The sequence below is a fragment of the Anomaloglossus baeobatrachus genome, chromosome 6 (assembly GCF_048569485.1).
Source record: "Anomaloglossus baeobatrachus isolate aAnoBae1 chromosome 6, aAnoBae1.hap1, whole genome shotgun sequence".
Classification (NCBI taxonomy): Eukaryota; Metazoa; Chordata; class Amphibia; order Anura; family Aromobatidae; genus Anomaloglossus; species Anomaloglossus baeobatrachus.
In genome coordinates, this window is record NC_134358.1 from 15,939,850 (window position 1) to 16,011,938 (window position 72,089).

General features: G+C 49.3%; 1 protein-coding gene and 1 long non-coding RNA gene across 2 annotated transcripts in view; both read right to left on the reverse strand.

Moving 5' to 3' along the window:
- Positions 1-1,369: 1,369 nt before the first annotated feature.
- Positions 1,370-48,975, reverse strand: LOC142316972 (uncharacterized). Its single transcript, XM_075352805.1, has 13 exons — positions 48,812-48,975; positions 29,873-30,154; positions 18,307-18,618; positions 11,492-11,545; positions 11,265-11,403; positions 5,002-5,288; positions 4,179-4,377; positions 3,982-4,086; positions 3,770-3,897; positions 3,488-3,694; positions 3,302-3,388; positions 2,092-2,369; positions 1,370-1,949 (listed from the first exon to the last, which is right to left on the reverse strand). Exons 2-13 carry the CDS (start codon positions 29,887-29,889, stop codon positions 1,375-1,377), a joined length of 2,388 nt encoding a protein of 795 aa, XP_075208920.1. The 5' UTR covers positions 29,890-30,154; positions 48,812-48,975; the 3' UTR covers positions 1,370-1,374.
- Positions 48,976-71,959: 22,984 nt separating this feature from the next.
- Positions 71,960-72,089, reverse strand: part of LOC142243860 (uncharacterized) — a 4,715-nt gene continuing 4,585 nt past the window's right edge. Inside the window, exon 6 of the long non-coding RNA XR_012724403.1 lies at positions 71,960-72,089. This exon is cut by the window's right edge and continues 229 nt beyond it. This is a non-coding gene — a long non-coding RNA (uncharacterized LOC142243860).

The window sequence follows — 72,089 nt, forward strand, 5'->3', positions numbered from 1 at the left end:
TGGTCCTGTGTCCCCCAATGAAACGATAGAGAAAACATGATTTTCACGCAGGACAATGCTCCATCACATGCAACCAACTACTCCACAACGTGGCTGGCCAGTAAAGGTCTCAAAGATGAAAAAATAATGACATGGCCCCCTTGTTCACCTGATCTGAACCCCATAGAGAACCTGTGGTCCCTCATAAAATGTGAGATCTACAGGGAGGGAAAACAGTCCACCTCTGGGCACAGTGTCTGGAGGCTGTGGTGGCTGCTGCACGCAATGTTGATCGTAACCAGATCAAGCAACTGACAGAATCTATGGATGGTAGGCTGGTGAGTGTCATCATAAACAAAAGGTGGCTATTATTGGTCACTAATTTTTTGGGGTTTTGTTTTTGCATGTCAGAAATGTTTATTTCTAAATTTTGTGCGGTTATATTGGTTTACCTGGTGAAAATAAACAAGTGAGATGGGAATATATTGGGTTTTTATTAAGTTGCCTAATAATTCTGCACAGTAATAGTTACCTGCACAAACAGATATTCTCCTAAGATAGCCAAATCTAAAAATAAACCACTCCAACTTCCAAAAATATTAAGCTTTGATATCTAGTAGTCTTTTGGGTTGATTGAGAACATAGTTGTCGATCAATAATAAAATATAATCCTCTAAAATACAACTTGCCTAATAATTCTGCACAGAGTGTATTGATTGTATCATACCAAGTATCCATGTATGAAATGGTGATGTTTTGTGTTCTCGGATACTGTTTTGTCTTACAGTACACCCTTTGAGATACCTGCTCTCTATATATACCCTGCTTTGTACACCTCCTTGTATATATGATTTTCCTGAGGAAGGAGAGGGTTCTCTGAAACGCGTAGAAGTAAATTTCTGTTGACCTACTCCTGGATGCTTCTCTGACTACATCAGCATGGCAATCATACCCATTCTTTTCCTAGTATTTGCTGTTACATTCGGGGGCTGCTGCAACCGTCATTTTGGCCATTTCCAGTTGGTTGTGACGCACACAACCTGCCAAGGTGAACATTTCCAACATTTTTTTTTAAATCATTTTTCTCGGATAAAACCCCAGATTGCGCTTTTTTTCCTCCAGCTCACTGTATAACGTTATGACTAGAAAGGAATAGAGTAGATCATAAATACATGGCACAATATGTAAACTGTAGGACTGTTGACTTTTATGACTTATTTCCTGTGGTAGCGTGTAAGGTCGTTGGACATGTTATGAAGAATGTATTTGGACGGTCTTGTGTGGCCAGCACCGGGCTCCCTCTTGTAAAGTAGACGTTACACCCCTGTGTATGTGTGTGGCCACGGTCAAGTCAAATGGTCGCCATGAAACACTTGAAGCTTCTCCAAATTCATTCTACTTCATTCCATAATTGAAGAATAGTTCTGTCCCCGGTTTGAGGTCTGATTTAGCAATAAAAAGTATTGATGGGGTGTCGTCATCAACTATATATTTAAGGAGAGGAATCAGATTATCTTTTTTGCATGAATGGTTAATCTTCCTTCCAAATGTTGAAGACATGTCCGGGTGACAACTGCAAGGAGCCTCCCTGGCATCCAAACACCATGACTTTTCACCACTCTTAAAAAAATACATATAGCATTCATTATCACGCACAGTTTCCTGTAAACGTTCGGCCTCTTCTCCTTCTCTAAGAACTCCATGGAAATCACAAACAATTTCCCCTGTTTTAAAACCATGAGTGGTGTAAAGTGTTTGATCTTTGTATGGATCATCTGTAATTAGTAGGCCTTTCCAGTCTTGTGATTGCACCAAAGCTCGAAGCTTGTCACTGTGGTCTTTATGCTCTTTTCTTGGTCGAGGTTTCCATGCACGTTGGACATCTTCTAGGCCAGGTACATTGAGGTACCAACGCTGTGTTTTCACATAACTATTCAGATCTTCAAAGTTGGGGATTTGCTTGAAATGCTCTACAAGAAAAAAATACTGTAAAATATTCGGCAAACCTACAATATTCAGGAAGCTCATCCCATGGAATACAATGCCATCAACTAGACGGCTTTCTAATTAAAATGAGGGGGGTGGAGGGGGGACAAAAAACCCAAAACTTACCAGCAACATCTAAAACCCTTAAATTATATTGCTTCCGCCTCCATTTATCCCGACAGTACTGTGCAAAACGCTCAGTGTACCGCCTGCAGGTGGGAAGGGACGGTGGTTCGTGGTGCAGGCCTACAGGGTACTTATTCAACAGTCTGCTGTAATGAAACTCTTTTTGAGCCTTGCCGGTCTGTCTATTTGTCTCTTCCTCGTCGGTTTTTTCCTCGTCGGTTTCTTCCTCGTCGGTCTGGCCTTCATTGCTTTCTTCTCCTCTGATGCTAATGGAACTTCTGTAAAGTTAAAAAGACAGATGGCCAGTTATAATAAACTAAAAATGGTGTTGTTCCCTACTGGAATACTTAAAAGGGAACCTGTCAAGTCCAATATCCACCCAGAACCACTAGCAGTTCTGGGTGCATATTGCTAATCCCTGCCTAACGATCCCTGTATACACTAGCATAGAGATATTTAGAAAAAGTATTTCTAATTATCTTTTATCGTATGCTAATGAGCACAGGGACTAGTGCCCCGGGCGTTAGTTCCCCTGGCTAGTTGGCCCCATTGGCAGGTTATTACGCCTCTGTGGGCGTGCGAACATGCTAATGAATACCCAGCATCAGAGGATGATCTCACTCACCTCTCCGCTGCCATCGCCGCCCAATGCTGGATTTCGGCTCAGTGCGCATGACCCCGGACTTCCGGTCATGTGCCCTACTTCAGTATGAAGCCAGGACGCATACACCCGGCTTCATAGTGCGCATGACCAAACTCCGGGGTCATGCGCGCTGAGCCAAAATCCAGTGTCGGGCAGCGATCTCAGCGGAGAGGTGAGTGAGATCATCCTCTCATGCTGTGCATTCATTAGCACGTTAGCACACCCACAGGGGCCCACAGGGTCATACCAACATGCTAATGGAGCCAAATAGGCAGGGGAACTAATGCCCAGGGGACTAGTCCCCTCTCTCATTAGCATAAAATATAAGATCTTTAGAAATACTTTTCCTAAAGATTGCTTTATCTATGCGAGTGTATACAGGGACTGTTAGGCAGGGATTAGCAATATGCACTGGAACTGCTCATAGTTCTGGGTGCATATTGGACTTGACAGGTTCCCTTTAACCAATTTTTTGGTACTAATCTTACACTACAAGGCATCAGTAAACTTTAAAGCTATGAAAAGATGGATGTTGGGATGCCTTTGGGATAAAGCTAGTTCTCATACCCCGTGTCTTCCATCTCTTCCCCATCAGTCTGTCCCTCACTGCTTTCTTCTTCTTCTCTGATCCTCCTTCTCTTGGGCTTTGTAGATCTGTGAAGTTAAAGACAGGTAAATTATAAACTGAAAAAACTCTCATGCTCTGAACAGATGGATGTTGAGGATGCCTGTGGATAAAGTTAGGTCTCCTACCCGGAGGTTCCTGCTGGATTTTCTCCCTTCTGCGTAGTCAGTATTAACATTCCTGCAGCCAGTTGAGATGTGTTGACGTTGTCTGGTCGTTGGTCATAGAGCACATATGCGTTAGCCAAATCTCCATCCGCCTGTGAGAGACTTTCTTCAGCCCAATTTTTGAAGACTTTTATTGCCATCTTCCATGATATTATGGGCAGCTGATACCTGAGGATAAAAACATTTGTTAGCCTTGGTAAATGCTTGGCAGATAAGACAATGAGGGCCTCATTTAACACTTACTTCTCGTGAAAGCGCTCCATGTCTTGGCTGCAGTTCATGATTCGTTGTCCATTGGAGGACACAAGGAATTGAGGCACCGTATTTCCATGCTTAGTCAGCCTTATCTTCTCAAAGTATGTACGGAAATACTGTCAAAGGGTAAGATTGTGTTACAGATATAATTGCCAATGACAGAAATCTGAACATACAGCACCATGTGTTTTAACACTCACCTGCTCATCCTCATCCTGCAGTATAACAATATTTTTTTCAGTCTTTATAACAGTGACTACCTGTCCTTTGAGCTTTAATTGCTTCCGCTCAATCCATTCTTTTACCTATTAGAGGAGGAACATAGAAAAGACATAAGATGTGGTGAAGCAACATATCTGTCAGCAATACGCCACGTTGGCCATTATAAGAAGCCTACCATTAGATTTTGGGCTGCAGATGGCGTACGTAGATGCTTATATACAAGGATAGCCTGGAGGTAGTAACAGGCCAGGGTCTTCTCTTTGTCACCCAGCTCCTTATTCAGTTGTGCTCTTTGGAACATGTTGGTCACGTGCGGTTTGGCCACTGTCAACACTTTGCAGCAATCAGCCATGGAGAGAGGCGCGGGATCCAAACTGTGGGTGATAAAAGGTGTTACAGCTCAATTTTTTTTATTAGCCCATGAGGTATATTAGGAATTCTTTGTTTCCATCACTCCACAGATTTTATTTCCAAAGCCGGTTTTACACATCCGGCATTTATCCGCTTTGCCGGATCCATCACATTCCAGTACAGTGCAATACAGTACAATGGCATGGCGGCAACCTCCGGTCACATGCTGCAATGTGACTGGAGGTTGCCGCGATGCCATTGTACTGTATTGCACTGTACTGAAGTTTGACGGATCCAGTAAAGAGGCAAAATGCCGGATGTGTGAACCGGGCTAAGCTTTCATTTTACTGAACCCATAATGGAGCAAGAAAATGGACCCTTACTCCATGTGCGAGCATGACCTCACTTTACCAAGTATACGATGTTTTGAATTGATTGGATAACATGAAAATAATGGCGGGGGGGGAAATTGCCCAATCTGCTAAGAGCTAAACATTACTTTGCTGCCATGCACGGATGGAACACAAGTAATAATTAAATCTAGACTCCTTATGATAAATCCACCTTTTCCATGTTTTATGGCATTTTCCATTCCCATGATAGTACAGATTGATATTGCTGCTGTAGTCTAAACGTGAGCGTCTCACCTCCTCTTCCTGCCCTTAGGAAGCTTCTTTTCCATGACCTTTAGAGTCTCCTCAAAGGGATTAACGGCATCTTTTGTTTCGTCGTCAATATCATTGGGGTAGTCGTCCGAGAGCACAAAATGTGTAAAAGTCCGCAGGTGACCAATATGCTTTCTAATTGTTTCTTCCTTCGTCTTCAACATTTCAAGTGTACGGAAATACTTTTTGGTCACCTTCAAGTCCTTTATAAAGTCCACAGTGATCTCATCCGGATTTACAAAATAGAGGAAGCGGGAAACGTTTTGTATCTACAATGGAGCACATACATTAGGGCTCACATCTGTAGGGATTCATTAAATACATGCAAACGTATAAAAAGGACATTTTTGTGTACTCATCGTAAAATGTCTTTCTTGGAGCCTTTCATTGGGGGACACAGACAGTGGGTTATATGGTGTCTCCAGGGGAGGCTTGACACTAGGTTTAAAAAAGTGTTAGCTCCTCCTCCCACAGCATATAACCCCAGCTAGGCGGGAACTAGCTCAGTTTGGTGTAAAAGCAGTAGGAGAAGGACAACCAAAACCACAAGGGCGGGAGCTGTGTCCCCCAATGAAAGGCTCCAAGAAAGACATTTTACGGTGAGTACACAAAATGTCCTTTCCTTTGTCGCCTTTTCATTGGGGGACACAGACAGTGGGACGTCCCAAAGCAGTCCCTGGGTGGGAACTGAACTATTAACAGTGTATAACATCAGACTAAGAGCTGACTAACGACTGCAACTGCAGGGAACACATATCAAAACACTGTCAAGAAACGAGCAGTGGCCACTTATAAATGGGCCACTGCCGCCTGAAGGACGTGTCTTCCAAGAGCAGCATCCGTGGATGCATGCGTATGCACTCTGTAGAATTTTGTGAACGTGTGCACACTGGACCAGGTAGCGGCCTTGCAAAGTTGGGCCGCCGAAGCCTGATGGCGGATAGCCCAGGAGGCACCCACTGCTTGTGTAGAGTGGGCCCGCACAGATTGAGGGGGAACGGCACCTCGTGCTTTGTATGCCTCACAGATGGCAGTCCTGATCCATCGAGAAATCGTGGATTTAGACGCCGGATTGCCCTTCTTGTGTCCTACTGGGAGGACGAGGAGGGCATCGGACTTGCGCAACGGCGCTGTTCTGGAGGTGTAGATCCTCAAAGCCCTGACAAGATCAGGAGTGTGAAGGGCTTTTTCAAAGGAGTGGACTGGGACCGGGCAGAATGACGGCAACACAATGTCCTCGTTCAAGTGGAAGGAGGATACGACCTTCGGAAGGAAGGCGTGGGAAGGTCGAAGGACCACTTTATCATGATGGAATATCAGATAAGGTGAGCGACAGGACAGAGCTGCCAGTTCGGACACTCGCCTGATAAAGATAATAACGACTAAAAAGGCAACTTTCCAAGACAGCCGTTGAAGAGAGATTTCTCTCTAGGGTTCGAAAGGAGGAAGTTGAAGGACTCCCAAAACCAGATTCAGATCCCAGGGATCTAAGGGGTGGCGATAAGGAGGGACCAAATGCGCTACCCCTTGAAGATAGGTACGGACCTGAGGGCGAGAAGCCAGCTGCTTCTGGGGGAAAAGGGGGAAAAAAAAAAAAAAAAAAAAAAAAAAAAAAATCGACAAGGCAGCAACTTGTTCTTTAAGGGTACTGAGAGCAAGACCCGAGTCCAGACCGTCTTGCAGAAAAGCAAGAACATTAGGAATTGAAAAGGTCAGGGGCGACCGATTATGACGGTCACACCAGGAAAGATAGGTCTTACAGGTCCTGTGGTAAATGCTGGCGGAGGAAGGCTTCCGAGCATTAAGCATGGTATGAACTACCCTGGAAGAAAGACCCGATTTGGCTAGAATCAGGGATTCAAGCGCCACGCCGTCAAATGCAGTTGTGCTGTATTCTGGTGGAATATTAGCCCTTGCGACAGAAGATCCGGGCGGTCGGGAAGACGCCAGGGAGTGTCGCTGAGAAGTTGGAGGAGCTCTGGATACCAGGCTCTCCTGGGCCAGTCCGGGGCCTCCGCTTTGATTTTCTTGATTACGCTCGGAATGAGAGGAAACGGAGGGAAGATGTAGGGCAGGCGAAACTGCGACCATGGAAAGACTAGAGCGTCGGAGCCGAGCGCTAGCGGGTCTCTCGACCGAGATATGAAGAGACGTATTTTGGCATTCATTCGAGACGCCATGAGGTCCACATCCGGGAGTCCCCAGTGAAGAGTGATCTGATGGAACACTTCGTCGTGGAGGGACCATTCCCCTGCCGCTAGACCTTGCCTGCTGAGAAAGTCTGTGGCCCAGTTGTCTACCCCTGGGATATGGACAGCTGAAATAATGGGGATGTGCTTCTCTGCCCAAAGAAGAATCCTGGATACTTCCTTCATGGCCGCCTTGCTGCGAATTCCTCCCTGACGGTTGATGTAAGCCACGGCCGTGGCATTGTCCGACTGGATCCAAACAGGGAGGCCCAATAGTAAGGGTTGAAAATTCTGAAGGGCCACAAATATGGCTCTGATCTCCAGAACATTGATGTGCAACGAGCGCTCGGAAGGAGACCAGCGTCCCTGAACAGTGTGGTGGAGAAACACCGCCCCCCAGCCTATCAGGCTGGCATCTGTCGTGACTACCTGCCAGTGGACCGGGCGGAAGGACTTCCCTTGAGATAGGGATGAGGCTTGAGTCCACCAGACAAGGGAGCTGAGCGCAGACCGAGATTGGCGGACTGACCGGTCCAGGAAAGCTGGATTCTTGTCCCAGGAGGATAGGAGATCCAGTTGTAGAGGGCGCAGATGGAATTCGGCAAAGGACACGGCTTCTATGACTGCCACCATCTTGCCTAACACTCTCATTCCATTCCGAAGGGATGTGTGACGGCAACAGCGGAGTGATTGGGCGGCCCGGATCAGGGAAGACCTCTTGTCCCCTGGAAGAAAAACCCGGGACTGAGCCGTGTCTATCAGCATACCTAAAAAGGTGATGCGCTGATGAGGAATGAGGGATGACTTGTTGAAGTTGATAAGCCACCCTAGCCTTGACAGCGTGTCTAGGCAAATCTGCACGCTTTCTGAGCAAACGTGAAGAGAGCTCCCTTGGACAAGAAGGTCGTCCAAATAGGGAACGACCAGGATGCCTCTGGGGTGTAAAATGGACATGACGGCCGCCATGACCTTTGTGAAGACCCGAGGCGCAGTGGCCAGCCCAAAGGGGAGGGCCCTGAATTGGAAATGACGGTGTCCTACGGCAAAGCAAAGGAACCGTTGATGAGAGACACATATGGGAATGTGTAAACAAGCATCTTTAACGTCTATGGAAGCTAGGAATTCTCCAGGTTCCATGGCGGCTAGCACTGCTCTCAGTGATTCCATTCGGAAAGTTCGAATCCGTACGAATTTGTTCAGCCGTTTGAGGTCCAAGATAGGGCGGACAGAGCCATCTTTTTTGGGAACGACAAAAAGGTTTGAATAGAAACCTTTGCTACGCTGTTCCAGGGGCACTGGAATGATAACATTTGCTTTCTGTAAAGAGGCTATGGCCTGAAATAAGGCCTGGCTTTGCGTTTTGGACTTTGGAAGACAAGAACGCAGAAACCTGTTGGCCGGTAGGGAATGGAAATCGATCTTGTAACCTACTGTGACGATTTCTCGAACCCAAGCATCGTGACTGTGGTCTAGCCAGATATCCCGAAAAAGCAGAAGCCGCCTTCCAACAGGAGTCGGATCTGAGGGATACCTGGCGTCATGCTGAGGGGGTCTGTACAGAGCGAGGTCCTTTGGGTTTAGATTGCTTGGAGTGGGAACGCCAAGAAGAGCCCCTTGAGGGACCGGATCCTTGATCTGAGCGTTGGGACGGTCCTTGGGCTGATGGTTTTTGGGAGGCAGGCCGAAAGGGCTGCCTGCGCAAAGAAGATTTTTTGAAATTTCTGGCTACAGGCCGCTTTTGTGGTAGAATGGTACTTTTACCACCCGTCGCCTCAGATATGAGTTTGTCCAGGGATTCACCAAACAGACGAAGACCCTGGAAGGGAAGTGTGGACAGGGACTTCTTGGAGGCACTGTCCGCATTCCATATTTTTAGCCATAGAACCCTGCGGGCGAAGACAGCATTGGCTGCCGTTAGGGCTGACCAGCTAGTTGCATCTAGGGAGCCGTGAAGAAAATAATTAGAGGCTAGAGAGAACAAATCAAGAATCTCAAGAGCCTCGGGAGGAATATTGCAAGGGTGAAGCAACTTGCGCAGGTTCCAATTCCACACGCTCATAGCTCTTGCCACCCATGTCATGGCAAACACGGGGCGCAGAGAGGAGCCCGAAGCCTGGAAAATAGATTTGACCGCAGCCTCAACTGCGCGGTCGGACAAGTCCTTGAGAGACGCGTTGTCTGAAGCAGACATAACCGTGTGTTTAGCCAGTCTGGATACTGGCGGATCCACAACGGGGGGTACCGACCAGGGCTTAACCATTTCCGGAGGAAAGGGATAAGCGAATGAAGAGGAGGATTTTTTATTAAACCTCCTATCAGGGTGATCCCACCGTTTAGATATGATTTGATGAAAAATCGGATCCTGGGCAAAGGACTTAGGAGGCTTCTTGGCTCGCTTGATTGCCGACTGAGAAGTCGGGTCCGAGGGCTGATCAGAAATCGACAGAGAGTGATTGACAGCCGCTATTAAAGTGTCTTCCATATGCCTAGACTCAGAAGGGACATCTGAATCAGAGTCAGAGTCTCGGGAATCGTGACTACTAAAGGTCACCGAGCCTGAGTCAGACTGACCATCGGGTAAGTCAGACGAGGCGGAGCGGTCGCAATGGCGCCTTTTGGAGACAGCCTTTTTACGTACTGGGGATGATACACCAGACGAAGGCGGGCTCCTCTGAGGGAGCTAAGCCGGGGGGAGGCTGCGGGAGCCTGTGGAAGGCTGGGATATCTGAGCGGCCAGGTCATCTAACCTTTTAGACATCAGAAGAGCCCATGCAGGGATAGCCTCCTCAGACGGGGGTGCTGCCTGAATGGTGGCCGGGGCCGAACACACAGACTGCACGACCCCCTGGTCCGGCAACGCCTGTTGTGACACTGTAGTAGGGGCATCGCAGCCCCGGCAGAGTGGATAGCTTCGACCATTGGGAAACGAGCTTCCACAGGTGGTACAAGCATAGTACAGGTCCATAGAAGATGTCTGGGAAGCTTTATCACCCTTGCAGTTACGCATGTCAGCAACAAACGTACAATTAGTACTGTGAGCCTCTAGCAGTATTACACTACTGTGGGTGAGGAGCTACTAGCAGTATTAGAAAGGGACTGCTATACAGAGCTGGTATATACCAATAGTAAAGTGGAATACACTGCCAAACAGTCGGTATATACCTGCAGGTACAGTCAGTATATACCGCTAAAAGCTGATATACACCGCCAGCCAGCAGGCACACACCGCTAGAAAGACAGCGATATACCACTGAGCAGAGCGGTATATAGTGCTGCAGAGATGCAGAGCCAAGGAGGCGATCTCACCCGTGTCTGCTCCCGACATGTAATGGCATCCAGTGTTCTCTGGCAGCATGGAGGGGAGAGACGGCCCACTAGAGGGAGCGGCTTCTGGAGCAGTGGAGGGGGCGTTGCTAAGAATGCAGGCCGAAGCCAGGAGCTAAATTTATGATGCTTCCCCGGGAACACGGCCTGCATCGCCCCACCGGCGCCTCCTCAGGCGGCGGTTGGATGCAGGGGACGGATACATGTCGTCTCCCTACCTGCTCGTGCTCCGTCTGAAGACGCGTCGGTCCTGGGATGCGGAGATCTCGGGGACGCATCTTCGGCTCAAGGCTAGCAGGTACTCGGTTCTGCCTAGCCCTCTGTAGCTACCTTTGTTAGGTGCTTCCAGGGAGCCTGGAGGGGTACGCAGACCCGACCACTTGGGCGCGAGGGAAGACTGACGGCTTTTGCACGCCAGGTTTCCTCTGCCCGTAAGCGGGGGGAACGAGGGTGAGCACACCCTGGTATTGCCCCATAGTCAAAAATAGAATAAAATCACAAAGAAAAAGAAATAAACAAAAAACATGAGCTGGCCTGTGGCTCAGGCCAGACGTGTCAGCCTCCCTGCTGACACTAAAAAGAACTGAGCTAGTTCCCGCCTAGCTGGGGTTATATGCTGTGGGAGGAGGAGCTAACTCTTTTTTAAACCTAGTGTCAAGCCTCCCCTGGAGACAACATATAACCCACGGTCTGTGTCCCCCGATGAAAAGGCGAGAAAGGAATCACACTTACCATAGGTTCTATGGTTGTTTCTGCACATTTTTCCTTCAAATACTTTTTAAAGCTGACTAAAATTGGGGATTGCAAGTCGTGCTTCTGGTGAAGTCCGGACACAGTTAACCTTCTCCGCAGGGGCATATTGGCACTTGAACTGGAAGAGGCAGGAAAATATTGGTGTTATTACCGACACCACTCTTCCCTTACTATAACGCTGTTACAAATGTTTTTATAGTTCTTACCTCGCTGCTTCGAGCACATTAGGAAGACTTCTCGGGTCTTCATCTTCAGATAGCCTAAAGAAGACAAGCAAAATCTGCATGAATTCATTTATAAATGAGATTAAGAACATATATAACTGTGTAGACTAATGTGATGGTTGGTCAAGGCCCTTTAGGGGTTGCAGGGCATTATCGTGGCAGCCATCTTAGTTTTGGCCCAAGAACCTTCAATTGCAGAGGGGGTCATGAGACACTGGATTTAGGAGTAGAATTTCATAAGAAAGGACATTTGTAGAACATATTGTAAATGAATAAGTGTTACATGGGCAAAACTAAGCCAGAGCAATGTCCAAAAAGAAATGAAATCATCAGTACTCGATAATGGTTGCATGCAGTGAAAAAGAAAAAAAAAAAAAGACAGCATCAATCAATTTTTGATGAAAGTCTACCCTTTAATAGCGTTCAATTAACCCCTTTTTAATTACGTTTCTTAGGCTTCATCTAAGATGGCTGCCATAGAGATGGCCAACAGGCACTACTAGTTCTACAGGGTCTGCCCCCACCCACCTAAGTGTTCTACATCATTACATTATTATATCTGTTTTAAAGGGAACCAATTACCAGGATTTTCGTATATAACCCTAAAGCCAGTACTATACTGGCACTATCAGGCTGATTCTATACATACAGTGCTATACTGGCACTATCAGGCTGATTCTATACATACGGTGCTATACTGGCACTATCAGGCTGATTCTATACATACAGGGCTATACTGGCACTATCAGGCTGATTCTATAAATACAGTGCTATACTGGCACTATCAGTCTGAGTCTATACATACAGTGCTATACTGGCACTATCAGTCTGAGTCTATACATACGGTGCTATACTGGCACTATCAGGCTGATTCTATACATACAGTGCTATACTGGCACTATCAGGCTGAGTCTATACAGACCTGTAGTGGTCAGCTCGGATGTTTATGTTTTGAAATCCAAGAAAGTAAAGTTTATTAAATCATCAGCTTCTTGAGTGACAGCAGCTGAAGATCAGATAATATCTGGGGGGGATTCATAGCTATCCCCTCTCCCTGTTAGAATTAGCATAAGTATTATACAATTGATTTACTTTGATTTGCAGGACCTGTGTGAGGTCATACCCATGTGACCATCTGGTCATATGGGTATGATTTCACCACAGGTCCTGCAAGTCAAAGTAAATCAATTGTATAATACTTATGCTAATTCTAACAGGGAGAGGGGATAGCTATGAAGGAGGGACGATGTGACAAACCCCCTGCAGGAACGTGCGTACCTGTGGAAGTCTGGCTAGGCGCTTCTGAAAAAACACAGAGAGCGCAGAGACTTGTCCCTTAAGGGAGCCGAGCGACAAACCCTTTTCCAATCCGGATTGAAGGAAGGACAGAAAAGTGGGCAAGGCAAATGGCCAGGGAGAAAAACCCTGAGCAGAGCACCACGACAGGAAAATCTTCCACGTCCTGTGGTAGATCTTGGCGGACGTTGGTTTCCTAGCCTGTCTCATAGTGGCAATGACCTCTTGGGATAACCCTGAAGACGCTAGGATCCAGGACTCAATGGCCACACAGTCAGGTTGAGGGCCGCAGAATTCAGATGGAAAAACGGCCCTTGAGACAGCAAGTCTGGTCGGTCTGGTAGTGCCCACGGTTGGCTGACCGTGAGATGCCACAGATCCGGGTACCACGACCTCCTCGGCCAGTCTGGAGCGACGAGGATGGCGCGGCGGCAGTCGGCCCTGATCTTGCGTAACACTCTGGGCAACAGTGCCAGAGGAGGAAACACATAAGGGAGTTGAAACTGCGACCAATCCTGAACTAAGGCGTCTGCCGCCAGAGCTCTGTGATCTTGAGACCGTGCCATGAATGTCGGGACCTTGTTGTTGTGCCGGGACGCCATTAGGTCGACGTCCGGCATGCCCCAGCGGCAACAGATCTCCTGAAACACGTCCGGGTGAAGGGACCATTCCCCTGCGTCCATGCCCTGGCGACTGAGAAAGTCTGCTTCCCAGTTTTCTACGCCCGGGATGTGAACTGCGGATATGGTGGAGGCTGTGGCTTCCACCCACAGCAGAATCCGCCGGACTTCCTGGAAGGCTTGTCGACTGCGTGTCCCGCCTTGGTGGTTGATGTATGCCACCGCTGTGGAGTTGTCCGACTGAATTCGGATCTGTTTGCCTTCCAGCCACGGCTGGAACGCCTTTAGGGCAAGATACACTGCCCTTATCTCCAGAACATTGATCTGAAGGGAGGACTCTGTCTGAGTCCAAGTACCCTGAGCCCTGTGGTGGAGAAAGACCGCTCCCCACCCTGACAGGCTCGCGTCCGTCGTGACCACCGCCCAGGATGGGGGCAGGAAGGATTTCCCCTTCGACAGAGAAGTGGGGAGAAGCCACCACTGAAGGGAAGCCTTGGCTGCCCGCGAAAGGGAGATGTTCCTGTCGAGGGACGTCGACTTCCTGTCCCATATGCGGAGAATGTCCCATTGAAGTGGGCGCAGATGAAACTGCGCAAAAGGAACTGCCTCCATTGCTGCCACCATCTTCCCTAGGAAGTGCATGAGGCGCCTCAGGGGGTGTGACTGGCCTTGAAGGAGAGATTGCACCCCTGTCTGTAGTGAACGCTGTTTGTTCAGCGGAAGCTTCACTATCGCTGAGAGAGTATGAAACTCCATGCCAAGATATATGTCAGTGATTGGACCGGTGTCAGATTTGACTTTGGAAAATTGATGATCCACCCGAAACTCTGGAGAGTCTCCAGAGCGATGTTCAGGCTGTGTTGGCATGCCCCTTGAGAGGGTGCCTTGACAAGCAGATCGTCTAAGTAAGGGATCACCGAGTGTCCCTGAGAGTGTAGGATTGCCACCACTGTTGCCATAACCTTGGTGAAGACCCGTGGGGCTGTCGCCAGGCCAAAAGGCAGTGCCACGAACTGAAGGTGTTCGTCCCCTATGGCGAAACGCAGGAAGCGCTGATGCTCTGGTGCAATCGGTACGTGGAGATAAGCATCTTTGATGTCGATTGATGCTAGCAAGTCTCCTTGGGACATTGAGGCGATGACGGAGCGGAGCGATTCCATCCGGAACCGCCTGGTTTTCACATGCTTGTTGAGGAGTTTTAGGTCCAGAACAGGACGGAAGGATCCGTCCTTTTTTGGCACCACGAACAAGTTGGAGTAAAAACCGTGACCCCGTTGCTGAGGAGGAACAGGGATCACCACTCCTTCCGCCTTCAGAGTGCACACCGCCTGCAGAAGAGCATCGGCTCTTTCGGGGGCGGAGATGTTCTGAAGAAACCTATCTATCCTGTAACCTTGAGATAGAATGTCTCTCACCCATCGGTCTTTTACCTGTGGCAGCCAGGCGTCGCAAAAGCGGGAGAGCCTGCCACCGACCGAGGATGCGGTGTGAGGAGGCCGAAAGTCATGAGGAGGCCGCTTTGGGAGCGGTTCCTCCGGCGGTCTTTTTAGGACGTGACTTAGACCGCCATGAATCGGAGTTCCTCTGATCTTTCTGAGGCCTTTTGGACGAGGAGAATTGAGACCTGCCCGCGGTCCGAAAGGACCGAAACCTCGATTGTACCTTCCGTGGTTGAGGTCTGTTTGGTTTGGACTGGGGTAAGGATGAGTCCTTTCCCTTGGATTGTTTAATGATTTCATCCAATCGCTCACCAAACAAGCGGTCGCCAGCCAATGGCAAACCGGTTAAGAACTTTTTGGAAGCAGAGTCTGCCTTCCATTCACGTAGCCACATGGCCCTGCGGACTACCACCGAATTGGCGGATGCTACCGCCGTACGGCTCGCAGAGTCCAGTATAGCATTAATGGCGTAGGACGCAAACGCCGACGCCTGAGAGGTTAAGGACACCACTTGCGGGGCAGATGTACGTGTGACTGTATTAATCTGCGCCTGACAAGCTGAGATAGCTTGGAGTGCCCATACGGCTGCGAATGCTGGAGCAAAAGACGCGCCGATAGCCTCATAGATGGATTTCAACCATAGTTCCATCTGTCTGTCAGTGGCATCTTTGAGCGAAGCCCCATCTTCCACTGCAACTATGGATCTAGCCGCCAGTCTGGAGATTGGAGGATCCACCTTAGGACACTGAGTCCAGCCCTTGACAACATCAGGGGGGAAGGGATAACATGTATCCTTAAGGCGCTTGGAAAAACGCTTATCTGGACAGTCTCGGTTTTTCTGGACTGCTTCTCTGAAGTCAGAGTGATCCAGAAACGTACTCAATGTACGCTTGGGAAATCTGAAACGGAATTTCTCCTGAGAAGCTGACTCCTCAATTGTAGGAGCTGGGGGAGAAATATCCAACACCTGATTGATGGTCGCTATAAGGTCATTCACTACAGCGTCACCTTCAGGTGTATCAAGGTTGAGAGCGGCTTCAGGATCAGAATCCTGATCTGTTACCTCCGCTTCATCCTCCAGAGAGTCCTGCTGAGACCCTGAACAGTGTGATGAGGTGGAGGGGATTTCCCAGCGACCCCGCTTGGGCGGCCTGGGACTGCGGTCCGTGTCAGAGACCTCACCCTGGGACCTATGGGTCACCCCAGGGGCACTTTGCTGTTCCAACTGAGGGGGACCAGGGGTCAAAGATTGAACAGTGCCCGGGGCCTGTGTTACCGGCCTGGACTGCAAGGCTTCTAGTATTTTAGCAGACCATTTATCCATACTCTCAGACAGTTTGTCAGCAAAAGCTGCAAACTCCGTCCCTGTCACCTGGACAGTGGTAGCAGGTGGTTCCACCTGGGCCACCAGTAGCAGAGGCTCCGGCTGAGTAAGTGCCACAGGGGCCGAGCATTGCACACAATGAGGGTCGGTGGAACCTGCCGGTAGTATAGCTGCACATGAGGTACAGGTTGCAAAGTACGCCTGTGCTTTGGCACCCTTGCTTTTTGCGGACGACATGCTGTTGTCTCCTCTGAGAACAATCCAGGAGGGTATATAGCCAAAAATCAACAGAGCGACCGTACAGTGCAAATGTATAGCCTAAAAGCCTATATATATATATATATATATATATATATATATATATATATATATATATATATATATATATATATATATATATATATATATATATATATATATATATATATATATATATATATATATATATATATATATATATATATATACACACACACACACTTCGGCACTCAGTGGGGCCAGCACCACAGGTGCTGCTTACCGACCGCTCAGAGCGGTTGTGTGATCACCAGATTCCCTGCCTGGGTCTCCCTGTGTTGTCTCTCCTCTCCAGCGTCTGAATCGCTGACAGGAATGGCTGCCGGCGTTCTGTGGGGAGGAGGGGACCGTGGGCGTGCCCAAGAAAGTGCGGGAATCTAGTGCCCCAGTGTACTGAGTGAGGGGGGAGGAGGATACTATGTATGCTCCAGCCCTCAGCGCTGACGATGTGTGCAGCGTCCCGCCCTTCCCCTGACTGGCAGGCCTGTGGGCGGGAATATGCGATCTAGGCCGCAGAAGCCGGGGACTAAAGTTATAAGCGCGGCCGGCAATAAGCGCGGCCGCGTGGTAGTCCCCGGCGCACTAACACACCCAGCAGTGCTGTAATGTGTATGGCACAAGCGCTCCATGCGCGGTCCCCACGGGGACACAGAGTACCTCACAGTAGCAGGGCCTTGTCCCTGACGATACCCAGCTCCTTCCAGCAGATTCCCAGGGGCTGCGGAGGGAGCACGGTCCCAGTGCCTGGAGACCGATCCGGTTCCCACTTCACCCAGAGCCCATTAAGGGATGGGGAAGGAAAACAGCATGTGGCTCCTGCCTGTGTACCCGCAATGGGTACCTCAACCTTAACAACACCGCCGACAAAGTGGGGTGAGAAGGGAGCATGCTGGGGGCCCTGTTATGGGCCCTCTTTTCTTCCATCCGACATAGTTAGCAGCTGCTGCTGACTAAGCTGTGGAGCTATGCGTGGATGTCAGCCTCCTTTGCACAAAGCATAAAAACTGAGGAGCCCGTGATGCACGGGGGGGGTGTATAGGCAGAAGGGGAGGGGCTTTACACTTTTAGTGTAATACTTTGTGTGGCCTCCGGAGGCATAGCTATACACCCAAGTGTCTGGGTCTCCCAATGGAGCGACAAAGAAATTACACATATTTGGTATCACCGCGTTCAGAAATGCCCAATCTATCAAAATATATAATCAATTAATCTGATTGGTAAACGGCATAGCGGCAAAAAAATTCCAAATGCCTAAATTATGTTTTTTGGTCGCCACAAATTTTGCACAAAACGCAATAACAGGCGATCAAAACGTAACATCTGCGCAAAACTGGTATTTTTAATAACATCAGCTCAAGATACAAAAAATAAGCCATCACTGAGCCATAGATCCGGGTTGTGGAAAATGGCACAAAGGTGGGCCACTTTTTTTGGACAAACGTTTGATTTTTTTTTAACCCCTTACATGTTAACCTACGAACTCGTACCGACCTAAGGCAACACACCAACACGTCAGTTTTACCATGTAGTGAGCGCGGTCAATAAAATATCCCAAAAACAATCATGCAATGACACTTTTTTGCAATTTTTCCACACTGGGAATTTTTTTTTGCCGTTTCTCAGTACACTATATGGTAAAACGTATGGTTTAATTTTAAAGTACAACTTATCCCGTAAAAATCAAGCCCTCATACGGCAAGACTGACGGAAAAAATAACGACTCTCGGAAGAAGGTGAGGAAAAAAAAAAAACAAACAACGAAAAACGGCCAGTGGTGAATATGTTGGAAAACCCTGAAATATTGTAAAGAGGCATACATACTGTTCAGGCTTATCTGTCACGATGCAGCCGCAACGCTCCAAGAAGTCCACGAAGAAGTCCTGGGGATTTTCAAATTGGCTGTTTTCACACTTCAGGGCGTCATATGGCACGACACTCAGGGATTGCACCATCTTGTGCAGGTTGTCTTTTGCAGTGTCCACTTCATTCCTAATCTCGGCTTCTGGAGAGGTTTTCATGCAGGCCCGCTTAAGATGCCTCCGCAGGTTCTCATGAAATTTCATGCAGCGTCTGCAGAGGAGGTTTGCTTTTATGCTTTTTTTTTGAAGATGCCATTTTCTATGGTTTGATGTTCTGGAGAAATCAATGTGAAAATCCAAAAAATGTTATTTTCCAAAGTTCAGTTGGGAAATTGCAATAAGCGTTGTCTCAAAATGAACAAGACTAAACTGTTTAATGTTACGGAGAGCGGCCGAAAAAACACAACAAAAAAAGAATTAAAAGGTGCGACTCATCAATCCATAATTCAGCCTGAATGGAGACTGCTCAATCCTGTACATCAAGAGTCATTTGTATTCATAGGTGGATTATAATGAGGGCAATCTGGGCTACCGCCCGGGGCCTGAGGCTCCAGGGGGCCCATTCAGGGCAGTTAGTAATGAGGGCAATTTGGCCAGTTGTTCGAAGCCTGAGACTCAGGGAGGTCCATGCCCAGATTGCCCTCATCCATTATCAGCGCTGCGCCGGGTCGGGAGCGATCCTGCTGCAGAGTATAAGCAGCGGAGCCGAAGGAATCCTCCTGTTGCTAGAATGTATTTGCTCCTGTGAGGTGATGATGTCACCAGAAGGGGTGGAGCTTCCTCCTCCAGCGCGGGAGCTATGATCACTGACCGGCGTGTATTGTGGCTGCTGAAGAGGCTGAGGTTTCTGGAAGAACTGAGAGGACTGGGGGGCTGCACCATGGAGCGAGGGGCTTCATACACAAGAGTAAGGGTGAGTAATGTGAGGAGGTGTTTGTTTTTTGGGGGTCGCAGTATAACTGGATTTTCCAACATGGGCCTACATATTAAAGGGAACCTGTTGTCAGGGCAAAAAAGCAGCAGCCTGTGTGAGCTATAAACCCCTTCCTACACATCCCTGTGTTGTAATATTGTGTAATATGAAAGTAATAAAATAACTTTTTATTACTTACATATTCCCTATGTAAATGAGCAGGGTCTGTGGCCCCATGGGCGTCTCATCGTCCTGTGGGCGTGATACCATGGATTTACATCAGCGACGTCGCAGTCAGCTCCTTCAGAATCTTGTGCGTTCGCTTACCATTCTTGCTGCCTCATCCTGGTGTTTGCATGTCGGCTTCTGACGCGCACTGCACATGCTCAGAAGACTCCTGTGGTTCCCGTCATGCGCAGTGTGCGTCAGAAACCGACCAGCAAACACCAGGATGAGGCAGCAAGAATGGTAAGCGCGCACGCGAGATTCTGAGGAAGCATGTAAGTAATAAAACATATTTTATTACTTTCATATTATACAATATTACAAGAAAGGGATGGGTAGGAAGAGGTTAATAGCTCACACAGGCTCCTGCTTGTAGGTTATAACGCTTTTTTTACCTGACAGGTTCCCTTTAAGGATTGTACAGTATGGGCCTGCATAATGGGGGATTGTACAGTATGAGCCTGCATAATGGGGGATTGCACAGTATGAGCCTGCATATTGAGGGGTTGCACAGTATGGGCCTGCATATTAAGGATTGTACAGTATGGGACTTCATATTGGGGGATTGTACAGTGGAATATTTGGAAAATAGACCCCTCAAGGAATTTATCTAGATGTTTGGTGAGTACCCTGAACCCCCAGGTGCTTCACAGAATTTTATAACGTTGAGCCATGAAAATAAAAAAAATCAAATTTTACCACAAACTTGTTACTTCAACCAGGTAGCTTTTTTTTTCACAAGAGTAACAGGAAAAAAATTCAGCATAAAATTTATTGTGCAATTTCTCCCGAGTTTGGCGATACCTAATATGTGGTGGAAATCAACTGTTTGGGCACACGGCAGGGCTCGGAAGGGAAGGAGTGCCATTTGACTGCAAAATTGGCTGAAATCAATAGCCTATACAGTGAAGCTCCCCAACATGTGGCCACATTTTGGAAATTAGACCCCTCATGGAATTTATCTAGATGTTTGGTGAGTACCCTGAACCCCCCGGTGCTTCACAGAAGTTTATAATGTTGAGCCGTGAAAATAAAAAAAAAATACATTTGTACCACAAAATTGTTACTTCAATCAGATAGCTTTTTTGTTTTTACAAGAGTAAAAGGAAAAAATTCAGCATAAAATGTATTGTGCAATTTCTCCTGAGTATGCTTATACCTTATGTGTGGTGGAAATCAACTGTTTGGGTACATGGCAGGGCTCAGAAGGGAAGGAGCGCCATTTGACTGCACAACTGGCTGGAATCATTAGCGGACGCTATGTCGCATTTGGAAAGCCCCTAAGGTGCCTAAACAGTGGAGGTCACCCACAAGTGACCCCATTCTGGAAACAAGACACCTCAAGGCTTTTATCTTGGTGTATAGTGAGCATTTTGAATCCACAAGTACTTCATAGAATTTGATAAGCTTAGGTTGCCATATTGAAAATTTTCAATTTTTTCACAAAAATGTTGCTTTAGCATAAACTTTCTCACTTTTTCAAGAGGCAACAACAAAAAGTGGACCCCGCAGGTTGTTATCCAATTTCTTATGAGTGCAGGGATACCCCATATGTGGCCAAAAATCTCTGTTGGATAAATGGGAGGGCTTGGAAGGGAAGGAGCACCATTTGAATTTTGGAAAAGTTTAAATAAATTGCGGGCACCATGTCACATTTGCAGGGCCCCTTGGGTTCCTATACAGCAGTAAACCCCCACAAGTGACCCCATTTTGGAAACTGGACCCCTCAAGGATTTTATTCAGGAGTATAGTAAGCATTTTCAATCCACAGGAACTTCACAAAAATGTTGCTGTAGCAACAAATTTCTCACTTTTAGGCTATGTGGCCATGATCCAGCGACACGGCCTCAATGACACTGCACCCACACTCCCCGGGTTCACAGCAGCAGTGTGCGAGCAGCCAGCCAGGGTTTCTGAAAGCAGGAAACTGGCTGACAGCCACTCTCTGCGCATGCGACCAGCGCTACAGAGGAAAAGGAGGGATCACGGGGATCGCAGAGGCTAAGGTACCGGGGAACACCGGGGGGGGGGGGGGGTGACCTGGCAGGGCCTGGGGAAGAGTTTTCTGTCGCATCAGTCATGACACATGCGACAGAAATCAGAAAAAGAGGATGAATGCGGCCGGCGCGCTAATGTGCGCGACACCATCTTGGATTATGGAGGGTGGGTTGTGGGTCATGGGGGCACTTTAGCGACACCGGGGGGCCAGGGAGGAGATTTATCTACCAGGTGACAGGTTGATCATGTCAGATAGGAGATAAATCATTTTTTACCGGCGCTGTTGTCGGGGCGGCGGGGCGCTGCGCTCGCTAACGCTTGGGTCCGGCGCTGCTGCTGCTCGGTGGCTCGAGCGGTGGGCCGGATCCGGGGACTCGAGTGGCGCTCCTCGCCCGTGAGTGAAAAGGGGGTGGTTTGTTTGGGGATTTAGTCCGTGACGCCACCCACGGGTTGTGGTGAAGATGGGCACCAGCGCTGCAGGTGACGGGGATCCCGGGAGTGATGGTAGGGAGCAGCTGGGATGTTGTTCTCCCCCTCCGTGTGTAGGGGTTGGTGGTCCCGGGGCCCGGTGGTGTGACGGGGAGGCAGGGTTGGTGAGGTGCAGGGGCAGCGCGGCGCGGTGCCGGATGGCACTGGAGTACTCACTCGGCAACAAATGCACGAAGTCTCCGGTAAACCACACGGCTGGATGAACGGGTCCCGCAGCCGGCTGCAGTGTCTCTCCCCGGACAGGTGATGGTGGCTGTTTTTCCCTGCACCTTTGTGTACTGTGTTGACTCCGATGGCTTCCCAACGGTAGTCCGCTCCCCGGCGTATAGGTGCCGGAGGAGCCCGTTTTGCCCGCAGGCGCTGGCCCTTGGATGTCTAGCCTGTGGCGGTGGCTTTATATCCTCACGGTGCGGACGGTTGCCTTCTGACGGGACTTGGGTAGTTAGGAAACCCCTGGGGTTCCTGTCACACTCGGATTTGACTACTGTCGGCCGCTCTAAGCCTGGTCGGGGTCCGATGGCCCTGCCTGTGTGCTTAGCTTCACTCCATTCCCCGGTCCGGTACCGGCGGGCCGATGCCCGACCCCGGTCCTTATGGCTCTGCGGAGTTCCACCAACTCCTGCAGACGGCCACCACCGTCTGCCAACCTTGCTGTCAGTGCCTGGGCTCCAACCCAGACACTCGCAGTTCGTGACCTCTCACTTTCACCTCCTAAACTGATCTGCTCCTTTTTCCCGCCTCCAAGCCTGTGAACTCCTCGGTGGGTGGGGCCAACCACCTGGCTCCACCCCACCTGGTGTGGACATCAGGCCCTGGAGGGAGGCAACAAGGATTTTTGTCTGACTAATGTAACTGTCTGGGGGGGTGGGTGTGTGTGTGTGTTTTGTCTGTGGCCACCTGGCTAGTCCAGGGCGCCACACTGTCATTAACTGTAACGTGATCATCAGTATACGGTGTATACCGGTTATCACGTGAGCGGGGACTGGAAAAAAACGGCCTGAATCATGATCTCCAGGGTCTCAGCTACCCCGGTAGCTGAAATCCCGGAGATTTTCCGTCGCTGTGGGGCGCTACAGGCTTTTTTTGGCATGACGTCTCAAAGCGTCATTACAGTTCAAGTACCCTGTTTTTCCGACGTCTTGAGATGTTAGGCAGTCGTTATGGGGTTAAACTGAAGGGAATATTTATTAATTAATGGATGTTTTTTAGGTTATAGTTTCGCCAACTATTTTTCAGAAAGTATCTGTTTCAGGTGTAAGATGATGGACCCGTCACATGACCTGTGTGTAGGGATGGGGGGGGCCATAGATCCAGAACAGCCCGGGGCCCTGGTTACTCTTAATCCGCCCCTGTTTGTATTCACCTAACTACTATTCTGCTAATAAGATAATAGAGGCCGCAGCTCCTCTGGAGTCAGACAGATATTTACCACCAGGTATGAGTTACCAGTAATTCAGCCCATGAGATTAAAGTCACAATGGAGACTGCTGTATATTAAGATTCACCTATTTAGATGCAAAACCTCTATTGTACTACAGCAAATAAGAGAAGCTACAGTAAAGTCTACAGCGAGGACAGCCTACAGCGAGGACAGCCTACAGCGAGGACAGCCTACAGCGAGGACAGCCTACAGCGAGGACAGCCTACAGCGAGGACAGCCTACAGCGAGGACAGCCTACAGCGAGGACAGCCTACAGCGAGGACAGCCTACAGCGAGGACAGCCTACAGAGAGGACAGCCTACAGAGAGGACAGCCTACAGAGAGGACAGCCTACAGAGAGGACAGCCTACAGAGAGGACAGTCTACAGCGAGGACAGTCTACAGCGAGCAACGTCTACAGCGAGCAACGTCTACAGCGAGCAACGTCTACAGCGAGCAACGTCTACAGCGAGCAACGTCTACAGCGAGCAACGTCTACAGCGAGCAACGTCTACAGCGAGCAACGTCTACAGCGAGCAACGTCTACAGCGAGCAACGTCTACAGCGAGCAACGTCTACAGCGAGCAACGTCTACAGCGAGCAACGTCTACAGCGAGCAACGTCTACAGCGAGCAACGTCTACAGCGAGCAACGTCTACAGCGAGCAACGTCTACAGCGAGCAACGTCTACAGCGAGCAACGTCTACAGCGAGCAACGTCTACAGCGAGCAACGTCTACAGCGAGCAACGTCTACAGCGAGCAACGTCTACAGCGAGCAACGTCTACAGCGAGCAACGTCTACAGCGAGCAACGTCTACAGCGAGCAACGTCTACAGCGAGCAACGTCTACAGCGAGCAACGTCTACAGCGAGCAACGTCTACAGCGAGCAACGTCTACAGCGAGCAACGTCTACAGCGAGCAACGTCTACAGCGAGCAACGTCTACAGCGAGCAACGTCTACAGCGAGCAACGTCTACAGCGAGCAACGTCTACAGAGAGCAACGTCTACAGAGAGCAACGTCTACAGAGAGCAACGTCTACAGAGAGCAACGTCTACAGCTTCATGAGAATAGACTACAACTAAAGTGCACATTGTCTGAAAAAATAATTATATTGGAGTGTAATTATCAAAACTACTAATGCCCCAACAATTGACATGCTGCAGATTTTCTTCTACACCAAATCTGCAAGGAATTAAAAATAACAAAACAAAAAACGAAAACCATGCGTACAGGGCCTCTGTTTTAATTCACAAGCTGTTGGTTGCCCTGACTGCTAAATCACACTAAAAACCTATATACCTAATAAGGTGCATTTATCAAAACTCTACCAGTAAGGCACATCAGTGGCAACAATTTTGGGATTTGTTGGTCCTGTGAATTGATCAGGGGCATGAATTTGTTAAAGACTAAAGTAGTCTTTCCTGGGATTGATAATGGTGTGGTTGGACATTGTGGCTCGTCTTACATGGAGGTACGTGAGATCAATAGAGCGGATTAGTAAGCACGGATAAAACTCAACAAGATCATGGGGCGCATTGTGGTAAAAAAAATAGTGGTTAAAGGCACAGAACGGTCAGTTATTTATGCGACAAGATGGTGGACATCTCAATGCTATAGGCACAGATTTGTGGTTGTTGGGTTTGCAATATGGCATCGAACAAGCCATGTGGGTTTGGCGGGTCTGGGCCACGTAAGGTGTCACATGGCCAGGGTTGGCGGGGATAGGTCCAGCTCAGAGGCTGGTTTCAGTGGTTTTGTCCTGGTGGCAGGCATTCATTGGTGGCTTGTGGCACAGGCAGTGTTCACTTATGGGAGTAGGTCCTGCAAGTTTGGGGTATTAATAAGGGGATGTTAATACCTTACCCCTGGACTGGTAGCTAGGGCCAGGGGATACGTTTTCCTCTGGATTAGACCGATCACATGTTATTTATGCTCTTGATGTCTGAATGTTAGATTGGTTTAAAGAGGGGGGGGGGGGGCGGGGAGCTTAACTCACCACCAAGTACCTTCAGTGGCAGTCTGAGTACACTCAGTCCTTTCTGGGGCTTTTAGAGACTTATTTGTTAGGAGCATTCTCTCCTCACATTCCTCTGCTTTGCATACGCCCTCTTTGCTTCTGTGAGCTAATATAAATCCCTTTGTGTCAGGGCTCTCATGTAAAGGTACCGTCACACTAAGCGACGCTCCAGCGATCCCACCAGCAACCTGACCTGGCAGGGATCGCTGGAGCGTCGCTACACGGGTTGCTGGTGAGCTGTCAAACAGGCAGATCTCACCAGCAGCCAGTGACCAGCCCCGAGCCAGCAGCGACGCGTGGAAGCGATGCTGCGCTTGGTAACTAAGGTAAATGTCGGGTAACCAACCCAATATTTACCTTGGTTACCAGCGCACACTGCTTAGCGCTGGCTCCCTGCACTCCTAGCCAGAGTACACATCGGGTTAATTACCCGATGTGTAGTCTGGCTATGTGTGCAGGGAGCCGGCACTGGCAGCGTGAGAGCGGGGAACTCTGGTAACGAAGGTAAATATCGGGTAACCAAGGAAAGGGCTTCTTGGTTACCCGATGTGTACCTTGGTTACCAGTGTCCGCAGAAGCCGGCTCCCTGCACATTCAGTTGTTGTTCTGTCGCTGTCACACACAGCGATCTGTGCTTCACAGCGGGAGAGCAACAACTAAAAAAATGGTCCAGGACATTCAGCAACAACCAACGACCTCACAGCAGGGGCCAGGTTGTTGCTGGATGTCACACACAGCGACATCGCTAGCAAGTTGTGCCTCAGCAGTGATGTTGCTAGCGATGTTGCTTAGTGAGACGTGGCCTTTACTCAGCACTCAGGATTGATCTTTTAAGGGGTGAGGTTACAACTCAATATACCCCTGTTAATCATTATGGGTGTCTGTGCCTAGGCGGTTAAGAATACTCAATATGTTAGCTAGTGTTTGATTTCTTGAATAGGGTTTTTTACATCTTGTTCATATTAGTGGTCAATTGTGACTTTTGCTTGTATCAATCTAACTATTGTCATGTAACTGCCCGATTCTGGGTGGTTTTCATATCCATCTTAAAGTGATCATCCATCAGCTGATCATTATATCTTGACACACTTAGGCCTTGGGCGCACTAGACGGAATTTCCCGCGGATTTGCTGCATGTTTCGCTGCAGAAAATGTTCATAACATCTTTGCAGTGATTCACCAGCAAATCGTATGGGAAAAAAAAAAATGCTGTGCGCACTATGCGGATTTTGACAGCTGCATGTTTTGCTGCGGGATTTCTGCAGCAAACACAATTGCATGTCAATTATTTTCCGCAGGTAGCTGCGGGACTGGCTACCGGAGGAATCTCCAGTAATACCAGTTCTGGCCGCGGTTACCTGTACTGAACTCCGGAGCCCTCACCTGAGCTCCGGAGTGCAGCGTAGACTAAACTGCGAGTGCCGAGTGATTGTTTACCCGGCGACTGTAGTTTAGTTCAGGCTGGGCTGATCTCCGGAGCTCAGGTGACAGCTGTAGAGAGGCCGGGCTGCACTCTGGAGCTGTCACCTGAGCTCTGGAGATCAGCCCGGACTGAACTAAACGGCAATCGCCGGGGAATCAATCACTCGGCGCTCGCAGTTTAGTCTAGGCTGCAAGCACCGGGGACTCAATCACTCGGCAGTCGCAGTTTAGTCTAGGGTGCACTCCGGAGCTCAGATGGAAGCTCCGGAGTTCAGTGCAGGTAACCGCGGCCAGGCATGGTATTAGGCTGGCTTCACACTTGCGATTAACTTGCACGAGTGCAATGCGAGCAATTCTCGCATTGCACTCGGACCCATGTCAATCAATGAGGAAGCTCCCATCTGCTATTTTTCTCAGTTGTCCTGCTGAATCGCTACTAAACATGGAAGCCGGATAGTTGGACACATTTCCGTGTGTATAGCGGGCTGTCCTATTTGGTCAAAACCAGACAAAAACGTATACGTTTTGGAACGATGAAGTGCAGATATGTTAACACAAGTCTGAGCGTTTTTATAACAAAATACAAAAGTTGTGGCAGAATCGCGCCAATAACACGTGCACAGTTTTGCGCAAATCAGATTGTTGCAAAAAAATAAATCTGATTTGCGCAAAATTGTGCACGTGGAAAGAAAAACGCACGTGTTATTGGTGCAATTTTGCCACAATTTGTGTATTTTGTTATAAAAACGCTCAGACTTGAGCTAAAACGTATGTGCACTTGATCGTTCAAAACCTGTATACGTTTTTTGTTAGTTTTTCACCAGAAATGAGCCGATCGTGCTCAAAACCGTGTAAGCGTTTGTGTGGTCAAAACCGTATGTATGTTGTTATTTCATCAATTTGTGTGTTTGTTGCAAAAACAATTGTGGCAAAATTGCACCAATAACACTTACTTTTTTACCAAGTTTTGCACAATTCATATTTTTTTGCAACAAACGCACAGATTGACTAAACACAGCGTCAGAATCCATACGGCTTTAACCATGCAAATCCTTACACGGTTTGTACATGACCGGCTGACATTTTTGGTCTCAACTGGACAAAAACGCATATGGTTTTTGATCAAGCGACTGCGCGTACGGATTACCACATGTCTGCGCAATCTCACTGCAAAAACTGAAAAGGACAGAAAGACTGCGCCAAAAGCATGACGGAGCCTGAGCGATTTCATACACTAACATGATGTGGAAATACACAGAGCAATCCCATCCCCCACCACAGTCTCACAGCCAAGATAAGAGCCTGGCACAGGTCACTGAGAGGACATCAGATAATACCGCACTATACACCTTGTGCAGAATTATTAGGCAAGTTGTATTTTAGAGGATTTTTTTTATTATTGATGAACACCTATGTTCTCAATCGGCCCAAAAAGACTTATAAATATCAAAGCTTAATATTTTTGGCAGTTGGAGGGGTTTTAGATTTGGCTATCTTAGAAGGATCTGTTTGTGCAGGTAACTATTACTGTGCAGAATTATTAGGCAACTTAATAAAAACCAAATCTATTCCCATCTCACTTGTTTATTTTCACCAGGTAAACCAATATAACTGCACAAAATATAGAAATAAACATTTCTGACATGCAAAAACAAAACCCCAAAAAATGTGTCCAATATAGCCCCCTTTCTCTCTGATGACACTCAGCAGCCGACCATCCATAGATTCTGTCATTGCTTGATCTGTTTGCGGTCCACATTGTGTGCAGCAGCCACCACAGCCTCCAGACACTGCTCCCAGAGGTGCACTGTTTTCCCTCCCTGTAGACCTCACATTTTATGAGGGACCACAGGTTCTCTATGGGGTTCAGATCAGAGGAACAAGGGGGCCATGTCATTATTTTTTCATCTTTTAGACCTTTACTGCCCAGCCACGCATTGCAGTAGTTGGATGCATGTGATGGAGCATTGTCCTGCATGAAAATCATGTTTTTCTTGAACGATACCAACTTCTTGCTGTACCACTGCTTGAACAAGTTGTCTTCCAGAAACTGGCAGTAGGTCTGGGAGTTGAGCTTCACTCCATCCTTAACCCGAAAAGGTCCCACAAGTTGATCTTTGATGATACCAGCCCATACCAGTGCCCACCTCCACCTTGCTGGCGTCTGAGTCGGAGTGGAGCTCTCTGCCCTTTACTGATCCAGCCTCTGGCCCATCCATCTGCCCATCAAGTCACTCTCATTTCATCAGTCCATAAAACCTGTGAAGAATCAGTCTTCAGACATTTCATGGCCCAGTCTTGACATTTTATCTTATGTGTCTTGTCCAGAGGTGGTGGTTTTTCAGCCTTCCTTACCTTGGCCTGTCCCTGAGTATGGCACACCTTGTGCTTTTTGATACTCCAGTAACGTTGCAGCTCTGAAATATGGCCAAACTGGTGGCAAATGGCATCTTGGCAGCTTCACGCTTGATTTTCCTCAATTCATGGGCAGTTATTTTGAGCCTTTTTTGCCCAACACGCTTCTTGCGACCCTGTTGCCATGAAACACTTGATTGTTCGGTGATCACACTTCAAAAGTTTGGCAATTTCAAGACTGCTGCGTCCCTCTGCAAGACAGCTCACGATTTTGGACTTTTCAGAGCCCGTCAAATCTCTCTTCTGACCCATTTTGTCAAAGGAAAGGAAGTTGCCTAATAATTAAGCCCCCCTTATATAGGGTGTTGATGTCATTACACCGCACCCCTCCTCATTACAGAGAGGCACATCACCTGATTTACTTCATTGGTAGTTGGCTCTCAAGAATATACAGCTTGGAGTAGGACGACGTGTATAAAAACTATCATGGGATCAAAATATTCATTTGCCTAATAATTCTGCACACACTATAGTTACACTGCCCATCCTCCACAAGCTATATACAATAAGCTATACCCCATCCACCTGGATCACCCATGGTCTGAGTGTACCCCAGTACTCCCTGCAGATTCACATTCCCCTCACACTCACTGTCCCTCCTCTACCAATACCCTGGTGCACTTACTTTCCATTAGACTCCATTGCTGTAATCGGCGTATGTCGCAGCTTCTCCGTGTGGGAACACGGCCCTGTGCGAGCTCCTGTGTGGTTGGGGTAGATCGCAGGCTTTTCCTGGGGAAACGTGTCCAAGCTTCAGTGTAATCAGAGAAGGACGCAGCGTCTCCTGGATGAACAGCTCTCTCCACAAGATCCTTTACAGAATCACATTTCCTTCTCAGTCGCCTCCTTTTAAAACTTCTGCGTCTTCAGTGATTGGTTCAGTTAAATCATCGCAGGGACGTGGCTTCTGCAGAAGAAAAAAAATCTTCCTATTGTAAGATTCAGTGGATCAATATCGCCATCTAGTGACAACTTCGCTGGACAAGTTATGCATGCAAAGCCTATCTTCACTCATTATAATGATGCATTCAATTATATTGTGAATATTCCTGCGCACATGCCCGGACTCGCTCAAACAGGTCTATCAGGGGATGTCAGCAGTAGTGATGAGCAGTCCGGCTGTTTTTGGTGATCTGGTTCCTATGGCTCCTCCCGACCACCGGAGCTGCCGCCCGACCACCGTGCGGAGCTGCCGCCCAACCACCGTGCGGAGCTGCCGCCCAACCACCGTGCGGAGCTGCCGCCCAACCAACGTGCGGAGCTGCCGCCCAACCACCGTGCGGAGCTGCCGCCCAACCACCGTGCGGAGCTGCCGCCCAATCTACGCCCAATCTACACCCCACCTACTGTCTCCTCCCCAAATCCTATAGAATGTAATCCCGCAAGGGTAGGGCCCTCTTCCCTCTGTACTAGTCTGTCTACTGTAACTTGTGTATGTATTCTGCATGTAACCCCCTTCTCATGTACAGCACCATGGAATCAATGGTGCTCTATAAATAAATAAAGAGAATTTTGTTTACTTACCGTAAATGCTTTTTCTTATAGTTCCGTATTGGGAGACCCAGACAATGGGTGTATAGTTTCTGCCTCCGGAGGACACACAAAGTACTACACTCAAAAGTGTAGCTCCTCCCTCTGAGCTTATACACCCCCTGGAGAACCAGATCTAGCCAGTTTAGTGCAAAAGCTGAAGGAGAATAGCCACCCACAAGTAAAAACAGAGCAAGAACTGGAACAACCGGAGACTCTGTCCACAACAACAGCCGTTGATAACACGCGGAACAAGAAACTGCCAACAGGCAACAGGGATGGAGCTGGGTCTCCCAATACGGAACTATAAGAAAAAGAATTTACGGTAAGTAAACAAAATTCTCTTTTTCTTTATCGTTCCTTATGGGAGACCCAGACAATGGGACGTCTCAAAGCAGTCCATGGGTGGGAATAAACATAAAAACTAAGAAGTAGGCGGAGCCTAACTTCACAAATGGGCGACAGCCGCCTGAAGGATGCGTCTGCCCAAGCTCGCATCTGCCGAAGCATGAGCATGCACTTGGTAGTGCTTCGAGAAGGTATGCAGGCTAGTCCAAGTGGCAGCCTGACAGACTTGCTGAGCCGTAGCCTGGTGCCTGAAAGCCCAAGAGTCACAGACAGCTCTGGTCGAGTGTGCCTTGATCCCCGGCGGGGGAGGCACCTGAGAACACTGGTAGGCATCCGAATTGGTCGACCTAATACAACGGGCTAAGGTCGGCTTAGAAGCAGAGAGGCCCTTACGCCGACCTGTGGTTAGCACAAAAAGAGAGGTGCACCGCCTAAGAGCAGCGGTGCGAGACACAGAGCCGGAGAGCACGCACCAGATCCAGAGTATGCAACGCTTTTTCAAAGCGATGAACAGGAGCCGGACAAAAGGAAGGTAGGGTAATGTCCTGGTTAAGATGGAAAGGAGAGACCACCTTAGGAAGAAAGTCCGGAGTCGGACGGAGAACCACCTTGTCTTGATGAAAAAAAAACAAAAAAGGTGACTCCGAAGAGAGCGCAGCCAAATCAGAGACTCTCCTGAGGGAAGTTATGGCCACTAGAAAGACCACTTTCTGTGAAAGACGAAACAAAGAAACCTCCCTAAGAGGCTCAAAGGGGGGTTTCTGCAAAACCGTGAGAACCAAATTGAGTTCCCAGGGATCCAAGGGCCGCCGGTAAGGTGGAATGATGTGAGACGCGCCCTGCAAGAAGGTGCGGACCTGAGCCAGCCGGGCGATACGCCGCTGGAACAGCACTGACAGAGCCGAGACTTGTCCCTTGAGAGAGTTGAGGGACAGTCCCAGCTGCAGACCGGACTGTAGAAAGGACAGAAGGGTCGGCAAGGAAAAAGGCCAAGGAGGATGGCCGGAAGAGCGACACCAGGACAGGAAAATTTTCCAAGTCCTGTGATAGATCCTGGCAGAGGAAGACTTACGGGCCAGAGTCATAGTGGAGATGACTTCAGGAGGAATACCAGAAGCCGTCAAGATCCAGGACTCAAGAGCCACGCCGTCAATCTGAGAGCCGCAGAATTCTGGCGGAAAAACGGACCTTGTGAGAGAAGGTCTGGACGGTCCGGAAGATGCCACGGCACCTCTACGGACAGATGGAGCAGGTCTGGGTACCAAGCTCGCCTGGGCCAGTCCGGAGCAATGAGGATGACTCGACGGCCCTCCATTCTGATCTTGCGCAGAACTCTGGGCAAGAGAGCTAGAGGGGGAAAACACGTAGGACAGACGAAACTGGGACCAGTCTTGAACCAGAGCGTCCGCGGCGAATGCCTGAGGATCGTGGGAGCGAGCCACATAAACCGGAACCTTGTTGTGACGGGATGCCATTAGGTCCACGTCCGGAGTGCCCCACTTGCGGCAGATTGACTGAAACACGGCCGGATGCAGGGACCACTCGCCACTGTCCACGGTTTGACGGCTGAGATAATCTGCCTCCCAGTTTTCCACGCCTGGGATGTGGACTGCGGATATGGTGGACTTGGAGTCCTCCGCCCATTGAAGGATGCGTTGTACCTCCAACATTGTCAGGCGGCTGCGTGTCCCGCCTTGGTGATTGATGTAGGCAACCGCTGTCGCGTTGTCTGACTGGACTCGGATGTGCTTGCCCGCCAATAGGTGGTGAAAAGCTAGGAGAGCCAGAAGCACGGCTCTGGTTTCCAGCACATTGATCGAGAGGGCTGACTCGGCCGGAGTCCAAGTGCCCTGTGCTCGGTGGTGGAGACATACTGCTCCCCAGCCGGATAGACTGGCATCCGTGGTGAGGATCACCCAGGACGGGGCCAGGAAGGAGCGCCCCTGAGACAGAGAGAGGGGCCGAAGCCACCACTGAAGAGAGCTCCTGGTCTGTGGCGACAGAGCCACTAACCTGTGCAAGGAGGAAGGCCGCTTGTCCCAACAGCGGAGAATGTCCAGCTGCAGTGGACGCAGATGGAACTGGGCAAAGGGAACAGCCTCCATTGACGCCACCATCTGACCCAGCACCTGCATTAGGTGCCTGATGGAGTGACGGCGAGACCTCAGCAAGGAGCGCACCGCCAGTTGGAGGGACTGCTGTTTGATTAAGGGCAACTTCACAAGTGCCGGCAGAGTCTCGAACTGCATCCCTAGGTACGTGAGCATCTGGGTCGGAGTCAGAGTGGATTTGGGCAGATTGACAAGCCACCCGAATTGGGCTAGAGTGGCGAGAGTGAGCGAGACACTCCGCTGACAGTCTGCGCTGGATGAAGCCTTGACTAGAAGGTCGTCCAGGTAAGGAATCACTGCCAACCCTTGGAGGTGCAGAACCGCAACCACTGCTGCCATGACCTTGGTGAATACCCGAGGGGCCGTGGCTAACCCGAAGGGAAGAGCCACGAATTGGAAATGTTCCTCTCCGATTGCAAAACGTAGCCAACGCTGGTGTGAAACTGCAATTGGCACATGCAGATAGGCATCTCTGATGTCGATGGATGCCAGGAAATCCCCTTGGGTCATTGAGGCAATGACTGACCGCAGAGACTCCATGCGAAAATGCCGCACCTGAACATGCTTGTTGAGAAGCTTGAGATCCAGGATGGGCCGGAAGGAACCGTCCTTTTTGGGGACTAGGAAGAGATTTGAGTAGAAACCTCTGAACCGTTCCCGGGCGGGAACCGGTACAATTACTCCATTGGCCTGCGAGGATGCCATGGCCTGAGAGAAGACGGCGGCCTTGGAGCAGGGGGGAGTTGACAGAAAAAAATCTGTCTGGCGGGCTGGAAGAGAATTCTATCCTGCAGCCGTGGGAGATGATATCCCACACCCACTGATCGGAGACGTGTTGAAACCACGCGTCGCCAAAGTGGGAGAGCCTGCCACCGACTAAGGACGTTGCTGGCGCGGACAGATAGTCAAGAGGAGGCTGCCTTAGTGGCAGCAGCTCCTGCGGTCTTCTGTGGACGCGCTTTTGTGCGCCAGTTGGATTTTTGGTCCTTGGCTGAGTTAGTGGACGAGGCCGAGGGCTTAGAGGACGACCAGTTGGAGGAACGAAAGGAACGAAACCTCGACTGATTCCTACCCTGGACAGGTTTCCTGGTTTTGGTTTGTGGCATGGAAGTACTCTTCCCGCCAGTAGCTTCCTTAATAATTTCATCCAGCTGTTCACCGAACAGCCGGGACCCAGCAAAAGGGAGTCCAGCAAGGTACTTCTTTGAAGAAGCATCTGCCTTCCACTCTCGAAGCCACAAGATCCTGCGGATAGCGAGGGAATTAGCCGAAGCCACCGCAGTGCGGTGAGAAGCCTCCAGCATGGCAGACATGGCATAGGATGAAAAAGCTGAAGCTTGGGAAGTTAAGGTAACCATTTCGGGCATAGATTCCCTGGCGAGGGAATGCATCTCCTCTAGAGAAGCAGAGATGGCTTTGAGAGCCCACACTGCTGCAAAAGTCGGGGAGAACGAGGCCCCTGCCGCCTCATATACAGATTTGGCCAGAAGGTCAACCTGGCGGTCAGTGGAATCCTTAAGAGAGGTGCCATCAGCCACTGATACAACGGTCCGGGCTGAGAGTCTAGACACCGGGGGGTCTACCTTTGGTGAATGAGCCCACTCCTTGACCACCTCAGGTGGAAAGGGAAAACGGTCATCAGAACCACGCTTTGGGAAGCGTTTGTCAGGACAGGCCCTAGGATTGGTCACAGCGGCCTGAAAACTGGAGTGGTTAAAGAACACACTCTTTGTCCTCTTAGGCAAGGTAAACTGGTGCTTTTCTGCCAGAGAGGGTTGTTCCTCTGATACTGGCGGATTGAGATCCAGTACAGAATTAATGGACGCAATCAAATCACTAACATCTGAGTCACTTTTGGACAGATCAATGGGGCACATGGAGTTATCCTCCGAGCCCCCTGTAAAGGCATCCTCCTCGTCCTGCGTCTCCTCTTAGGAGGACGGGGTCTGGGACCAGATGATGAATCCTCTGTGAGCTCCGGTCCTGAGAGAACCCTAGCAGCAGAGGCACCCTGTGAAGGGGCTGATGCATGTTCAGCAAAGTCCTGGACAGCTGTCCCATGGAGTCGGCAAAAGACTGGGAGATAGACCTAGATAAGGATTCTACCCAAGGCGGGGGTTCAGCCACAGGAGCCGGAGCAGCCTGAGAGACCCCTGGGGGTGCGATTCCAGGCTGAGGCATTGTCAGGTTAGAGCAGGCATCACAATGTGGATATGTGCTCGGTTCAGGCAGTAGGAGCTTACAAGCAGTGCATACAGCTTTGGAGCCTTACTCCTCGTGTGAGACATGCTGCTGGAGTGGGGGCTCTGCCAGAATGACCCCCAGAGAGTATATACAGAGGTCCACAACCAGAGGTTGTGGCTTACCAAACCGCTGGAGCGGTGTTGTGTGCCCTCCAGATCCCGAAGCCCGGATCCCCAAGCACCTCAGCAGGGATGCTGCAGACCAGTGCTGATCGCAGGGAAAACGCTGAGAAAATGGCCGCCGGAGCGAAGAGAGGGGGCGGGACTTACTCTGGGAGCGGGATCTGGAGGGCCATAGAGACTTACAGGGGAGGAGACATATACTCAGTGAGGAGTGTCCCTCCCCTGTGCAGAACGTCCGCTGGGCGGAGCTGCGCTGTCCCTCTGCATGAATGACATGCGAGGGCAGTGAAACCGAAACTAGGCCTCCGGCGAAGCCGGGGCCTAAATTTGAGCGGTGCGGCCGGCGCGCAGGCATCATCGGCGCGGTTCTCAGGCGACAGCCAGAGAACCCGCCGGAAATGTCACAAAACTCACTCAGCACACTCTCCCACAACAATAAAGTACAGGGACCCCCAATATATAACAGTCTCAGGTACTTAGCTTGCTGAGACGCAGGGTTCCAAGTCCCTGGGGATGAGTGCTCCGGTCCAGCAGGATCCTGAAGGGCTGCGAATGGAGACCGGTCTCCTGCCAAGCATGGAGAACCATGCTGGCTCCCACTTCAAGCCAGAGCCCAGGAGGGATGGTGAAGGAGCACGGCATGTAAGGCTCCAGCCTTGGAATCAACCTTAACAGCACCGCCGACACAGTGGGGTGAGAAGGGACATGCCGGGGGTCCAGACTTGGACCCGCTTTTCTTCAAACTCTTTCCAAAAATCAGATGACAATGCATGTGTGGATGTATGTCCTCCTGAACACAAAGCGATAAACTGGCTAGATCTGGTTCTCCAGGGGGTGTATAAGCTCAGAGGGAGGAGCTACACTTTTGAGTGTAGTACTTTGTGTGTCCTCCGGAGGCAGAAGCTATACACCCATTGTCTGGGTCTCCCATAGGAACGATAAAGAAAGAAGGGAATTTTGTTTACTTACCGTAAATTCCTTTTCTTCTAGCTCCAATTGGGAGACCCAGACAATTGGGTGTATAGCTTCTGCCTCCGGAGGCCACACAAAGTATTACACTTAAAAGTGTAAAGCCCCTCCCCTTCTGCCTATACACCCCCCGTGCATCACGGGCTCCTCAGTTTTGGTGCAAAAGCAAGAAGGAGGAAAAGTTATAAATTGGTTTAAAGTAAATTCAATCCGAAGGAATTTCGGAGAACTGAAACCATTCAACATGAACAACATGTGTACACAAAGAACAACAGCCCGAAGGGAACAGGGGCGGGTGCTGGGTCTCCCAATTGGAGCTAGAAGAAAAGGAATTTACGGTAAGTAAACAAAATTCCCTTCTTCTTTGTCGCTCCATTGGGAGACCCAGACAATTGGGACGTCCAAAAGCAGTCCCTGGGTGGGTAAAATAATACCTCGTAATAGAGCCGTAAAACGGCTCTTTCCTACAGGTGGGCAACCGCCGCCTGAAGGACCTGCCTACCTAGGCTGGCATCCGCCGAAGCATAGGTATGCACCTGATAATGTTTCGTGAAAGTGTGCAGGCTCGACCAGGTAGCCGCCTGACACACCTGCTGAGCCGTAGCCTGGTGCCGCAAAGCCCAGGACGCACCCACGGCTCTGGTAGAATGGGCTTTCAGCCCTGAGGGAACCGGAAGCCCAGAAGATCGGTAAGCTTCGAGAATTGGTTCCTTGATCCACCGAGCCAGGGTTGATTTGGAAGCTTGTGACCCTTTACGCTGGCCAGCGACAAGGACAAAGAGTGCATCCGAGCGGCGCAGGGGCGCCGTACGAGAAATGTAGAGTCTGAGTGCTCTCACCAGATCTAACAAGTGCAAATCCTTTTCACACTGGTGAACTGGATGAGGACAAAAAGAGGGTAAGGAGATATCCTGATTGAGATGAAAGGGGGATACCACCTTAGGGAGAAATTCCGGAACCGGACGCAGAACCACCTTGTCCTGGTGAAACACCAGGAAAGGGGCTTTGCATGACAGCGCCGCTAGCTCAGACACTCTCCGAAGTGATGTGACTGCTACTAGGAAAACCACTTTCTGCGAAAGGCGTGAGAGAGAAATATCCTTCATTGGCTCGAAAGGTGGTTTCTGAAGAGCCATCAGCACCCTGTTCAGATCCCAGGGTTCTAACGGCCGCTTGTAAGGAGGGACTATGTGACAAACCCCCTGCAGGAACGTGCGTACCTGTGGAAGTCTGGCCAGGCGCTTCTGAAAAAACACAGAGAGCGCTGAGACTTGTCCCTTAAGAGAGCCGAGCGACAACCCTTTTTCCAATCCGGATTGAAGGAAGGAAAGAAAAGTGGTCAAGGCAAATGGCCAGGGAGAAAAACCCTGATCAGAGCACCAAGATAGGAATATCCTCCACGTCCTGTGGTAGATCTTGGCGGACGTTGGTTTCCTAGCCTGTCTCATAGTGGCAATGACCTCTTGAGATAGCCCTGAAGACGCTAGGATCCAGGACTCAATGGCCACACAGTCAGGTTGAGAGCCGCAGAATTCAGATGGAAAAACGAACCTTGAGACAGCAAGTCTGGTCGGTCTGGTAGTGCCCACAGTTGGCCCACCGTGAGATGCCACAGATCCGGGTACCACGACCTCCTCGGCCAGTCTGGAGCGACGAGGATGGCGTGGCGGCAGTCGGACCTGATCTTGCGTAACACTCTGGGCAACAGTGCCAGAGGAGGAAACACATAAGGGAGTTGAAACTGCGACCAATCCTGAACTAAGGCGTCTGCCGCCAGAGCTCTGTGATCTTGAGACCGTGCCATGAATGTTGGGACCTTGTTGTTGTGCCGGGACGCCATTAGGTCGACGTCCGGCATCCCCCAGCGGCAACAGATCTCCTGAAACACGTCCGGGTGAAGGGACCATTCCCCTGCGTCCATGCCCTGGCGACTGAGAAAGTCTGCTTCCCAGTTTTCTACGCCCGGGATGTGAACTGCGGATATGGTGGAGGCCGTGGCTTCCACCCACATCAGAATCCGCCGGACTTCCTGGAAGGCTTGCCGACTGCGTGTTCCCCCTTGGTGGTTGATGTATGCCACCGCTGTGGAGTTGTCCGACTGAATTCGGATCTGCTTGCCTTCCAGCCACGGCTGGAACGCCTTTAGGGCAAGATACACTGCCCTTATCTCCAGAACATTGATCTGAAGGGAGGACTCTGTCGGAGTCCAGGTTCCCTGAGCTCTGTGGTGGAGAAAGACCGCTCCCCACCCTGACAGGCTCGCGTCCGTCGTGACCACAGCCCATGATGGGGGAAGGAAGGATTTCCCCTTCGACAGAGAAGTGGGGAGAAGCCACCACTGAAGGGAAGCCTTGGCTGCCCGTGAAAGGGAGACGTTCCTGTCGAGGGACGTCGACTTCCTGTCCCATTTGCGGAGAATGTCCCATTGAAGTGGACGCAGATGAAACTGCGCAAAAGGAACTGCCTCCATTGCTGCTACCATCTTCCCTAGGAAGTGCATGAGGCGCCTCAGGGGGTGTGACTGGCCTTGAAGGAGAGATTGCACCCCTGCCTGTAGTGAACGCTGTTTGTCCAGCGGAAGCTTCACTATCGCTGAGAGAGTATGAAACTCCATGCCAAGATATGTCAGTGATTGGGCCGGTGTCAGATTTGACTTTGGAAAATTGATGATCCACCCGAAACTCTGGAGAGTCTCCAGAGCAATGTTCAGGCTGTGTTGGCATGCCACTTGAGAGGGTGCCTTGACCAGCAGATCGTCTAAGTAAGGGATCACCGAGTGTCCCTGAGAGTGTAGGACTGCTACCACTGCTGCCATGACCTTGGTGAAGACCCGTGGGGCTGTCGCCAGGCCGAAAGGCAGTGCCACGAACTGAAGGTGTTCGTCCCCTATGGCGAAACGCAGGAAGCGCTGATGCTCTAGTGCAATCGGTACGTGGAGATAAGCATCTTTGATGTCGATTGATGCCAGGAAGTCTCCTTGGGACATTGAGGCGATGACGGAGCGGAGCGATTCCATCCGGAACTGCCTGGTTTTTACGTGTTTGTTGAGCAGTTTTAGGTCCAGAACAGGACGGAAGGATCCGTCCTTTTTTGGTACCACAAACAAGTTGGAGTAAAAACCGTGACCCTGTTGCTGAAGAGGAACAGGGATCACCACTCCTTCCGCCTTCAGAGTGCACACCGCCTGAAGAAGAGCATCGGCTCTCTCGGGGGGCGGAGATGTTCTGAAAAATTGAGTCGGAGGACGAGAGCTGAACTCTATCCTGTAACCGTGGGATAGAATGTCTCTCACCCATAGGTCTTTTACCTGTGGCAGCCAGGCGTCGCAAAAGCGGGAAAGCCTGCCACCGACCGAGGATGCATTGTGAGGAGGCCGAAAGTCATGAGGAGGCCGCCTTGGGAGCGGTTCCTCCGGCGGTCTTTTTAGGACGTGACTTAGACCGCCATGAATCGGAGTTCCTCTGATCCTTTTGAGGCCTTTTGGACGAGGAGAACTGAGACCTTCCCGCGGGCCGAAAGGACCGAAACCTCGATTGTACCTTCCGTGGTTGAGGTCTGTTTGGTTTGGACTGGGGTAAGGATGAGTCCTTTCCCTTGGATTGTTTAATGATTTCATCCAATCGCTCACCAAACAGGCGGTCGCCAGAAAATGGCAACCCGGTTAAGAACTTTTTGGAAGCGGAGTCTGCCTTCCATTCACGTAGCCACATGGCCCTGCGGACTACCACCGAATTGGCGGATGCTACCGCCGTACGGCTCGTAGAGTCCAGGACAGCATTAATGGCGTAGGACGCAAACGCCGACGCCTGAGAGGTTAAGGACACCACTTGCGGAGCAGATGTACGTGTGACTGCATTAATCTGCGCATGACAAGCTGAGATAGCTTGGAGTGCCCATACGGCTGCGAATGCTGGAGCAAAAGACGCGCCGATAGCTTCATAGATGGATTTCAACCATAGCTCCATCTGTCTGTCAGTGGCATCTTTGAGTGAAGCCCCATCTTCCACTGCAACTATGGATCTAGCCGCCAGTCTGGAGACAGGAGGATCCACCTTAGGACACTGAGCCCAGCCCTTGACAACGTCAGGGGGGAAGGGATAACGTGTATCCTTAAGGCGCTTGGAAAAACGCTTATCTGGACAAGCTCGGTGTTTCTGGACTGCCTCTCTGAAGTCAGAGTGATCCAGAAACATACTCAATGTACGCTTGGGAGACCTGAAACGGAATTTCTCCTGCTGAGAAGCTGACTCCTCAACTGTAGGAGCTGGTGGAGAAATATCCAACACCTGATTGATGGTTGCTATAAGGTCATTCACTATGGCGTCACCATCAGGTGTATCCAGGTTGAGCGCGGTCTCAGGATCAGAATCCTGATCTGCTACCTCCGCTTCATCATCCAGAGAGTCCTCCTGCTGAGACCCTGAACAGTGTGATGAAGTCGAGGGAATTTCCCAGCGAGCCCGCTTAGGCGGCCTGGGACTGCGGTCCATGTCAGAGACCTCACCCTGGGACCCATGGGTCACCCCAGGAGCACTTTGCAGCTCCAATTGAGGGGGGCCTGGGGTCAATGATTGAACAGTGCCCGGGGCCTGAGTCACCGGTCTGGCCTGTAAGGCTTCTAGTATCCTAGCAGACCATTTATCCATAGTCTCAGACAGTTTGTCAGCAAATACTGCAAACTCCGTCCCTGTCACCTGGACAGTGGTAGCAGGTGGTTCCACCTGGGCCACCAGTAGCAGAGGCTCCGGCTGAGCAAGTGCCACAGGGGCCGAGCATTGCACACAATGAGGGTCAGTGGAACCTGCCGGTAGTATAGCCGCACATGAGGTACAGGTTGCAAAGTAAGCCTGTGCTTTGGCACCCTTGCTATTTGCGGACGACATGCTGTTGTCTCCTCTGAGTACAATCCAGGAGGGTATATAGCCAAAAATCAACAGTGCGACCGTACAGTGTAAATGTATAGCATATAAGCATATATATATATGTACACTCCGGCACTCAGTGGGGCCAGCACCTCAGGTGCTGCTTACCGACCGCTCAAGCGGTTGTGTGATCACCAGATTCCCTGCCTGGGCCTCCCAGAGCCTGTTGTCTCTTCTCTCCAGCGTCAGAAGTGCTGACAGGAATGGCTGCCGGCGTTCTGTGGGGAGGAGGGGGCCGTGGGCGTGCCCTAGAAAGTGCGGGAATCTGGAGCCCCACTGTGCTGAATGAGGGGGGAGGAGGATACAAAGTATGCTCCAGCCCTCAGCGCTGACTCCTGTGCAGCGTCCCGCCCTTCCCCTGACTGACAGGCCTGGGGGCGGGAATTTGCGATACTAGGCCGCAAAAGCCGGGGACTAAAGTTATAAGCGCGGCCGGCATATAAGCGCGGCCGGCGCGGTAGTCCCCGGCGCACTAACACACCCAGCAGTGCTGCAGTGTATATGGCACCAGCGCTCCATGCGCGGTCCCCACGGGGACACAGAGTACCTCACAGTAGCAGGGCCTTGCCTGACTATACCCAGCTCCTATCCAGCAGATTCCCAGGGGCTGCGGAGGGAGCACGGTCCCAGTGCCTGGAGACCGATTAGGGTCCCACTTCACCCAGAGCCCATTAAGGGATGGGGAAGGAAAACAGCATGTGGCTCCTGCCTATGTACCCGCAATGGGTACCTCAACCTTAACAGCACCGCCGACCAGAGTGGGGTGAGAAGGGAGCATGCTGGGGGCCCTGTTATGGGCCCTCTTTTCTTCCATCCGACATAGTCAGCAGCTGCTGCTGACTAAGATGTGGAGCTATGCGTGGATGTCAGCCTCCTTCGCACAAAGCATAAAAACTGAGGAGCCCGTGATGCACGGGGGGTGTATAGGCACTAGGCAGAAGGGGAGGGGCTTTACACTTTTAAGTGTAATACTTTGTGTGGCCTCCGGAGGCAGAAGCTATACACCCAATTGTCTGGGTCTCCCAATGGAGCGACAAAGAAATAATAATAATAATAGTAATGGCTCCGTTCACCAAAAAGAGACGGATCTTTCAGATCGTTCTCGGCTCCTTATTAAATATGTGTTTACCCCAGGTGAACACATATTTAAGATTATAGTGACGTCGCTGAAACCCTGCCCACCCGCGGCAAAACCCCACCCACTCACAAGTGACCAATTAGATTGTTGAGTAGGCGGAGTTTAGTCGTGGGTGGGCGGGGTTTCAGCGGTGAAAAGAGCCGTTTAGAGATTTTATTGGCTCACACTGGTGATCCGGCTCCTGTCAGTCACTGCAGTGAGCCGGATGTTTGTGTCGGATCGTTCGCGACCGACACATCACTAGACAGCAGTAAGTATATAAGGCAAGCTGGACAGTTTGTAAAGGAGATCGGACCTGTTGTAGTTATGGCAGTTTATAAAAGATGGATAGAAGCAAATGTGTTAATGATCCGAACAATTTCTGCTACATATGTGACAAATACATGATTCATGATCAGCGCCAGAATCGCACAAGGTGAGTGCGTCCTGCTACAGGTGTTACTTTGTCAGATTGGAGATTCAGATAAAAGCTGCACCTCATATTTGTTGCACTGTGTGTTACTCTGGATAACAGGGGACAACTGCTGGAATAATATGACCGCTCACAAACGCAGATGCCTGAAGCACTGACTGTACTGTGCGCCTCGCTCAGGTAAGATTTTAACACAGGATTACGGAACTTCTTGTAGTTTTGTTATTCCATGACATTGTCATAAACTGTTTACTATGAAAACTTTGCTGTGGATCAGGTTATTGTAACTCGTTCTGTACGAATTTATTCATTGCTTTCAAATTCCTTCATACATTTGTGCAACCTCTAAACATAACATTTCCTGACGTGTTACAATTCTGAATTCGGATTTGGAATATGCACACCCGATTTAGTGTTCAGAGAACAAAAAAGTCTTTATATTTGCCCACATGACATCACATCTCCAAATCAGAATTGATAGGAAAAAAGCACTGGTATCAAGGTATAGAAAGAATATGTTTTTATTAAATATCAAAAAAGGTGCAAGGAGATAGAAAATACATGTAATAAATAAACAGGACAAACAACAGATGGGGTGAAAGAGCTCCATACATCTACCCAGATAGTACAGCCATATAGTTGTGATGTGTCGGTCGCGAACGATCCGACACACAGATCCGGCTCCCTGCAGTGACTGACAGGAGCCGGATCCTCAGTGAGAGCCACTACATTTTCTAAATAGCTCTTTTTGCTGCTGAAACCCCGCCCACCCGTGGCAGAACTCCGCCCACTCAACAATTTAATTGGTCCCTTGTAAGTGGGCAGTGTTTAGCCGTGGGTGGGCGGGGTTTCACCTGTGTTCAGTGGCGTACCGTCAATAGAGGCAGACCACGCCACTGCCAGGGGGCCCGTGAGGCTAGCCTCCAGTAATTTGTTTGGCCCCTCAGTAACTTTTCTATGCCCCCCACTGGCCCCTAGTAACTTGTATGCTGGGCCCCAGTAATGTGTATGTCAACCCAGGGCCCCAGTAACTTGTATGTGCCCCCAGGGCCCCAGTAACTTGTATGCCAGCCCCCAGTAACTTGTGTGTGCCCCCAGGGCCCCATTAACTTGTATGCTGGCCCCCCAGTAATGTGTATGTCCCCTCCAGGGCCCCCCAGTAACTTGTATGTCCCCCCCAGGGCCCGAGACAGTAACTTGTATGCTGTCCTGGCCCCCAGTAATATATATGTCCCCCCCAGTAACTTGTATCCCCGCCCAGAAATATGTAAGCCGCCCCAGTAACTTGTATGCTGGCCCCCAGTAATGTGTATGCCCCCCCCCCCGTAACTTGTATTCCCCCCAAGAACATGTAAGCACCCCCAGTAACTTATATGTGCAGAGGACAGGAGGAGCAAGCAGCAAGGAGGACTGATAGGAAGGGCATGCAACAGGAAGACCAGAGCCACTATCATCATCTCTCACAGCACAGGAGCAGGTGAGTATTATAATGTACAAATGTCTGCCTGTAACACTATAGAAACTGCCCTGTGCTGTGCCATCACTGTGTTGTGTGCGTGTGTCTGTTGCCCCTGTGCTGTGCCATCATTCTGTGTGTGTGTGTCACCCCTGTGCTGTGCCATCACTGTGTGTGTGGGTCTGTTGCTCCTGTGCTATCACTGTGTGTGTGTCTGTTGCCCTTGTGCTGTGCCATCACTGTGTGTGTTTTGGCCATGTGCTGTGCCATCAGTGTTTTTGTGTGTTTTGTCCATGTGCTGTGCCATAAGTGAGTGTATGTTACCGCTGTGCCATCACTCTGTGTGTGCGTGTCTGTTGCCCCTGTTCTGTGCCATCACTGTGTGTGTCTCTGTTTCCCCTGTGCTGTGCCATCACTCTGTGTGTGTTTGTGTCTGTTGCCCCCGTGCTGTGCCATCAGTGTGTATGTTTCCCATGTGCTGTGCCATCAGTGTGTGTGTTGCCCATGTGCTGTGCCATCAGTGTGTGTCTGTATATTTTTCCACATGTGCTGTTCTATCTGTGTCTGTGTGTTTTGCCCATGTGTTGTGCCATCAGTTTGTGTGTGTGTTTTATCAGTGTGTGTCTGTTGCCCCTGTGCGTGTGTTGCCCCTGTGCTGTGCCATCACTCTGTGTGTGTGTTGCCCCTGTGCTGTGCCATCTCTGTGTGTGTGTGTGTGTGTCTCGCCCCTGTGCTGTGCCATTACTGTGTCTGTTGCCCCTGTGCTGTGCCATCACTGTGTGTGTCTGTTGCTCCCCTGCTGTGCCATCAATGTGTGTCTGTTGTCCCTGTGCTGTGCCATCATTCTGTGTGTGTGTCTGTTGTCCCTGTGCCATCACTCTGTGTGTGTCTGTTGCCCCTGTGCTGTGCCATCACTGTGTGTGTCTGTTGCCCCTGTGCCATCACTATGTGTGTGTGTGTGTCTGTTGCCCCTGTGCCATCACTGTCTGTTGCCCCTGTGCTATCATTTTCTGTGTGTGTCTGTTGCCCCTGTGCCATCACTGTGTGTGTGTCTGTTGCCCCTGTGCTGTGTTATCACTGTGTGTCTGTTGCCCCTGTGCTGTGCCATCACTCTGTGTGTCTGTTGCCGCTGTGCTGTGCCATCAGTGTGTGTGTCTGTTGCCGCTGTGCTGTGCTATGTGTCTGTGTGTGTGGTTTGCCCATGTGCTGTGCCATCAGTGTGTGTGTATGTATTATCCCTGTACTGTGCAGAGTTTTACTATAGATCTATAGATCCTAAGGCTATGAAGAGGGTCATAATCGTTACCATTATAAGGGGGAGACAGATGTGAAAATGTGTATTGTGTGTGGTGAGGGGCACGAAGGAGGACATCGCTACTTTACGCCAAATTCACATATTGCAGATTTTGGGGGGGGATTTGCAGTGTGAATGCACTGGTCTTGGTGCAGAGGCCTTTGCACAGTAACAGGACGGTGGTTATATTCAGACTGTGTGTGGATATTTTGTCATGGAGTGGCGGCATTATTTTGCATTATTGGCCTTTATATGGTGGGTGTTGTTCAGTAACACTATGTGGTAGTATGTGTTATTTCTGACTATAAGCCGCCGCAAGTAACATGTATGATGCTTATTATGTTAATATTTTATTGTATTTTTTTTTTTTTTATCAGGGGAGGGGGGGGCCCCATTCTGACTTTTGCAATGAGGCCCCATGATTTCTATGTACGCCCATGCCTGTGTTACTATAATCTTAACCCCTTCACGACCGGCCGATTTTTCGCTTTCCGTTTTTTTTTTTTCGCCATTCTTTTTCTGAGAGACGTAACTTTTTTATTTTTCAGTCAATATGGTCATGTGAGGGCTCATTTTTTGCGGAACAAGCTGTACTTTTAAATGAAACCATCAGTGTTACCATATAGTGTACTAGAAAACGGCAAAAAAATTACAAATGCTGAAAAATTGCAAAAAAAGTGCGATAGCACTATGGTTTTTGAGATATTTTATTCACTGTGTTCACTATATGGTAAAACTGATGTGTGGGTGTGATGCCTCAGGTCAGGGCGAGTTCGTAGATACCAAACATGTATAGATTTACTTTTATATAACGGGTTAAAAAAAAAAAATCGGAAGTTTGTCCGAAAAAAGTGGCGCACGTTTTACGCCATATTCCGCGACCCATAGCGTTCTCATTTTTCGGGATTTATGGCTCAATGACGGCTTATTTTTTGCGTCTCGAGCTGACGTTTTTAACGGTACCATTTTTGCGCAGATGCTACGCTTTGATCGCCTCTTATTGCATTTTGCGCAAAAGTTGTGGCGACAAAAAAACATCGTTTTGGCGTTTGGAATTTTTTTGCCGCTACGCCGTATACTGATCAGATTAATTGATTTTATATTTTGATAGATCGGGCGTTTCTGAACGCGGCGATACCAAATGTGTGTATATTTTTTATTTTTTTAACCCTTTCATTTTCAATGGGGCGAATGGGGGGTGATTTGAACTTTTAGGTTTTTTTTCAATTTTTTTAAACTTTTTTTAACTTTTTTTTTTTTTTATTTTACTAGTCCCCCTAGGGGGCTATTGCGATCAGCAATCCGATCGCTCTGCAGTATCTGCTGATCACAGCTACACGACTGTAAACAGCAGATACGCTGTCTCTCTCTTTTGCTGTGTCCCCAGCACAGCGAAAGTGAAAGCAAGTCAGGTGTAGTACAGGAGTCATCACATGACCCTGTGCTACCATGACAACTATCGGAAGTCACGTGATCGCGACACGTTACTTCCGGTATCGGGCGGTAAGTAAAAGTTTACCGCGATCGCGCTTATAATGGCGCTGTCACATATTGACAGCGCCATATAAGGGGTTAGGCTACTTTCACACATCAGTTTTTTCCCATCAGGTACAATCCGGAAAAAAACGGGTAAACCGGATCCGGTATCGCATCCGGTTTATCCCCATAGACTTGCATTGTAACCGGATTGTACCTGATGGCTTTGTGGTGCATCCGTTTTTTTCCGGATGCGGCAAAATAAATAAATGCGGCGGCCGGATAGAACGTTCCCTGCAACGTTTTTTGCTCCGGCAAAAAAAAACCGCATCGCATTTTCAATGCATGCCTATGGATGCCGGATGCGGCAAAAAGCGCATCCGGCTGCCGCATGCGGTTTTTTCCACTGCGCATGCTCAGTAGCGTGCCGCAACCGGAAAAAACCGGACCGGCCGCATGTAAAAACTTATGCAAAGGATGCGGTGTTTTCACCGCATCCGTTGCATAGGTTTCACAGCCGGATTGAGCCGCACGGCTCAAACCGGATGTGTGAAAGTAGCCTGAGGGTACTTTCACACATCCGGATTTTTGCTCTGCGGCACAATACGGCGTTCTGCAGAAAAACCGCAACCGGCTTTTGTAACGCCGATTGCGGTTTTTTTTTGCATTGACTTACATTAGTGCCGCATTGTGCCGTAGGGGCTTGCGTTCGGTCCGGTTTTTGCCGCATGCGGCAGATTTAGCCGATGCGGCGGCCGGATCGAACGTACCCTGCAACGTTTTTTGCTCCGGCAAAAAACACCGCATCGCGCCGCATCCGGCCGCTGCGGCGCATTTTTCAATGCATCCCTATGGAGGCCGGATGCGGCGCGATGCGGAAAAAAAACGCATCCGGTCGCCGCATGCGGTATTTTCCACTGCGCATGCTCAGTAGCATGCCGCAACCGGAAAAAACCGGACCGGCCGCATGTAAAAACTGATGCAAAGGATGCGGTGTTTTCACCGCATCCGTTGCATAGTTTTCACAGCCGGATTGAGCCGCAGGGCTCAAACCGGATGTGTGAAAGTAGCCTTAATCGGCACGAGCAGATAATGATTCTGCTCACATCTCAGCTGTGAAAATCAGCTGAGATGTGCGCCGATCGCGGCATGCTGCCGCCGGAGGACCGCGGGCAGTAACATTATGTCATTTAGGTCGTAATTTTACTGCCCGCTGTCGTTAAGGGGTTAAATATATGTTCACCTGGGGTGGGCACATATATAATAAGGAGCCGAGAACGATCCGAATGAGCCGGCTCTTTTTGGTGAGCGAAGCCATGAGAACCGGATCACCAAAAAGAGCCGGACTGCCCATCACTACCATATACAGCTCTGCTATGTTACTGCCAGCAAGTGACTATATCTTACAAACTGCAGTCACCCGGATGCGGACCCCACAGAGCCCCCCGACAGGGATGTTACTAATAGTCAAATAGGCACCAAACGGGGGGGGAATCTAATGTCATGGTAAATAAGGGTAAGACAACCATATCCAGAGCTTACCTATGGTTCCCGAGGCCAGGGCAGGTGTGGGGCAGTCCCTTCACGTGTCACCGTGGACAGAACGTGCCGGATGCTAGGTTGTATGCCTGGTCACATCAGGACAAATCTGCATCACCCGGCGCCACAGGAGCGCATGGCATCAGCAAGCGCGGCAACTCCAGAGCTTCCTGGTCTGGAGAGAACACGCCCTCTGACATCATCATACCCAGAAGGCACCATAAGCGGAACCAGGAAGTGAGCGCTGCAGACACCATGTCACAAACTGGCAAATGTAAGGGCAAGAAGATAAAGCTCCTCAAAGTATAAACTTCATTGAGTACAAAGACCTTATAACAGCGATGTAAGAGCACATGCCCAAAATAGTCACAAAAAGGAAACAAAAACTGCATAAAAAATACATGGAGCATAAAAATCACAAAGCACAATATACACACAATACAGCGAATTTACCATGACAGTATACACAGATATCCCAATAACAGTCAAAATGGGACATTTAATGCATAATTTGAGACATATATCATAATTATGGGACATCTGCGGTCACAGAATTCATGCAATGCAGTGGACGTATATTCACAGTTTCAGCAGAAGAAGGCTCTAAATATAAGAACAGCAGCGATGACCAGCAAAGACATGGTGACATCAGGTCAGTATCAATTAAAGGCCTCCACCGTTATGCGGTTATGATCAGCGGTGTGCTGCTCCTCCCATCTATTTCCTGCTCCAGGAAAAGATGGGTAATAGGTGACGTGGGATCATATGGCCAGCGCTTGCGCAGAACGGTGGAGGCAGAGTGAAAAGCGCAGGCACGAGATTATGGGCGGGTACTTGGATGACGCTGCTGATGACAATCACAGCGCCGCCCATAACCTCACGCCTGCGCAACACGTCACCAGCGGTCACACTGTGCACAGTGCTCAGTCCCGTGAGAGTGGCACTGGGCATGCGCAAGACCTCGGGAGCACTGGGCGGCGTCCTCAGGTATGGAAATGAGCAATGGGGGACGGCGTAAAGCAGCAGGATGGAGAATAACGGACGCAAGACAGCCCCCCCCCGTGACTATAAAAAAGAATTTGCATACAAAAAGGTAAGACTTTATAAAGTATTTATTTAGGTCTCACAGGGGGCACAAGAACAACAGGAACATTGCTAGAATGCAGCCCAGGAGCTGCAGAGGGGAAACTTTTAGGTTTATTGCGAAATTTCTGCTGACAGGTTCACTTTAAATCAGGCGTAGAAGAGACCCATCCCAGGCATATATGACAACAAAGCTGTGAACAAAAAGAAATAATAAAATAATATTAAAACCAGCGATAAAAAAAAAGATCCCAAGAGAACTGTATCATAACATGATAACTAATGATGGTTAGATAAATACAAGGAATGGAGGAACAAATACCCTAAAACAGGTCTATATATAGGGAATGGAGACTGTCGCTACAAAGCAGATAGCAAGATCAAGAGGTATGTGGCATATCTAGCGGTCACAAGAAAGGGGCAGAAGATTGCCTCTCATTGAGACCGCCAAGCACCGTAGTAACTAGTAGGAAGATCCAATGGCACTCAGCACGTGCTAATGCCTTATGGATATCCCCTCCTCTTAACCCAAGATGGACTCGATCAATCCCTCTAACCCTCAGGCCAAAGGGATCTGAATCATGTTTAACCCTGAAATGACGGGGGATGGTTTTTAGAGACCCAATTTCCTCAATTTCGACCTTCTTAGCTGCAATAATGTCTCTCACATGTTCCCTAGTGCGGATCCGAAGCTCACGACTTGTGAGTCCCACATAAATCAGACCGCAGCCACACGTGGCGTAATAAATCACACCAGTGCTGCTGCATGATATATAGTGTCTGATTTTTTAAGCTTTGGATCCGTCAGAGGAACTAAACGTAGTGACCCTTATGATGTTATTATGGTATGCAATGCAGGAGCCGCATGGGTAACAGCCCCATTTTGGACGCCCCGTGTAGAATGGTAGTGTCGCGGGCGGGGAGGAGGGTGTCAGCACTGCGCTCACCCCTCTGCTCGGGTCCGGCTGCTGCTCAGTGGTGGCTCGAGCGGTGGGCCGGATCCCGGGGGTTCTCGAGCGGCGCTCCTCGCCCGTGAGTGAAAGGGGATTGGGTTGTGGGGATATTGTCTATTGTCCGTGACGCCACCCACGGTTGTGGTGATTTGTTAGCACCACCGCTGCTCGATGTGGGGATCCCGGGAGTGATGGTGTGAAGCAGCAAGTTGTTGTGTTGCCCCTCCGTGGGTAGGGGTTGGTGATCCCGGGGTCCAGTGATGAGGTGCGTGATGCAGGGCTTGGTGGGGTGCAGGGACGCGGGGGCAGCGCTGTGCCTTGCGGCACTGTGGTACTCACTCAGCCTGAGACGTTGACACAGTTCTCGGTAAAACACACGGCTGGAAAGACGGTTCCCACGGACGGCTGCACTTGCTTTCCCCAGTAGGTGACGGTGATGTCCCTTTTCCTGCACCTGATGTTGTTTATGGTCTCGATGGGTTCCCACCGGTAACCTGCTCCCCGGCTTCAAGCTGGACTGTAGGAGCTCTACTCTTTGCCCGCAGGCGCTGGCCCTTAGAAACTGGTGCCCTGGCGGTGGCGGTGTCTCTACTGTAATGGTTGGGCTGTTGCCTTCAATCGGGACTTGGTTGTTGGGGGATCGACGTCCCCTTCACTGATGGATTTGGCAAATTATGGCGACTCCTAGCCTTGCCGGGGTCCGAGAGGCCCCTGCCCTGGTGCTGACTGTCCTTTGTACACTGCTCCAGACCGCCGGGCCACCACCCGTCCGCGGTCCTTCCAGGAACTTCCAAACGGTCACCCCTCCGGACAATCACCGCCGTTGCTGACTCTGTCCTACACACAGCTGGACCAACTTCAGGCTTTTCACACTCTTTCTTTCCTGTCACCACTCTTACTGTCCTCCTTTACCACTTTACTTCCTTCACTTCCTAAACTGCACTTTACTGCCTGGGCTAATCTTCCACTCCTTCCACTTCCTCCTTCAAACTCTATCTGCCTGGTACTTCCTGCCTCCAGGGCTGTGAACTCCTCGGTGGGCGGAGCCAACTGCCTGGCCCACCCCCTGGTGTGAACATGAGCCCCTGGAGGAAGGCAACAAGGATTTTGGGTAGCTTTGGTGTTCCTAACTGGGGTGTAGGGTGTGGTGGTGCAATGACCTGTGACCCCTGGCTTGCCCAGGGCGTCACAGTAGTCCAACCCGTGGAGTATAGTGACTATGCACTAGTATGTCACGGAGGCTCCTATCACGTTATGCCGTCAATAAGGGTCGAGAGGGCAGCATATTTTTCAGACATGGTTCAGTTTGTAAATAAGGAATAACGTTTGGAACACCATTCTAAGTCTGAACTGGGTGCAAAAACCTAAAAAACATCACTATGGGGAGATAAGGTATGCACACCAGTGACTATGCAAGGGGAATACATGAAATAGCAGAAACTGCTGTGTGAAAACTGACTTGAAAAATCCAATAGCTATATGTAAGAGTGAAAATGTGAAAAATGGAATCTGCATTACTGCCATGAACATATGAATCAAGAGAAATTTAGCTACTGAATTGATCAATGCAATAGACCCCAACACTACGCCAAAGTATTTCTCTACGTTGGGGTCCCTAGCTTGTGTGTCCTCTCATGCAGTTAAAAAACTTACCGTGTATGGGAAGCTGAGACCCAGGCTAGGGACCCCAACGTAGAGAAATACTTTGGCGTAGTGTTGGGGCTCTATTGCATTGATCAATTCAGTAGCTAAATTTCTCTTGATTCATATGTTCATGGCAGTAATGCAGATTCCATTTTTCACATTTTCACTCTTAGGCTACTTTCACACATCAGTTTTCTGTATTCAGGTTCAGTCCTTTTTTTTTCCGTATCCAACGTTTCCGTTTTTTTCGTGCAAACCGGACCCACCGGATCCGTTTTATTCCGGATCCGTCCCAACGGATCCGATTAAAAACGGATCCGGTGGGTCCGTTTTGCATCCGATTTGCATCCGTTGTGTACGTTTTTTTACGGATCCGTTTTTTAAACACTAAACAAACAATTAACGCGTTCCGTATTCTGATTGGCTATTGGGAAAATACGGTATATATACAGTATTTTGAAGCATATATGACAGAATGAAGACAGAGACAAGCAGAAACCATGGATGTTATTCTTGAAAAGATCACAAAGATCACTGCAGATTTTACATTTGAGGCAAATCGCTTGGCTATCATCGTCAGAGAAAAGGAGCGACAGCGTCTGAGGCGTCAGCGACATCGACGCTTTTGGATCCATCCCCTGACTGCACAGAGACTGACACGTGGGGTGTTTTCAACCCTATACCTGGAGCTCCGTGGAAACCATGAAAAATTCACAAGCTATGTCCGGATGGCAGTGAATAATTTTGACGTCCTCCTTGGCCTTGTTGCGGACCACATACGTAAAACGGACACCTACTGCCGTTACTCTATAACACCCGAGGAGCGTTTGCTGGTTACGCTTAGGTAAGCTTTTTTTTTTAATTGTATCCTCCTGTTAAATTGACTTTTAACTGTAATGTGTTTGCTATTATTTTTTTTTAATTATTGTCTTTCCTTTACAGATTCCTTGCAACTGGAGAGTCGCTTTCGTCCCTGCACTACCAGTTTCGACTAGGTATTTCCACCATCTCGGGAATCATTAGAGAGACTTGCCGAGCCTTGTGGGATTGTCTACAGGAGGATTTCATCCCCCAGCCCACCAGGGACAGATGACTTGCAATTGCCGAACAATACTACAACATTTGTCAGTTTCCAAATTGCCTTGGCTCAGTGGACGGCAAACATATAAGGATTGTGAAACCTGCAGCTTCGGGGTCTGAATACTACAACTATAAAAAGTATTTCTCAATTGTCCTAATGGCAATAACGGATGCGGACTACAAATTTATCTCAGTGGACATTGGCGCATATGGGAGATCAAATGACTCTCAGGTCTTTAAAATGTCCCCAATGGGGCGGCGAATCTATGGGAATACTTTTGATTTCCCTCCTGCAAGACCTCTTCCTGGCACATGTGAGCCCCCAATGCCCTTTGTTTTTGTGGCCGACGAAGCCTTTCAACTCTCACAACATCTATTGAAGCCATATGCAAGCCGTGGATTGACGCAAACACAAAAAATATATAATTACCGATTATCCAGAGCCAGAAGAATGGTGGAATGCTCCTTTGGGATACTAACCAGCAAATGGCGAGTGTTGTTAACAGCCATTAATTTAAACATTGAAACTGTGGATGAAATAGTGAAAGCATGTGTGGTACTGCACAATTTTGTTTTAACAAAGGAACCTTTGTCCTTGGATGAGCAGAGTTTGGAATCCACCGCTTTGTCTGACTACACCAGTCCTGGATTTAGGAGTAGTGTTGCCTGTTCAACAATCCGTGACAAATATGCTGACTATTTTGTGTCCCCAGAAGGTAGAGTAGATTGGCAAGATCAAATGGTATAAGATTTGTCTTTAGTTTTATAAGAAATAAAAATAGTTAAAAATAAATAAAAAAATATCTTGTTAACCTTGGTAATTTTAATCTTTGAATAACTTTAAAAAATTTGTAATTTTTACACCGTCAAATTATAACATGTTATGTTTTTGTATTACCTTATTATTAACTGAACTTGAAAAATAATATTCCCCCCCAAAAAAAACAAGAACAAATAAATACATTTCAACTAAAATGTTTTATTTTTTATTACATACATAAATAAATTATAAATTCGTATATCTTGGGCTTGGGGTGGAGATAGTACTGGAGGGGCTGTCAGATGGGAACACATGCACAGTGGGAGTATGGAGGGTGGAAAGTGGTGGTGGTGGTGGTGGGGAAGTAACAGAAGGGGAAGGTGTGGTGGAGAAACCAAGAGGGAAAACAGGAGATGGGATGGGATGTGTTAAGGATTGTGGGGTTGAGTGGAGGGATTGGGAGACAGAAGAGGTGGCGGGTGAATTAGAGGCTTGTGTTGGGGTCATGATGGGTGTGGAAGGCGAGAGGTGGTAGTGGGTAGGAAGTGTAGGGGCAGATGTGGTTGGGAGCTGGTACTGGGTAGCAGGCTGGTACTGGGCAGCAGGCTGGTACTGGGCAGCAGGCTGGTACTGGGCAGTAGGGGGAGTAGGGACAATGGCTGGAGGGGGGGCAGGTGCTGGACGAGGGGTGGGTGGAGGTGGTTGGGAGGAAACCTGCGCCAGAGCCTGCTGTGTGGCTTGCATTACATGCATCTGCTGGTCAGGAGATAGCTTTTCCATGCACTCGAGTACGGCTTGAAAAAAACAATGATTGGGTGATTTACTTGCATCTAAATGCAGCCTGTCCAGACGCGTGCACAATTCGTGTGTATTTTTATCCATAGAGGCCTTCATGAAGCTAAAACCAGAACTAGATTGTTCTGCTAATAATTTAATGGCGTTCTGGAAGGCTGCATTTAGATGCAAGAACTCGGGCGCATAGCTCTTTTCCTGACCCCTATGACGCTGACGCCCAGAACCCAAAGGTGTTCTACTGAGGGCAGCAGTGTCAGAGGGGTGGGGTAGGGGAAAAGCTATCTCATCACCAGCAGCTTCAGGTAATGAAGTCTCACGGGAAGCTCCAGCGCAGGTGGATGGGACAGATGTAGATGGAAGGGAAGGGAAGGTTCAGATGGGTGGGGTCTGTGCCTGTGTTCCCCAGTGGCGGACTGTTCAGGGATCGCTCCTGTCGGGTTCGATGCAGGCTCCCGAGTGCTGCAGACGGTGCTGTTAAAAAGAGGAAAAAAAAAACAATAATTAATTTAATTGCTATACATTGGCACTGACTAAAAAAAAAAGGCAAAAAAGATCAGACATAAACTATTATACTTTGTACATATTGTGGGGAATATTTACCTTCTGCACACCATAGTTGTCCGGAGGAACGACAACGCTCTAAAATAACGGTATTTCGATCTGCGTCCTCCGGATCCACTCGGGGCCTGCATCTCTTGATTCAACTCCTTTTTGAAGCGATCCCTGATAGACCGCCACCACTTCTGAAGTTTGTCACCTTTAAGTGGAAAGCACAAAGTGGTTACAACACATTACATCCTGCAGCATAACCTACTGAACTGTGAATACTTACGCGCTTTCTTCTGGGCCCGAGAATTGAGCTCCTCCCAACCTTCTATCGCTGCGTGGCATACCTCGTCCCAGAGTCGACGGGTTACGATCGAATCAGCGTGGCGGCGGTCAGCCATGTTCCACAGCGGCTCCCTCTCTCTAACTTCATCGATGAGGAGGTCGATGTTGATACATCCGGCCTCCTCACCGTCAGAATCGGGAGCACGCTGTGATGCCTGTTCAAAGAAAGAAAAAAGAAAAAAAAAAAAAATTAGACATCAATTCACACAGACATGAAACAAAAAAAAAAAAAAAAAAAAATTTCTTACACTATGACCACCGCCACCTCGACGCCAACCCTGGGACGGTCTTGGGGGAGCTCTATCGTGAGCCCTAGAAGTCGAAGCCTTTAGTGAAGAAAAAAAAAACCCATTATTTACTTATGTGTTTGGTGTGCTGTGGTAAACAATTCCTGTATGAAACTTACACTATGACCGCCCGCTCCGTGGATTTCTCCACCCCTTTCGTCCACTTCTGGCAGCACCTCCTGTGATGTTTCTGCAACCTGTGTAAATTTAGTTTTTTTAAAACTTTTTTCTTTTAAAAAAAAAACACAAAAAAAAAAAAAAAATACCTCAGTTTGTGAACAGGAGGGAGGGCTACCAGAAGACGACATCTCTTTTTTTTTTACAGGCCTCGCTTCCACAGCAAGTGGCTGGACCACAACAAGATTCGCTGACCGCAACACTGCACCTGTAAAAAAAAAAGTAAAAAATGTCTAAGTACATGTACGCAGCTCACAACAGTGATCTGTGGACAGTACTGTGGACATTTCCTCAGGAACACTGTACTCCCCCAAACGCACACAGGGACAGGACGCGATGAAACAGCAAGTGGCTGGACCACAACAAGATTCGCTGACCGCAACACTGCACCTGTAAAAAAAAAAAAAAAATGTCTAAGTACATGTACGCAGCTCAGAAAAGTGATCTGTGGACAGTACCTCTTCCCTGGAGCACTGGACTGGAGGACAGCAGAACTTGAAGACAGGAACGAACAGCAGGAAGTGTGTAGAATGTGCAGAAGACTTTTATATGTTTTGTGATGAAAGAAAAAAAAATTTGCGCATGCTCTGTTTACCAAACCGGATGCGGTGGCCGCATCCGGTTTAAACCGCATCGCTCCGGATCCGGCATGCATAGACAATCATTGTATACAATGCCGCATTGTGCCGGATCCGGCAGAATGCGGTTTTTTTAAGGGGCAAAAAAACGTTACATGGAACGTTCTATCCGGCCGCCGCATTTAATTATTTTGCCACATCCGGAAAAAACCGGATGCACCGCAAAGCCATCAGGTACAATCCGGTTACAATGCAAGTCTATGGGGATAAACCGGATGCGATACCGGATCCGGTTTATCCTTTTTTTTCCGGATTGTACCTGATGGGAAAAAACTGATGTGTGAAAGTAGCCTTACATATAGCTATTGGATTTTTCAAGTCAGTATTCACACAGCAGTTTCTGCTATTTCATGTATTCCCCTTGCATAGTCACTGGTGTGCATACCTTATCTCCCCATAGTGATGGTTCAGTTTGTAAGACTGACCAATGTCTACCAAGGATACGTCTGATCTGGTCCCATTGGTGATTGAAGGTTGAGATGAATCTTACCTTGGGCTCATCCACCTGTGTCCTCTCAGGATTAAATCTGAGAAATTGGTCACGTGCTGCTGCTTTAGCACATTGATATGCCCTTTTGACAGATCCGCTGCTATACCCTCTTGGAGCAAATGTATCATGCAATTCTCCAGCCTGAGCCTCAAATGCTTCCCACTTGAACAAATACGTTTGAGACGTATAAATTGTGCCATAGGAATAGCATTGATAGTGTATTTGGGATGCCTGGAGGATGCGTGACGCAGGTAATTGACCATGGAGGGTTTCCTATAGATGTCAGTTACTAGAGCACCATCGTCTTAGATCGAGATTGTAAGGTCCAGGAAATCCATTCTCTCCGCATCTACCCGTTATGTGAGAAAGATGTTATAAAAATTTGAGTCTAAGTGATAAACAAAGTCCTCAAGCGGTTCCCCCATATGACGAACACGTCATCGATAAAACAGAGCCAACAACGGCTCATGGGAGCTAGCGCATACACCGCCGCAGAACACCTCCCTCTCCCAGTAACACAGGAAGAGGTTAACGTATGACTGTGCGCAAGCTGCCCCCATCGCAGTACCACGCCGCTGGAGGTAGAACCCCTCACCGAAGGTGAAAACATTGTGTGTCAGTACAAACTCCAATAATTTGATGATAAGCGCTTGCAACAAGGGATCCCAATTGTTCATCTGCAAGAAGTATGCCACGGCCCTAAGGCCATGCTCATGACAGATATTGGTGTAAAGCGTCTTCACATCCATCATCACCAGTGACACACCACTCTCCACCGTGATGCCATTTAATCTCCTGAGGACGTCCGGAGTATCCCTGACATGGGAGGGCAATGTCTCAACCAAAGGTTGGAGATATTAGTCACTAAATTTGCATGTTGCATCACAAAGCCCTCCCATGCCAAAGACAATAGGACGCCCTGGAGGAGCCCTAAGGCTCTTATGTATCTTAGGTAGAAGGTAGAATGTGGGTGTCACCTGTGACTTTGGAAGGAGACCATCAAACATCTTCTTGGAGAAAATACTGCTGCGGGCGGGGGCCGCTGCCGCTTCTGGGGCTGCTCGGATCCGGGTTCGCTGCTGCGACTCGAGTGGTGACCGGACCCGGGATTGCACGGCTGGCCGTCCTCACAACTGTCGGAAGGGGATATTTACAGGGGATGGATGTGTTGGTGACGCCACCCGTGGGTTGCGGGGAGGGATGGTGACACCGATACTGCCTGGTGATGGGGCGCCCGGGGCTGATGGAGCGGGGCAGCAAGATGGGATCCCCTCCACGGGTAGGGGAGGTGTAGTCCCGGGGCCCTTGGTACACGGGAGTAATAGCCGCTGGAGGTGGCGTGCCGGGTTGGACCGGGGATCAATGGTGTACTCACAGTTCAAGAATCACACACAAGTCCAGTGGTAAACCAAGTTGCCAGTGACAGGTCACCTTTGGCGGGTGTATTCGGGTCCCACACCCGGGTGTAGCAAACAGGGGTCCCTTCCTCCTGCACTCCGTGTCTTCTGTGGGACGACTCCGCATGGAACGGGAAAGTCCACTTCCGGTACTGTGTATGTTTGGGAGCTGTGGCCCGCGAAATCTGACCCTTGGGATTTCTGTGGGTTCTGACGGACACCCTATCCCCCGCTTTGGGCTTTCGTTTCGCTCTCTGGGCTTCTGGAGAACAAGGCCTGAAACCTTGTCTTCTGCTGGCTAATGGCATGCAACATTCCTTGTCCTAGGGTCCAGGTACCCCGTCTGTGCACGGCCTCCGGACCGGATTCCTGCTGTTGGCACCGGCGGGCTACAACCCTGCCCTGGTCTACTTAAGGTCTCATGCGACCGGATCTCCGTCGCCTGTGACCCTGTTTGCTGTCTGCCACCTAGTCAGGTAGTCCAGGGGCCCCTACCCCTGACTCCACTTCTCTGTGCACTTTACTGTCAAAACTGATCTGAACTCAACTGTTGTGTTCCCAGTCCTGACACCTCAGGACCCCTAGGTGGGCGTTCTCATCTGCCTGATCCCATCTACTGGTGTGTCCCTATTGTCATGAGGGGGTGGCTAGGCTTTAATGGCTGTGTGTTGTACCTGGGTGTGGGTTTTTGGTGGTATCAAGGAGGGTGGACTACTTCTGTGGCTACCTGGTTTTGCCAGGGCGTCACAATACCAGAAGACAAAGCCTTCTCTAAAATAGATGTCAGTTGGATCAGATAATTATTGGTGGGGTTGGAGGTGAGCAACTGGTAGAAATCTGCATTTCTCAATTGTTTGAATGCTTCACGCTCATAAAGAGCGGTCGGCCACAGTACCACGTTTCCCCCCTTATCTGCCTATTTAATCACTACCCCAAGGCTTGCTGATGTCTGCAAGAGAGGTTGTTACTGGGGTATTTTCTTGAAAGAGCTTTAAGATCTTCCATGACTAAGTCATGAAAGATCTGGACCTGTGGATATAGTGAAAAAGGAGGAAACATGGTAGAGCGTGAAAGAAGATGTCTAGGAAAAACGCCAGAAATCTCACCAGATGCTTGGCCCTCTAACTCCTCCAAGACATATAGGGCTTCATCCTCAAGCTCAATTGGATCCACGTTTGTTGTAGGGCCCCTGGAGTGGAGTTTATGAAGGACAAGCTTCCTGAGGAAAAGGTTCAAATCCTTGGTGACTGTGAAAAGTTCAAAATTGGGATCAGGCACAAACGTCAACCCTAATCTTAATACCTCAATTTGGTCATCAGTCAACACATGATTAGATAGGTTAATCACCTCTATCTCATTGGTCTTGCCCTTCTTACCAACCACCGATTGTGTCGGTACTGACCGTCCACTTCCAGGGGTTACCTTGGTGGTCTTTGATTTACCAAAGAAGCCTCTTGTTATCGGCCTGGATGTAGAATCAGTTGCTGATGCAGTCTCATCCTCCAATGTTGAAATGGAAGAGGCGGATACAGATGCAGAGAGACCGGTGATATGTTTCCTACGGAGTGGTGCTGCCTTCCAACGATAAATTTGCTGATTTTTGTAATCGGAGATATCTCGATATTTCTTCGTCTAAAGGGTGTTTTACACGCTGCGATATCGGTAACGATATATCGTTGGGGTCACGTTGGTAGTGACGCACATCCGGCGCCGTTACCGACATCGCAGAGTGTAACACCAATGAGCGACGATCAACGAGCACAAAAACGTGAAAAATCGTTGCTTGTTGACACATCGCTCATTTCCTTAATATCGCTGCTGCGACAGGTACGATGTTGTTCCTCGTTCCTGCGGCACCACACATCGCTGTGTGTGACACCGCAGGAGCGACAAACATCTCCTTACCTGCCTCCACCGGCAATGTGGAAGACCGCAGGAGCGACAAACATCTCCTTACCTGCCTCCACCGGCAATGTGGAAGGAAGGTGGTGGGCGGGATGTTTACATCCCGCTCATCTCATCCCACGGATCGCCGGCCAGAGCGACGTCGCAAGGCAGGTAAGTCCGTGTGAGGGGGGTAAGCGAGGTTGTGTGGCACGGGTAGCGATTTGCCCGTGTCGCACAACTGACGGGGGCGGGTACGATCGCTTGCGATCTCGCTAGCGAGATCACAGCGTGTAAAGTGCCCTTTAGCAGCAACAATCTCCTCCAATTTAGTAAATTCTTTTTCAAAAATTTCATTGAACTTGGTCAGTTCCACAGAGGTCATTTCGCCAGACATTTGTCCCTGCAGGTTAGTTATCTCCATATCAATGTCACCGAGTGATGCCTCATTGTTCTTTTTTTTTTTTTTAAATTCTTTATTTAACAATAAACATGGAATCGTACCAATCTGAATCAATTGCGATACATTTCACAACCATTGCATGGCAGTGTATAACAGAATAGCTGTGACACATGAAAATTTTCAACAATAAGACCTCTCCATGTTTACCAAAGGTTTTATATGACGGGAATACCAGGTTAAATTAAGAAAGAGAGAAAAAAGAAGCGGATAAGACAAGAAAGGTTTAGCGAGAAACGGGAGGGAGGGGGGTACATAGGGGGATAGAGGGAGGGAAGGGAAAAACACTGGGACACGAACAAACACATAGCAGGGATCCACCCTCTCAGAGCATCTCCTTCCCACGGCATCCTTGGGCCCCCCCTTCAATCTGGGGGAATCCATGTGCCGTATTCGTTAGAGTATTTAAACTCGATCCAGGGGATCCAAGTCTTGTAAAAGGCCTCATGTCTATCGTGGATAGACGCCGTCAGGTCCTCCATGTACAGCAGTTCGTTCACCCTACTTGCCCACAACGATAATGTCGGCGGGGAAGGGGATCTCCACCTCAGAGGAATGCACGTCCTAGCGGCCATCACCAGGAAGCTTAACAGAGACCCTTTGTACGCACGGACAGAGGACTCTGATAGTTGGAGCAGGAAAAGTTCCGGGCCCAGGGTCTGCGTGTGTCCAGTCACATGCCTGATCACTCCCCGTACCCCCTCCCAAAACTGCTGTAGCACCGGGCATTCCCAGAAAATGTGTAGGAAGTCTCCCTCCCCTGTGCCACATCTCCAGCACCCCGGGTCCACTGTTGGGAACATCCTGTGTAGTTTTGTTGGGACCCTATACCACCAGGAAATGCATTTATAGTTGGCTTTCTTGGAGTTTTGAACTGATGGATGCTTTGTGAGCAAGGGACAGAACCTTGTTTCTCTGCGTGGCCGAAAGTGTAAGGCCCAGGTCCGACTCCCACTGCAGGAGGAACCTAGGAGGTGGCAGATCCGAGGAGTTGTCTAGCATGGAGTGTGAGATGGACAGTGAGTGTCTAAGGGTCCCCCCCTCCATGCATAGCTTCTCGAATTCCGTAAGGGGTCTGCCTCATTGTTCTTAATTAAGAGTTGCATAAAGGTTTTGGAGCACGCAGATGCTACGTCCATCCACTCCCTTTTAAATGTTTCATCCACGACATTGAAAGAAGGGAACACCTTTATCCGCAGACCTCTTGGTACCAGACCACGTTCCACATACCGCTGCATAAATTATTTGTTCCACCAAAGCCTTATCTTTTTATTGAGTAGTTGTTTCTTTTGGTCAGTTCTCTATGGGATCTAGAGCCTGTGTCAGTATCCACATCACCCTCCATGTCGAAGACCTGATTAAGTCGCGTCTGCCACGTGGATTCAAGGACCTTATGATCCATGCCTCTAAAAAATATCACTGTGAAAATACACAGATAAAGAGCATAGATTATAAACAAATTAAAGGTATCAATGGACCTCATTGCATTGTTTCAGGGCAACAACTACAAGACTCATGATCAGCACAAGAATCTCACAAAGCGAGTGCGTCCTGCTTACAGGTGTTACTTTGTCAGATCGGAGATCCAGATAAAAGCTGCACCTCATATTTGTTGCACTGGGTGTTACTCTGGGCTAATGGGGGACGACCGCTCACAAACGCAGATGCCTGAAGCACTAACAGTACTGTGCGCCTCGCTCAAGTAAGATTTTAAGACAGGCTTATGGAACTTCTTGTAGTTTTGTTATTCCATGACATTGTCATAAACTATTTACTATGAAGACTTTGCTGTGGATCAGGTTATTGTAACTTGTTCTGTACGAATTTATTCATTGCTTTCAAATTCCTTCATACATTTGTGCAACCTCTAAACATAACATTTCCTGACGAGTTACAACAATCCTGACTCTGGATCTGGAATATGCACACTCGATTTACTATATAACAAAAGGTTTTTGCGCAGGAGCAGATGAAACGTTATTTTTTGTTGCGCAGTGTAATGAATGATTTTCAAAGCACCGCTGCCACCCGGTGTTCAATTCTCAATACTGCAGGTGTTGTCAGCCGGTAACGGGCCTGATTTTCGGAAAGTAGCTGGCTGATTGATTCCATTGAAAATCCAGCCGGTTGAGTGGACACTTAAATGGAAGGGAGGCAAAAATTCAGCCAGCTAACGCAGCTTGAAAGGTGTCGGCGTCCAAAATTTGAGGCACGGGCATCGGTTTGTTGGCGGTCCAGAGTCCGAAAACCGTACAGAGCGAACGAAGGCGAAAATAAAAAAATGTCAACGCTAGTCTCATTGGGGGGTCCCCAGGATCCACCGTAGCACCTTAACCTAAAAATCTTTTTGGACCAGAGTCATACTAGACTAAATTCCACGAGAGCATCTACATGAGAGAGGGATCTGCCCCACCAGGACACATGAGAGAGGGACCTGCCCCACCAGAACACATGAGAGAGGGATCTGCCCTACCAGGACACATGAGAGAGGGATCTGCCCCACCAGGACACATGAGAGAGGGACCTGCCCCACCAGAACACATGAGAGAGGGATCTGCCCCACCAGGACACATGAGAGAGGAATCTTCCCCACCAAGACACGAGAGAGGGATCTGCCCCACCAGGACACATGAGAGAGGGATCTGCCCCACCAGGACACATGAGAGAGGGATCTGCCCCACCAGAACACATGAGACAGGGATCTGCCCCACCAGGACACATGAGAGAGGGACCTGCCCCACCAGGACACATGAGAGAGGAATCTTCCCCACCAAGACACGAGAGAGGGATCTGCCCCACCAGGACACATGAGAGAGGGATCTGCCCCACCAGGACACATGAGAGAGATATCTGCCCCACCAGAACACATGAGACAGGGATCTGCCCCACCAGGACACATGAGAGAGGGACCTGCCCCACCAGGACACATGAGAGAGGGACCTGCCCCACCAGGACACATGAGAGAGGGATCTTCCCCACCAGAACACATGAGAGAGGAATCTTCCCCACCAAGACACGAGAGAGGGATCTGCCCCACCAGGACACATGAGAGAGGGATCTGCCCCACCAGGACACATGAGAGAGGGACCTGCCCCACCAGAACACATGAGAGAGGGATCTGCCCCACCAGGACACATGAGAGAGGGATCTGCCCCACCAGGACACATGAGAGAGGGACCTGCCCCACCAGGACACATGAGAGAGGGACCTGCCCCACCAGGACACATGAGAGAGGGATCTTCCCCACCAGAACACATGAGAGAGGAATCTTCCCCACCAAGACACGAGAGAGGGATCTGCCCCACCAGGACACATGAGAGAGGGATCTGCCCCACCAGGACACATGAGAGAGGGACCTGCCCCACCAGAACACATGAGACAGGGACCTGCCCCACCAGGACACATGAGAGAGGGATCTGCCCCACCAGAACACATGAGAGAGGAATCTTCCCCACCAGGACACATGAGAGAGGGATCTTCCCCACCAGGACACATGAGAGAGGGATCTGCCCCACCAGGACACATGAGAGAGGGATCTGCCCCACCAGGACACATGAGAGAGGGATCTGCCCCACCAGGACACATGAGAGAGATATCTGCCCCACCAGAACACATGAGACAGGGATCTGCCCCACCAGGACACATGAGAGAGGGACCTGCCCCACCAGGACACATGAGAGAGGGACCTGCCCCACCAGAACACATGAGAGAGGAATCTTCCCCACCAGGACACATGAGAGAGGGATCTTCCCCACCAGGACACATGAGAGAGGGATCTGCCCCACCAGGACACATGAGAGAGGGATCTGCCCCACCAGGACACATGAGAGAGGGATCTGCCCCACCAGGACACATGAGAGAGATATCTGCCCCACCAGAACACATGAGACAGGGATCTGCCCCACCAGGACACATGAGAGAGGGACCTGCCCCACCAGGACACATGAGAGAGGGACCTGCCCCACCAGGACACATGAGAGAGGGATCTTCCCCACCAGAACACATGAGAGAGGAATCTTCCCCACCAAGACACGAGAGAGGGATCTGCCCCACCAGGACACATGAGAGAGGGATCTGCCCCACCAGGACACATGAGAGAGGGACCTGCCCCACCAGGACACATGAGAGAGGGATCTTCCCCACCAGAACACATGAGAGAGGAATCTTCCCCACCAAGACACGAGAGAGGGATCTGCCCCACCAGGACACATGAGAGAGGGATCTGCCCCACCAGGACACATGAGAGAGGGACCTGCCCCACCAGGACACATGAGAGAGGGATCTTCCCCACCAGAACACATGAGAGAGGAATCTTCCCCACCAAGACACGAGAGAGGGATCTGCCCCACCAGGACACATGAGAGAGGGATCTTCCCCACCAGAACACATGAGAGAGGAATCTTCCCCACCAAGACACGAGAGAGGGATCTGCCCCACCAGGACACATGAGAGAGGGATCTGCCCCACCAGGACACATGAGAGAGGGACCTGCCCCACCAGAACACATGAAAGAGGGATCTGCCCCACCAGGACACATGAGAGAGGGATCTGCCCCACCAGGACACATGAGTGAGGGATCTGCCCCAACTGGACACATGAGAGGGACCTGCCCCACCAGAACACATGAGAGAGGGATCTGCCCCACCAGGACACATGAGAGAGGGATCTGCCCCACCAGAACACATGAGAGAGGGATCTGCCCCAACAGAACACATGAGAGAGGGATCTGCCCCACCATGACACAGGAGAGAGGGATCTGCCCCACCATGACACATGAGAGAGGGATCTGCCCCACCAGGACACATGAGAGAGGGATCTGCCCCACCAGGAAACATGAGAGAGTGAGAGAGGGATCTTCCCCACCAGGACACATGAGAAAAGGATCTGCCCCACCAGGACACAGGAGAGAGGGATCTGCCCCACCAGGACACATGAGAGAGGGATCTGCCCCACCAGGACACATGAGAGAGGGATCTGCCCCACCAGGACACATGAGAGAGGGATCTGCCCCACCAGAACACATGAGAGGGACCTGCCCCACCAGGACACATGAGAGAGGGATCTGCCCCACCAGGACACATGAGAGAGGGATCTGCCCCACCAGGAAAGGAAACCTACAGAAATAAAAGGGCGCTGCCTCTCCTCCGCCTCAGTTGGCTTTCAGAGCGTGAGTGGGATACTGATAAGATTCTGTATACAATGTATAGATAACCTAATATATAGGAAAGTCACCTCACCCCAACCTTATGACATATTATTTACTATACCCATCATCAGCGACCGCACTTATATACTGTGTACAATTCTGGTCACCGATATATAAGAAGGACATAGCTGAACTGGAGAGGGTGCAGAGAAGAGCGACCAAGATCATTAGAGGAATGGGGGGGGGCTGCAATACCAAGACAGGTTATTAAACTTGGGGTTATTTAGTTTGGAAAAACTAAGGCTTAGGGGGGATCTAATCACAATGTATAAATATATGAGGGGACAGTACAGAGACCTTTCCAAAGATCTTTTTACACCTAGGCCTGCGACTGGAACACGGGGGCATCCGCTACGTCTTGAGGAAAGAAGGTTTAATCATAATCACAGACGAGGATTCTTTACTTTACGAGCAGTGAGACTATGGAACTCTCTGCCGCATGATGTTGTAATGAGTGATTCACTACTAACATTAAGCAGAGCCTGGACGCCTTTCTTGAAAATATTAGATTTTATGACAGGGTATTGATCCAGGGAACTAGTCTGATTGCCGGATGTGGACGAAGGAAGGAAATGTTTTCCCCATTGGAACTTGTTTGTCACATTGGGGGTTTTTTTTTTGTTTTTTTTTGCCTTCCTCTGGATCAACATGTTAGGCTACGGGTTGAACTAGATGGACTTAGAGTCTCCCTTCAACCTTAAAAACTATGATACTATGATCTATTAAAATGAACCTGTTAGGATCCATATGCCTTGTACCCTACATGCAGGGTGATGTGTGGCCTAGAAATCCCTTCCTACCCATCCCTGTGTTGTAATATTGTGTAAAATGAATGTATAAAAAAAGTTTTAGAAATTACGTGTTCCCTATGTAAAAGAGAAGAGGGTCTAGTCCGCTGGGCGTAGCTTCGCTCTGTGGGCGTGATACCATGGATTTACATGAGCGACGTCACCGTACTGCCTAGAAACCCCGCGCGTGCGTGCTTCTCATTCACGAAACCTTCTTAGCCAGGTGCACCTTACAAATATGTCCTCTCCATTTGGTCTTTGGTTCCGGTGTATATTTATTGTTATACTGTAATGTTCTGAATACAAAACACAACAAATTATCCAAGGAGACCAGTGAACAAAAGTTCCTCATTGAGGCCGACTGGACTGACACTATTTAAAAGAAATATCCATTTGGATTCCATACGTCGTATCGGTGTGTCACCACCCCTGATGGCGAGTTGAAGTTTTTCAAGGCCAATAACCTAAATACCATTTGGTCAACCTCGGTGATGGGTCAAAAAATATGAGGCAACAGAGGTCAATGTTTTACCTTTCGATTTGTCCGCACGGGCCAGATTTATGGTGGAGATATGTTTCTGTAACCGTTTCCTCAATTCCTGTGTAGTTTCACCAACGTAGATCTTATTGCAGAGATAAATAATAGTGTATATGACACATGTTGACCTACAAATAATGTAACATTTCAGCTTATGATGTTTTTGGTCCACAGGATTAATAAAGCTGTTGTGAATAGGGTGCATATACTCACAGATGTTACATTGTCCACATGGGAAGGGTCCAACAAGAGGCTGACCTCCCCCAAAACGTGTCGGTCTCGAAAATGGCTTCAAACAAAATAATCCCCCAAATTCGGGGCCTTCATTGGACGTTTTTGATTGAGGGGTTGGACCTTCAGATCAGCAAGTAGAACCCTCCAATCATCTTTAAGTATGTTACCTACCTCTTTCCATTGGCTGTTACACTCAGTCATGATGCGGCGTGTTGTGTCCTCTTGCCGTACCCATTGTGTCAGTAGAGAATCCTGGGATTGATGTTTCGCCCGTTGAAAAGCTGTGGAGAGAACCTCCTTCGGGTAACCCTTGTTGGAAAAACGGTTAGTTAATCCTTGAGCCTGTATAGAGAAATCCTGGATGGTAGTGCATTTACGCCTCACCCACATGAATTGTCCAACTGGAATGCCTGTCCTTAGATGCAATGGGTGAAAACTGGAAAAATGAAGTAGGCTGTTGTTAGCAGTTGGTTTCCGATAGGGGTTAGTAATGAGATGGTTATGTGACGCCCCAGGGCTGTGGGGTACTCGGTCCCGGGCGTGTGGTGCGCAGGGGGGAACAGTTGTGGTCGCGGCCGATGCCCGGTTCCGTGACCTTGGGGGTCGTTCCGATAAAAGGGGGTAAAAATAAGGAAAAACAAAAGTAAAAGAAAATAAAATAAAAGCGTTTCGACTACGCCACTTGCGGTGTGCGGCCAAGCTATTGAAGCCGCCGCTGCAGGGTCCTGCTAGGGCTGATGGAGTAATGCAGCTTAGGTGTTTTGGGCCCTCCGCAAACAGGACTAGACCCCAGCAGTGGATGATGAGGGGGCTATAGTAGGAGACAGTCAGTGTAGGTGTACAAAGGCGAGAAGTAAACAGTCTAAGTCGGAATTGCAGTTTTAACTTGCCTTTTTACTTTGGCTTGGTACCTGGACCCGCTGGTGCCGGTTTCAGGTGTTCCCGCTCCCCTTGTTCTCCGTGCCAGCTGTGACCTGGGGTAGCTGTGCTCCTTGCACACTCGTTTGTCTTGGGCTCCCGTTACTTAGAGCTTCTGGGGGAGCCCCTCCATTTCAGTTTTGATCCTATTGCAGGCAGCCTCGACTATTTAAGGGGTTCAATCCCCGGGTCCCCTCTTTGCTGCTGATGCTTCAGACTCTTTGGTTGGTGAGGGACCCTGGAGATCCCCTCACCTGGCAGATTTAACAGTTGACCATAAAGTGTCCCACTGTCCTAGAGTCTGCAACCCGCCTTGTGCTGAGTCCTGTGAGCCTTGGTTCCGTACTTCCACAGGTGCCCCGCGGTTCCTGTAGTCTTACCAGGTAACTCATGGTTCCTGGAGTCCCGGTTTCTTACGCCATAGTCTTTCTTTCCTTTACAGCGACCCATTCTTACTTTAGGTCTTTACACCTTTCCTTCTTTACTTCTCTCCTCACTCCTAATTCTTTTCACACCGCCACTTCACTTCCGACTCCTTCTTTCTTCTGTCCTCCCGCCAACTTCCCAACTGACCACTCGCCCCTCCCTCCCCTTGCTGGGTCTCTCCCTACAGATTAGGTGTCAACTAGCCAATAGTGTCCATCCCTTTTACTTGTTGCTAGGCAGTCTCCCAGTCTGGAATAGGGGTTATGTATGTGGGCTGAGGGTGCTGCTGTGTTGGCTGGCACAAATATTTTGGGGTTTGGGTTTTCCACTGGTCACATTTTATGGCACCTGATACTTCAGGGGTGCTACAGTTATTGTTGATCATGATGCTAAGATCCAGGAAAGTTGCTTTTTAAAATGAAATGTTGTGCGTCAAAAAGATATTCAACCAATCTGCGCCACAAAAATATCAAGTCATCGATATAGCGATGCCGATCGATGACGTGTTTTTGGAACCAATGAGAGGGATATACCACAGTGGTCTCCCACCAACCTAAAAATAGGTTGGCGAAAATGGGTGCACAATGTGCACCCATCGCCACGCCAGATCCTTGTCGATAGAAGACAAACACAAAATAATTATGTGTTAAAGTGAAATCCAAAATATCTAATAATAAAGAGTCATGTAATCTATCTGAATGTGCATCCAAAAAATGAGTGACAGCAGACATGTCATCCGTATGGGCAATGTTTGAATTTAGCGACTCCATGTCGCAAGTGACGAACAAGGAGTTGTCTTGAAGAAAAATATCCTCGACGCTACGGATGAAATGTGTAGTGTCTCTGGTGTATGATGGCAATTATTGAAACAAAGGTTGTAGGTAATAATCAATATACACCCTAGCTTTTTCACACAGACTCCCTATGGACGAGACAATAGATCTATCCAGTGGTTGTTTGATGTTCTTATAAACCTTCGGAAGAAGGTAAAAAGTAGATATAGCTGATGCTTCAATCCACATAAAATCTTGTTCTTTTTTGTGATGGACCCATGGTGAAAGGCAGAGTCCAAAAGATTTGTTAGGAAACACTCCTGTGGGATCTGAAGGCAATCTTAAATAGAACCTAGTGTCATCCAATTGTCTTTTAGCCTTAGATACATACGTTTACACTTATTGGCTATATTCTCCTTGGAGAGTCCTTTATTAAGGGTACCTTCACACTTAGCGATGCAGCAGCGATCCGACCAGCGATCTGACCTGGTCAGGATCGCTGCTGCATCGCTACATGGTCGCTGGTGAGCTGTCAAACAGGCACATCTCACCAGCAACCAGTGAACAGCCCCCAGCCAGCAGCGACGTGCAAGCGACGCTGCGCTTGCACGGAGCCGCCGTCTGGAAGCTGCGGAGACTGGTAACTAAGGTAAACATCGGGTATGGTTACCTGATGTTTACATTAGTTACCAGCGCACACCGCTTAGCTGTGTGTGCAGGGAGCAGGGAGCCGCGCACACTGAGCGCTGGCTCCTTGCTCTCCTAGCTGCTGTACACATCGGGTTAATTAACCCGATGTGTAATGCAGCTACATGTGCAGAGAGCAGGGAGCCGCGCACACTGCATAGCGCTGGCTCCTTGCTCTCCTAGCTGCTGTACACATCGGGTTAATTAACCCGATGTGTACAGCAGCTACATGTGCAGAGAGCCGGAGCCGGCAGCACAGGCAGCGTGAGAGCTGCAGAGGCTCGTAACTAAGGTAAATATCGGGTAACCACCTTGGTTACCCGATGTTTATCTTGGATACAGCTTACCTCAGCTGTCAGACGCCGGCTCCTGCTCCCTGCTCGCTTCATTTGTCGCTCTCTTGCTGTCACACACAGCGATCTGTGTGTCACAGCAGGAGAGCGGCTTTGAAGAAAACGAACCAGGGCTGTGTGTAACGAGCAGCGATCTCACAGCAGGGGCCAGATCGCTGCTCAGTGTCACACACAGCGAGATCGCTAATGAGGTCACTGCTGCGTCACAAAAAGCGTGACTCAGCAGCGATCTCGGCAGCGAGCTCGCTGTGTGTGAAGCACCCCTTAGATACATACGTTTACACTTACTTATTGGCTATATTCTCCTTGGAGAGTCCTTTACTAAGTCTGTTGTGAAACACTCCTACTTGTAAGACGAAGCTGTTGGCTGCTTTGTACGTCTCCTTGTCTTTATAAACAAGTGACGTGGCATGAAAAGAATAATATATAAACCGCTTCACATTTTTAAGGTAACTATACACAGTCTGATGAGTATCACCGACTTCCAGGAGCATACTGAATTAGTCATTGGCCTTCTCAATGTTGTACACAAACTTCAGTGATGGACTGTTGTCCATGTAGTATAGGAAGCGAGCCACATCCTCTACCTAAAATGATGAAATGAAATAGGATTAATGAATAACAAACTGACTGGAAAGTAAATTTATGTTTGTTGAATCACAATTAGGTTCTCACCTGTTTGTATCTGACGACGCTCAAGGCCTTTGACAGATACTTGACGAATCCAGAAATTGGCTTTAAATGAATGGAATGCCTCCTGTATAGACCGGCTTCCGCCATTTTATTCCTCAAGGGGTTGTTCCAATCACACCTTGGCTC

What these genes read in the sequence shown, in the direction of transcription:
- LOC142316972 (XM_075352805.1), bottom strand. An exon ending in TGCAGGATGAGGATGAGCAG is followed by an intron (nt 3,898 to 3,981) that starts GTGAGTGTTAAA and finishes ACCCTTTGACAG; the next exon opens with TATTTCCGTACATACTTTGA. An exon ending in AATCCAGCAGGAACCTCCGG is followed by an intron (nt 3,389 to 3,487) that starts GTAGGAGACCTA and finishes TTAACTTCACAG; the next exon opens with ATCTACAAAGCCCAAGAGAA.